The following is a 72089-nucleotide window of genomic DNA, read 5'->3' on the forward strand; positions in this document are numbered from 1 at the left end:
TTTGATCCAGATGAAAACCAAGATAGGATTTAGTGATCTAATAAGATTTCAGTGAACCATTTTTGTTATTTTAAACAAACCATTTTCAAGATTTGATCCAATCTAATATCTGAAATACGATCATAACTTTTGAACAACTGTCTGGGCCCAGGGTGGCCTACTATGGTGGCTTATTTTACACAGCTCCCTCTAGTGGTGGTTAGGTAAAACCAAATATCTAACACAAATATAACACTGACCTCTGTTATTCATTAAAAACATTCAACTCTACATTTATGAGATCAATGAGTGAGCTGGGTCTTTACTCTTTACATCTAGTTTTTTATTTATTTATTATGTCCTTCAGGGCTGACATCAAGACCAGGAAGGTATTTAACAGATACAGTAAGAGTGTCAAAAAGGGAAAAATGTGAATGTAGGTATAGCCTAAATTTACTTCTAAATCTACATTTTTAGAGTTATATAGTGGAGTTTATAGTTTTTTTTTTATGATTTTCCCTTTTTTATTTTATGTGGGCCTATATTCTTGAATTGTAAAGCACAATAAAATGTTACACTTTTTTCTTTGTCATTCAATTCGAGGCACGATAGATACAGCTTTATAGATTGGGCCTATAGATAATGATCAGAGATCATTGAGTTAATCTTATAAAAATCTTATTTTATTTATTTGTTTTGGTTTTTTTCGCGCGCGAGCACGCCCCCTTCTTTCCGTGGGGACATGTGAGCACTGAGCAGTTTCACTTTCACTTCAGAACGACGACGACCGAGTCTTTCTTTGCTATCTCAACCTGGCGAACGTACTTAGCTATTGCCTATAATCAGCCACAGGTAATTTAGGCCTACGGGTTTGTAAATTTCGAAGTTTAAAATAGCCTACATCACCAACCGCTGTACAAATTTGTTGTTAAATTACATTGTATTTCTTGTTTCTAGTGTCATGTTGGAACGCCAGTTGTAAAATACGTTCTCTACGTTTGGTGATCCACTAAGAAAACAACAAAGGTATCCAACAACTTTCTGTTTCAGTTATCTTGGGAGTTTTATTTTGTGAATTACGCATAATCTGAGAAGCAACCAGCGCTTGATAGATTCAGTTGCCAGTAGTAACACAATTCTGCAATACAAACAAACTCGCTCTCTTTTAGCAATCCGTCTAACGTTACACTAAGTGAAGTGAAGAGAACGAATGCCCTTATGGGTTGAATGTTTACCATTTTCCACGGAATTTAGTCCTGTTTCATTATTGTTATTAATTATTATTATTATAAGGCTACCATTATTATTTTTTATTATTAATTTACTTCAACATTTCTCTACAAATGTATTAATTAATTGTTTCTTACATGTAAACATATTCTAGTTTTAGTTTATTTGTTGCCATGTTATTCATGATGTTTTTTTGTTTAGTTTTTTTTCACCCTATTTGATAATGAGGAGTTGTGGCTTTCAAGTTTAGGCATAGTATTCAAGCCCTTATTTAACATTTTTAATCAGATTTAGTCTTCCAGGTGTAGACAGAGTGTGATTCAGCCAAACATTTTATCTTGTGAGATATCTGTGTAAGCTGCAGTAACAACAAGTTTGTTCCAAAAACCAATCTACATTTTATGCATATTGGCACTAGAAAGATGCATATTGCTGCTTTTCGTGTTGTAATAACTTGTGTAATAAAATTTGTAATGTTCTCCCCAATTATTATTATTTTTTTATTTTTTTATTTTTTTTAAGATGGCCATGAATGAAATGGTTATTGAAGTGAATGGGCTCCCGGACAACTACCCCGAAAACTTGATGATTGATAAATTAACCATGCACTTTCTGAGGCGCAGTAACAAAGGAGGAGACGTTTTAACAGTGATTTATCCCACCTCCAACAAAGGCCAGGCTTATGTAGTCTTTGAATCAGCTGAAGGTATTGCCTTGATATGTTGTTCTCTAAGTTTATCCAAGTTTAACATCATATTCCATGGCTAACATTTATTTAAATTTTTTTTCATTCAATGTCTTAGTACCAGGAGTCTTGCAACACACTCATGTTTTGATTGTGGAGAGTCAGTTTTACCCACTGGACATTAAAAAGGTGCATCATCCTCAGGTAAGACACTTCATTAGTGAACCTCACTGAATCATACATAATTATTAATATAACTTACAATTTTATTTAGAATACAGCATTTGTCCAATAATCCACTCACCGCAAGTTCCATATCATCGCCATTCTCCCAACATCTTGTTTCATTTGAATATTTATGCACAAATTTAAATAAATAACACAATAGTGCGACGTGGCAAAGATATCTCCTTAACATGCTTTTGTTCATATTTTCTTAGCTGGATATGCCAGCCGAAGCATTCCTCGATATGAACATGTTCTCGAGTCAAAGCAAAGTCAAAGAACTTCTTCATAGCCATGGCTTTCAGATGTCAAGGACCAGCCCAGGACAGCTGCATTTGCAGGGTTCCTTTCTCAAGCTAAAACTTATTTATCCCAAACTCGTGCAGTTTCTGGCTCTAGAAACCCTCCCTCAAAGAGGAACACCTTCGCATTACACTAATGGCTATACCTCCTCTAAGTCTGTTTCCCGAGCTGGAAAAAGTGACACCAGTCACAATTATGGCAACTCCGTGTATTCCGAGGGCAGAAGCACATCTTCAGGAATAACCTCAAGATCCCCAGAGTCCCAATACAGACTCTTGCAGAATGCCTCTCTACTGGATGGAAGTTCTAGCACAGAAAGTCCCTTTAGCAGTCCCTCCAGGATCTATGAGGATTCCCGAACAAGCGTTCAGCAGCGGGATCCCTCGTCTCCCAGGCAAACTGAGGTTTCCATCCCTGTGGAACTAGATGTGTGGAAATACATAATGCTCTTTAAGGAAGATTTTATAAATAAAATTAAATCAGATCACCACACTCATATTAATCATAAAGAAGAATCAGAGGTTGTTATGGTTCAACTCTCGGGAGGAAACTTTAGGGAAACAGCTAAAGAATTGTCTGAATTGATGGAGGAAATCACTGATTCTCTACGCACACAAGAAATAGACCTGAATGTATGTGACAAAAGTCAGAAGAGAAACATTATCCAGAATGCTTACACATTCCAAAAGACGTATGACGTTTTAATTAGAGAGGAAGATAACATTATTAAAGTAGTGGGGTCTTCAAAAGACAGTTATGACGCAAAGCAAAAGCTTCTTGGACTGGATGTTGACATTGCACCGCCTAAAGGCATGGAGAGGAACATATTGCGACGCAGCAGCTCTTTGCCGAGACAAAAAACAAGGGCCAGAATGGAGAACCTTGACGTAGATCAGATTCCTGCTGTGCACTCTACTACTGTCAGTGGCTCGTCTGCCTCACGTTCCCAAAAGGACTATCAATTGCAGCGAGAAGTTCAACTGGAAAGAGGTCGCCAGCCATCTAAATCCACTGCACAACGCAGGTCACAGAGCAGCTCTCGATTACAACACAAAAATCCAAACCAAGAACCATCAACTTATGTTCAGCAGGATTTGACACCCTCTAGTAGAGTTCAGACATCTAAACAAGGGTTAATTCCTAAATTTAAAGCTGCTCTAATGCCTGAAAAAAAAAAAATCAAAGTCAAATATTAAAACTACTGAATCCATTAAATCAGTAATTCTACATATAAAGCCCTCATTGTAAAACACACTTTAAGAACACACTTTAAGACTTTTTATAATTAAATTGGTCAGACACTTTTAAGAAAGTGACGGGACTGCTCTGTACTGATGGTTCTATTTCTAATCACATGTATTCACATATATATTCTGGGTTCAGTAAAAAATCGACGGCAATTGTGTCATAACGTTGATTACCATGAAAATGAATTTCACCAATTGCAACATGTTCCTGGATCAACATCTTTGTTGATCCTGGAACAACATTCCAATCAACCAATCAGATTTAAGGGACAAGTTCACAATTAATGTCAAGTTTATGCTTACAAACACGGTTAGGTGCTTCTACATCAGTGTTATTCACCTATCATTTCCCTCTGATTTTGGGGATAAGTTATGGGTAGGGTTAGGTTTATGGGTAGTGATAGGGATAGATGAAATTTTAGGACAGGAATGTTGTTCCAGGATCCACTAAACATGTTGACCCATGAACGCATCTAACTCTGCAAAATCATGACGTGCGTATTGAACCCCTGAAATATTCCTCTAAATTGTACTCTCTCAAAATCACTTTGATTACTTTGTAATTATTGTCTCACATGTGATAAGGAAAATGAGCATATACATGCATTTGAGCATGAGCATTTCCTGTCCTACATTATATTATATGTATATATTTGTACATGTCTAATATATTTGCGGTATTTCCATTCTAAGTGTCATTACCATGGAGACTCAATGAGGAAGTGTCTTTTTCTGCATTGAACAGGAAGTAAGCAGGCCTTGTGGTTGACTTGGGGGCTGAGCACCTCCGTCAGGAAGAACTTTTTTTTTTGACTCAGGCTTTTGTGTCAAAAATGTAAGAAATACACTAATGTGCAGAGTTCCTTTGTTTTTTCCTTATGATTTATAAAGCACTGGTTTTGATTTGACTAGTTTTATAGTATTAATTGAGGATGTTTTTTTTCGAGTATTTCTCTCAGATGGAGTTTTCTGTCATACAAAAATCCCCCTTGTGTTTTTTTCTTTACCTGTGGTCTGCCATTTAGAAAATTCCACAGCAATCATTATGATTCATTGGTTGTCAATATTATTTTTAGGCCTTTAAATAATTATTTTAGGCATTACTGTAATGTGGACAAATATGGATAAATTATCTGTAAACTTTGTAATTGTTATACATTAAGGATTGTGACTACTGACTAATCTCTAATCTCAGCTCCTTATCTGATTACCACTGTTCTCAAACTATTGTAATTGCATAAACATACCTTACAATAAACGGAATTGCTCAACATCACCTAAAATATTATTTTTTATAAGGTCTATAATTGTTTAATGTATAAAGTGGCATAAACAGACATACATTTTGGTTTCAGAGCAATAAACAAAGTTTTGTCATGGGTCTGAACTTTCAGGTCTCAAATGTCCAACCTTTAAAATTAAATTATGTTTTATTAACAAAGTTCGGGAGGAGCACGTTCAGATAATCAAACCTATAGACGCGAGTGGAGCACACTTTGTTAATCAACCCCAATCAACGAGTTAAGAGGTGTATATACAGCAAATTGCCTCTGTTCGTTGACAGTTTAACAGCATCCCTCCACCACCCCATCTCCTCACTTCCTAAATACTCTTACAACAACTGGGGGAAGTACTCTGGGTTCGGGCAAAAATTCCGAACTCGGTGCCCTCCCCCCGGACAGCACGCCAAATACGCATAATCTTTACTCTGTTTAATTTGATGTAAGTGTGAACTCGTGAAACATATTTACTGTAGATTCTTCAGTGCTGTAAAGCTGGAAGCTTACGCTGCTATTTGAACCAATAATCGGAACAAGAGGCAGTTGAAGGATGACATGTATAATTCAAATATTTATCTGACTCCAATATAATTAATCTGACTCCATTAAAGTTGTTGTTATTCTTTAACCTCTTATTCTTTAAAGGTAAAGGTCTTTCTTAGAACTGATGGGAAACGTAGGATTTAACCTGAACGTTTAGATAACGTAAGTTATAATCACTTTAGCTTTAAACAACACCAGTGATAAAAGGAAAGATTCTCAAAGCCTTTAAAGTAGGCAAAGTTATTTAAGTTACATGTTTAAATATACAGACAGTAGAATGGAACAACATACTGTATAGAAAACTTAGTTGTAACAAATAATGCACTGTTCTGCAAACGAGGCCGTACAAGCCTTTCTCATAGTATGAGGTTACGCAACAGTGTGTGAGTGGAGGGGTTAAAGTCTTTCTCCTAGTATGAGGTTACGCAACGGTGTGCGGGAGTGGTAGGGTTAAAGCCTTTCGCAACAGTTACCTTTCCTTCTTATACCCTGAGCAAAGCATTGTTAAACATGAGTGGAATACCAACACCGAAACCAACCGACAGGAAACCAAAAGATGTGGCAAATGGGTATTGATCAAGAGGGGGAGAAGAACATTAATATATTCTTCTCAATGCATGTTTAACCAATAGTACCTTGATTGTACATTAGGATACTTTAATATCTCTATTAAGTTCACCACCATTCATTTCAGTTTATAAGCTGTCAGATGAGACCAAACATATAGTTACATATTAGAACACTCTAGTAAATAAACAGTATGTAGTTGAAAGCATATGTCCTGTGAAGCAAATGGTACAGACGTGTCGTTGAGGTGCAAATGACTCTGTCTCTCCCGACAGAACCATCCTTGGCCTGGAGTGTCCCAACAGTCCTCAATCAGCATATTGATGAAATCCCTTGCACTAGATCGGCATTAGCATACTGACGATGAAGGCCACTGTGCCACGTTTAATTCACCTTTAAAAGGCTTTTTGAAGTACTAGGGCAGTAAAGAGTTCTGCCCATATTTGCTCAGCCCTACAGTGCTATGGTCACCAATTATACACTACCATATTAAATGAACAGAAGTTTTAGTGTTACATGGCTTTAATAGCATGCAATTTGTAAGACTGTGAACAACATGTTAATTTGGATTGTTTCGCTGCTGATTGGTATCACAGCCTCTACCGGCACCCCTTTATTTCACCATAAATGGCATGCTGTGTATCCTGTCCTTTCTGTATCTTGTTTGGTCCTGGTGTTTATAGTTGTGAGAGGGTTTTGTAAGAATGGAACAGATCCTAGATTAGAGTGTGTGGGCCGCATAAACTCAGACTATGTGAAAGATCTAGTTCTTGGAAGTAGTCTATGACCCAGAGCGAGAGGGTGGGCTTTCGGAAATATTCATCCTCTTATAAGATAGTGATCTATAATGTCTTACAGCTTATTTGAACTAATACACAATATTAAACTGAACAACATTGTAAAGTTTAAAAGGCCAAACAGTGTGTTTTGTCTTTATACATCATTTGCGCTCTGCCATGACTCTAATACACATGGTGAAGGTAAATAAAAAGGAGTTAAGTTCAGTTAAGGTTTTACTGTGGCTACTGCCAGACCTGTGGTAGCTCATGAAGATGCGAAAAGACTTGTGTTTAAAGATAATTCCTCCCCCACGTGAACAAAAATAAACACATACATACGCAGATGTTGTCTTGAACAGGATGACATGCTGAAGCCTGCAGACCGCAGTTGTCACTGACTTCACTTGCCACAGCCTCAGATCATGCAAAGACCAAAACGTAGGCCACACCCCCAGCACATTTGTCTCCTCTACCGGCTTCGAGAGGTCGACAGTCAATGCTCGGTTTCTGTGCCTCTCTCATCACCTTCCACTTTCCTCTCCATCCATTTGTCCTTTAGATAGACTCCTGCAGGGATGGCGGAGCTGGAGGGCTTGGAGTTCGGAAAGTCAGACTTTGTGCTTCTAGACGAGGTCACTATGGAGCAGTTTATGGAGAATTTGAAGTTAAGGTAAGAGTGAACAGTTTTTACACTAAGTTGTGGTGTGTAAAGAGACTCAATAGACATTACAGCTTATATTACAAAGAACCTGATAAGACAACAGTAAACAAGGTCTTAAAAAATTGGTGTTGACATTGAGTGTTTTAAGCATGAACTCATTTTGGGAGCTCTGAAGCTGTGATAAAGTCATTTTTGTTTGTAGAACTTGCCCATTACAGTAAGAATGTTTCACTGTCAAAAGTGAGTAATTTAAGTCTTTTTGTATGGTTTTAGAGTCTTTGATTTTGACCACTCCCTTCTTGGTAGAAGAAAAAAAAAATGTGACAAGAAAATATTTCTATAAGAAAAAAGAGGAGAGGAAAGAATGCGTCATATTACTTTTGACTTTCCCGCTCATAGCTGAGATATCAAGTCGCTAACATCAACAGCTTAAGAGACATAACAAGAAAATAATACATCTTATCTTGTCTTACAACAGCTGATCATGACCAGCCAGTTGAATCTTAGCAGTTCTGATGATGAAATCAAAAGTTTCTAGTTCTCCTTTCCTTTAACATGCAGCATTTGCTCCATCTGTGATCTATGATGTCATTGGTTAAACTGGGTAGAATCAGATGACATTTTCACAAGACTCTTTATGAGTGTTGCATACTTGTTTTGTCTGTCACAAATTCTTATGCCTCTGAAACACTAGAAAAAAAAAGAAAAAAACTTGTCCAGTCCTTTTGTGTGTTTCATCAGCGTTATGGCCATGCCTCATGTGACTGTACCAAAAAAAGTCATATAACAAAATACTAATACGTTCATAATGTGCGGAGGAAAGGCATCCTACCAATTGAATCCTTAGATATTGTCTGAACTATTTGATTTTTGTGTTGAATATGCTTGTTTTTTATATAGAATGTATAAGCTATAATGACCAGTGCATTTTAACTACGGACAGATATCTATGTATTTTAGCTGTACGCCAGGAAAGATAAATGTTTTAGTTGATATGCTTACTTTACCAAGATCACACTGTATTTTTTGTTGGAAATTCAGAAAGTGAGTCATCTTGAGCCCCATTGCACTTCCTGTTCTCACTTCCCAGCCCTGTATCACTTCCTGCTGAACATGGGCGTGCATTACATTGAGAAACTTACAAGTTATGACACTTGTTTCCCCTCACATTTATATTTACATTTATTCATTTAGCAGACGCTTTAATCCAAAGCGACTTACAAATGAGAACAATAGAAGCAGTTAAACTAACAGTAGGATGACAATATGCAAGTGCTATGCCCTTCTCAGTTTAATCCATGTAAAAACTTTTTTTTTTAGATATATATAAAAAAAAAAATAGAATAGAAGAGAAAGTGTTAGTATTACTGGATCAAGTGTTGCCAAAAAAGATGCGTCTTCAGACGTTTCTTGAAATGGACTCAGCAGCTCTGGTTGAGTTAGGCAGATCATTCCACCAGCAGGGAACAGTCATGGTAAAGGTCCAAGAAAGAGATTTTGTGCCTCTTTGAGATACCACAAGATGTCTTCTGCTTGCAGAGTGCAAGTTTCTGGATAGCACATAAGTCTGAAGTAATGAGTTAAGGTAAAAGGGAGCAGAGCCAGTGGTTGTTCTGTAGGCAAACGTCAGTGACTTGTATATAATTTTAATTCATCACCAGGTGAATTGTATTATGGCATTTGATATCAAGGTTATAAAATGAGATGTGGTTTATGATGTTTTAATATGTTAATCCTGACACAGAAACTGTCACAATTATTGAATGTCTAATGGAGCTTATTCGATATAATCACAGTTATGACACGGTTAAGAAATAATAATAATAATAATAATAATTAATTACATTTATATAGCGCTTTTCTCGGAACTCAAAGCGCTTTACATAGAAGGGGGGAATCTCCTCAACCACCACCAATGTGCAGCATCCACTTGGATGAAATGCCATCAAATGTCATAATCTGGAAGGAAGTAAATATTATTATATTATATTATATTATATTATATTATATTATATTAGTAATTTTCACAGCATTAAAGTTTATCATATGGGCATATATTATTATTTTTATTATTACATTATATGTTATTCCAAGTAAAATTCCAGTTACACTGTAAGGGACATTCATCAGTGTATGTTTTTCTTAAACCTCTTGGTATGATTTATGATTAATTGAATCCCACCTCACCTTACAGTAATACTCAACGCATTCATCGTTTGTTCTTTAATTTGTCTGTTCGGACACCAGGAACTAAGCCAAACCAGCACATATGATGCTAACAATGAGTCTTGTTAAAGCTATTTCTGACTGTTCTATTTGACACCTGCATATTTTTCACAGTATTGTTTGTTGTTTTCAGGTTTGAGAAGGGCCGTATCTACACTTTCATTGGAGAAGTAGTGGTGTCAGTCAATCCGTACAAACAGTTAGATATCTATGGGAAGGAGGTCATTGAGAACTACAGGGGCAGAGAACTGTATGAGAACCCACCTCACCTGTTTGCTGTCGCAGATGCCGCTTATAAAGCCATGAAGAGACGAGCCAAAGACACATGTATCGTCATTTCAGGTACAGCAGCTACTAAACACACTCACTGCTGAATAAAACAACAGACACTGGTGTTATGAACATTCCTCAAAGACACAGGCCAGAGGTCATTCATCCTTTTCAAAATGTTACCATGATCAAAATAGATAAACAGGAGAAAATAGACCCAAGCCCAACAAAATGCACAGTGAAAATATCTAATATTTAACCCTGTAAAACATAAAAATATAACATATAAAATAACCCTACTGAAAAATCATAAGGTATGTTTTGCATGCTGGGACCAGTATGGGATCCTGGTTGCTGGTTTGCTGGTCATCAACATGGAAAGCAAAAGTGCTGGTGGACCAGCTACACCAGTTCAGTTTTGCTTGAGAAAAACATGATGGTTCACCATGCTAGACCAACACTATACAAGCTCTAACCAGCATAGCAGCCTTGTCATCATAATAAGATGATATTCAAATGCTTAGTTTTATGATCAAAACTATGTAGATTTTAGTGTGGGGTGGGGGGTGGGGGGGATGGGGGGGCATATAATGCAATGCAATTCAATGATGATTGAGAGATGTACAAAACTCTGATGTATCATATATTTGATACTAAAATTGTAACATGATTTTTCTAAAACATGATGTATGCCTCATCAGGTAAAGTTAAGTTACTTTAGACCAGTAAGTGTTCATCTTGAAATATTACTAACAATATAAAAGTTATTCTTACGTTTATTTTAAAAAGAAAAGTAGTAATATACAATATGACCTAAAATTATGTTCTTACAATTATACTAAAAGGCCTTTTACTTACTAAAAAAGTATAAACTATCAATCAGACGACAGAGGGTAGACATGTATTCTACATGTAGATTGTGTACAACAGTTTTTTTCATTAAAGTCTCAAATATTATACAGTATGCTTTATGGGGTAAATTATTCTTTTGAGTTATTACATATATTTTAACATATACAACAGGTTTTAAAATTACTTACCTAAACCCTAATTAAAAACGACAAGACTCTCAGTGGTTCTCAAACTTTTTAGAGTGGTGTTACCCCCAGAGGCTTTTAACATCCTTCTGCGTTCTCCCTCTCTGCAGTCACATCTTTTTCAGTAAGGGACAATATTTACCCCCTTAAATCGATTTTTCAAGTGCATTTTTTTTATTTTTTTTATTATAAAATAAATAATGCTTTAAATAAAAAAAAAAGTTCAATAAAGAAATATGCGATGATGGTAAAAACCATAGGTAAAAACGAAGTGATGCTTTTAAATATTAAATTAAAACCGCCAGTAGGTGGCGACAAGTCTGTCTTTATGAGCGAGTCATCGAGTCATTCAGTAATGAAGCAAGTGGCTGGCTGTAATTATGAATGAATCATGACTCACACCATTTGTTCAAAGCCGCGGATTTGTTCACAAACACTGCTGTGGCTTTCGTTGGAGCTAATATTTTGCTGCAAAAAATACTGCTAATACTGTGTTTAAAATTAACATCACTTAATATTAATACCTTCGTTTGTTGAACTGTTGTATAAAATCAATCTCACATTTGCAATTATGTGGATATTCGTATAATGTGATCAACATTAAACACAGGAACTCACTCAGGATGTTTTTGTATCGAAGAGAGTTTGAATCTTAAATCGATCTCTATGCACAGTCTATATTTGTTCTTCATGCTAGTAAGTGCTAAATCCCCACTGAACTACAAAGGTACATTGTCGCGAACGGAAGTAGGCCTATAGCGTGATTTGCCAAGGCATAATCTGCACGCAACCTATCATATGCACGCTGCAAGTGTGAAGATGAGGTCATTTGACCGGACGGATGTCATTATGGCATTTTACCTGCTAGAAATACACGCTAGGCTTTAATGTTATTTTAAGGTGGGGTGCAATTAAATGAACGCAGAGGTGTAAAATGCTTGAGTAATTTTACTTGATTACTGTACTTAAAGGTCCCATTGCATTAAAATTTCACTTTATGAGTTTTTTTAACCCCTTGCCTGCCTATGGTCCCCCAGTGGCTAGACGTTTTGATGGGTGTAAACCAAGCGCTGGGTATTTTTGTGAAAATGAAAGCTCAGACGGCCAAATCTAGAATATTCCCCTTATGTCGAAATAAGTTAGGGAAAGGTTACCTCCCCTTTCTCTTCTTTGCCTGCAAAGAGAATTTGGCCCGCCCATGAGAAAGTGAGCTGCGCGAGCGCGATATTGGTTTTTCCTCGAGAGACATCATGGCTTGCAAACGAGCGAAGCATGGCAGTTGCTCAGTGTTGGGATACAAATGAACACAAAATATTTGTTTAGTTCCTTCATCCGAGCCTCTGAAGAACCAGTGGGTTATGTGAATTTCTAATGTGTAGGCTAATTGTTCAAGTTCAGACAGATAATCTTTCTCTCAAAATCGTTCAATACTGTTTATGCATCAGTAAATCAAGCCAGTGACTAAACGATCAACTTCACGTTGTTTCTCTTAGTAGGATGAAAATAATCGTACTTAAACTGTGATTAATATATACAGAAAGCGATCGAAGAAAATGGAGGAAGAACGTGATTCAGCTGCGAACACAGTCCAAAATCAGCCACAGGATCAAGAGCACCCGTGGCCGTACCTTAGCGAATTCTTTTCTTTTAGTGGCAAAAGCATGTTTAGCATGTTGCATACTGGCATTAGATAGTAGTCTTATAGTTTGATAATTAAATACAATTAAAGGTGCTCTAAGCGATGTCACGTGTTTTTTAGGCCAACATTTTTTTTGTCACATGGCAGCAAACATCTTCTCACCATCCGCTAGCTGCCTGTCCCATGAACACACTGTAAAAAAAACACGGTCTCTGTAGACACCCCAGGCTCCACAAATGGCAAGAAAAACAAACTGGGCTAACCCGCTCCACAAAACATAACAAACTGTTCCAGCCAGTAACCGACAAGAAGGATTTGGGGGTGGGGTTTGGGGGGTTAGTGCGCGGATGAGGAGGAGGAAGGGTCTAGCTTGCCTCCGTTTTGTTTGACAATACTTTAAACGTCAACAAGAAGTGACGTCACCCAACATCACTTAAAGCTGCCGTCGGCAACATTTTTTTTATCATATTCAGTGTAATCGACACTATAATCCGACAGAACAACATAAATAAGGTGGTTTTAGAAAAAAACCCGAGCTTCTAACTCCACCTGGAGCGTGTTATTTGTTTTGCAAAAATCCACCGCTCCCGCTTCATCAGGTCCAATCAGCGCAGGGGGGTGTGAGATCTGACTGTCAATCACAGGTCGTGCACACGCCACAGATCCCCCCTCACTCGCGCACGTTAATATCACATGCACACGCCACGCCTGAAGTTCGCCTGGAGATTGCATGAAGCGTGATGGCGGAGAGAAAATCTACTAACAAGCTTCCAATTCCTCGGTTATTGCTATCTATGGATAGATTAGCCAGAGCAGCCTACCTCCGAGTCCATGGTGTTGATAGATGCTGAAGAGACGGACGCGTTCACAGAAAATCAGGTACACACGCACAGTGACGCACTGACGAGCACGACCTCGATGGGAGGGTGCTCGCTGGTAGTGGGGAGGGGCATGAGAGTTGTAAACATTCAAAATTTTGGCTAATCGACCCAATCTGCCAGACTTGCCGACGGCAGCTTTAAGAGCACCTTTAAATACATACAGTTCTAAAGCAGGATAAAACCTTGTATGTGGTTCATTCACTTTTCAAGTTCATTCTTGCTTTTACTTCTACTTCTTTAATACTCAAGTACAATTTTGATGTGGTACTTTTTTACTTTGACTCAAGTACGATTCTGGCCAGATACTTTTACTTTTAATTGAGTAAAATTTTACCTCAGTACTTTTACTTTCACTTGAGTAAAATTTTTGGGTACTTTTTACACCTCTGAATGAAGGGCAAAACTCAGCATTTTGAACCCAGTTTTAGAACCACTGCTCTAGTATACTGTTTTTAATTAGTAGACCACTTAGTAGCTACACTATCATTTAAGTCAGACACCTAGATGGGCCTATATAAAATCTTATTTTTAGACTAATATACTATTGTATTGTTGCTTTCATTTCGTTCATACTACTTCCATGATGCTTAAACACACCTAATAGCACTGTTATGATCAGAAGTTGTACTGTGTGATGAACCATGCATGTACAGTCAGAAAGTTTGTCTCGAGTGCCTCTGATGGGGAAGAATAAATCTGATAAACAAAGACTTTACTGTATGGATTAGACCGTTTCATTCAAATCTCCTTGTGTTTCAGGTGAGAGTGGAGCAGGCAAGACTGAGGCAAGCAAATACATTATGCAGTACATTGCAGCTATCACCAACCCTAACCAGAGGGCAGAGGTCGAGAGGTCAGTTTCCTGAGACATTGACAGAGCTGGATTTTCAGGGCTAATGCTCTGAGGCGCGTTTCCCGTGCCAACTATGATTGCAAGTTATGTCGTTACCAACACAATTAAACGGAACTTGTGACCATAGTTGGCAAACGATGCTTTTGGGAAACACACCTCAGAATAGGTTTTGCATTTAATTACATATAAAATAATTGTATGGCTTTTATTACCTATTCAGATTTGTATGACAGATTATTTGAAGAGATAATAGGCTTTCAAATGTTCATGTTTACAGACTATTTTTTGGAAATAAAAATTGTACTCTTATGTGCACTGACAAACACGCAGACTTTTTTATACATAAATGATTTTTGCATTTTACTGTATTTGCATCCCACCACAGTGTGAAGAATGTGCTCCTGAAATCAAACTGTGTGTTAGAGGCCTTTGGAAATGCAAAGACCAACCGCAATGACAACTCCAGCCGCTTTGGGAAATACATGGACATCAACTTCAACTTTAACGGAGACCCGACAGGAGGACACATCAACAACTACCTGCTGGAGAAGGTAAGAACACATCAGTATTGTATTAGAACAAATTAAAGCTCATCATGAAAATGACATCTGAACATGGAACTTGACATTGACACTTAAAATAATAAAAGATAAATTGTTAGTTTTGAATGTGGTGATTTTATAAAAATAAGATAAAGATCTGCTAGGCCTTTCAAGGTCTAGGGCTGTGTTATAATGTGCAGATTATTGTTGACCGTTGCCTGGTTTACTATTCATCCTGTTAAAGTTCATCCCATGTGCCAACGGGATGTGAAATGTGAAACAGAAGTTTCAATAGTCTTTTCTTCCCTATTGTGATGCATATCTGAGTGAAACGTAGGGTTGTAACGATATTCAAACCGAACCGAAAAAACGCAATAGACCATGCACTCACGGTACGTATCGCGATACTCTCAAAAAAAAAAAAAGTATAATAAGGCAGTGGCTATTTGCACTTAGTGTAAATGGCAACAAAAAAAGTATTTTCTTTGCACTATGTAAATGGCATTACATTTTGTTGCTATTTATATTATTTATAGATACTATTTGAGATACTATTTGCATCTCCGTGTATTGTAGTATATTATAAAACAGTATGCAACATATTCAGTGTAACATTCAACATAATGTGTCAAAATAAAACTGCTTTTTGTGCTATTTATATTAAAAGTGTACTCTTTTTGGTCTTTGGAGGGTTGTAACACAAATACAATGCTGCATTTACAAAAAAAAAAAAGATTACTTCAAAATGAAAATGCTGTAATAAGTGTTTGCTATCATATTATGTGTTCAACTGATGTCACTCTGGAAGGCGTTGTATTTTTAGAGATTATGTGGGTCACCAATACTGTGTAATGCAGAAAAGGCAGTTAACACAAATACTGTGCTCTATTTACAGTCAAGAGTTGTTCAACAGCAGGAGGGAGAAAGAAACTTCCACTCATTTTATCAGGTGAGGTCTTCTGCCAGGATATGGTAAATGAGATTATAATTTTACTCAAAAGTGCCAACTGCAGCTAGAACTCTTTTTAAATCTTTAACAGATCAACATAATGTCTTTGTCATAAATGTTTATGGAGTATTAAGATATGTGTTAACGTGATGTGTGGCACCTGTGCAAACCAAATTTCCAAAGGGATGAATAAAACTGAACTGAACTCAACTGAGCATATTTGATGTGTTTATGCAGGTGTTACGGGGAGGGTCTGATGATTTGCTGAAGTCCTTGTATCTGCAGAGAGATCCCGCAGGATATATCTACACCAGTCAAGGAGCCTCTGTCACACTTGTACGTACTTATCCCACGTACTATAGCACTTCTATAGAGTTTTTAGTCGTTTTTCTGTTTACCCATGAATTACTATTGTGAAATGCTTTTTTTTTTTTTTGTATTATTTACTTTGTTTTAATGTATCTAAGTCTCTCTTTTTCTGTCTCCTTGTTTTTCCAAATCATCTTCACAGGCATCCAATAATGACTCCTTATGTCACAAAGCTGTGATGGCAGCTCTAAAAGTGATTGGCTTCACTGCCGAAGAGATCAGCTCCATCTACAAGATCCTCAGTACCATCCTACACCTGGTCAGTCCCACACTGCATGCTGTGGAAGATTGTTTTCTACTGTTTTTCTGATTGTAGTTTATAATTTGCTGTAAGTCAATGTTTAAAGTAGTGGTTCTCAATGTTTTTGACTCCAAGGCCCCCTGTTGTCAAAAAATAAATAAATAATTGAAGGCAGAATATAGTAAAATCATAAAATAAAATAATTATAAATAGTACATTTTCATAATTCCAATAACTGAATGCTGAATGTTCTTCATGATTTCTACTTTTTTATAGCCAATGAATTTACATGACTTTTCTAGTTTTTGTGATTACAGGGTTTTGTATTAACATTTCACTGTAATAAAAAAAACAAAAAAAAACTTCCTGCCTTACATTTTTAAGTAGGCTACAATCAACTTAGCTGTGTAAGTCATTTCAACTTAAATTACATTAAACTGAATTAAAAAAAATTGTTGAATCTCGTATAACTTAATAAATTTTAAAATGGCTTAATCTATTTTGATGAGTTGAAATAATGTAAAAACGTATGTTGTCGACTAATTGATCATGTAATTTTTTAATGTTTTTACAAAAAAATAGCCATTTGTATGACTTCTACTTCTAATAGAGAGATAGATAGATAGATAGATAGATAGATAGATAGATAGATAGATAGATAGATAGATAGATAGATAGATAGATAGATAGATAGATAGATAGATAGATAGATAGATAGATAGATAGATAGATAGATAGATAGATAGATAGATAGATAGATAGATAGATTGATTGATTGATTGATTGATTTTAAGTCTTGGAAGTGGCCATGGACCCCTAGTTGAGAACCATGGTTTAATGGCCTTGCAATGTTATTGTTTCAGGGTAACCTTCAGTTTACTAGTGATGGTGAACATGTCGTACTTGTCGGAGAAGAAACAGTGAAGCACATTTCTGAGTTGACATCCACAGAGCCTGAGAATGCCATAAAAGCATTTCTGTACCGCACAGTGGCTACTGGGGGTGGTGAGGTCATCGAAAAGGGGCACAACGAGCAGGAAGCTAACTATGGAAGAGATGCTTTTGCCAAGGTATTGTCCCCTTTCCTGCAAAAAGGTTTCCTTGTTTGTGACTCATCCATCATCTAATTATTTGTAATTGTAAAAATTCAAATTTTCCTTTGAAATATACCAGCTTAACGTGATATGTATTGCAGCAGAAACAGCTCGTTACAAAACGTCATCTGACATCAAAGGGATGAATATATTCACACATGAACTCTCTGTTTACATCAACATTATCTGTTCAGTGTCAGGGTGGAAAATGTCAAACTTTCAACTGTTTCCACTTGAAGTGGTCCTTGGGGGAAAATAAAATTATAAATGTTGGTATGATGACCTCTTTAATATGTCTGCTGTATTATATGTACATATATTCTGGCATGGTTTTCATTTTTAGGCTTTATATGAGAGATTATTTGCGTGGATAGTGGGTCGTATCAATGCTGTTATTGAAGTGAAGGACTACAATCCTGCCCTGCATGGCAAAAACACTGTTATAGGTGTGCTGGACATCTATGGCTTTGAGATCTTTGACAACAACAGGTCAGTATCATTTATGCATTGTGTAGTTTTTAACCCTATGAAGCGTACTGTATCTATCATATTTGATACACACATTTTTAAGGCCTCTAAATTGTCAGCATCATACATTTTCCTGAAAAATCTGCTTCTGACGTCCGATTGATTTCTTATACTTTTTAAACAAGTAAAAGGCATTTTAGTATAATCTAAAAACATTCAGATTGTGGTGCACGTCTTTTAGCTGTGAAATCTTAACTGATTTTTATAAATCAAACATAATAACTTTTATTTTGTTAGTAATATATTTTGAGATGAACAATTACAGGAATGAAGCAAATTAGGTTTACTTGATTATCTGTAAAATAATTTTTTAGACAAATAATGTTAAAATGTGGGAATGAAATATGATACATCAGGCTTTTGAGGAATGTTTATTTGTACATCATTCAATTATCATTGTATTGCATTGCATTATATATTTTGCCCCACAATTAAAGTTACAGAGCTTTGATCATAAAACTAAGCATTTAAATATCATAATTAATGCAAATGTTACTTTTTTGAGTGGTTTTAGTGGTTAATTATTTTTCTTATCCATGTCATGGCCGCAGCTTTGAGCAGTTTTGCATTAACTACTGCAATGAGAAGCTACAGCAGCTCTTCATTGAGCTTATTCTACGACAGGAGCAGGACGAGTATCAGAGAGAGGGTATCACATGGCAACACGTGAGCATAATGCACAACAATAAAACATATTGAACCTAAAATATAATCCATGCACATTTTCTCTAAATTGGACTTTTCCTTCTCCTCTAAATTGGACTTTTCCTTCTCTCAGATTGAATACTTTAACAATCAGATCATAGTGGATTTAGTGGAGCAGCCTCATAAGGGGATCATCTCGGTCCTGGATGAAGCCTGTCTCACTGCAGGGAAAGTCACAGATACCGTTTGCCTGGAAAGCATGAACAAAAAGCTGGGCCAGCATCCTCACTACACGTCCCGGAAAGTAAGCACTCAGAACAGTCATCTATTCCTTCTTGCCTCAGCAATCCTCAATCACATCACATAAGCAGACAGTTTTAGGCCTGTCATGAATTATGGATCAAAACTGCAACCTCATTTAACCAGACTTGTAGTTGTCTGACTTGAACTGCACTGCTGCAGTTTGGCAGCAGGGTCAGAAGGGGGCAGTACTGTTTCACAAAACATGCACATAGAAACAAAAACACATGGAGTTTGATACCTGTTGATGCCATGAAACTCAGACTAGTCTTTTCTCTCAGCTCTGTCCCGCAGACAAGACCATGGAGTTCAATCGAGATTTCCGTATCCGACACTACGCGGGAGACGTTACGTGAGTGTTTTAAAGTCCTTCATAAGACTAGTGCAGTTGATGATGGAGAGCTTGAAATACTACTGGTACCTCACTTCAACAGCTGTGACAACAGCTTTCTCAAGCAATTGTGCAGTGAAGAAAATTTCAGCACTCATTCTGAAACTTGTGTATTGTGAAGAACACATAACAGCGACAGTAAATAAGTTGACACATAAAAAGAGATCAACCTTATTGTACCACAATGATCTGCCATACAAAATGAGAATTCACAACACATTTTAATTTGACAATGTGAAAAAATAAAAATAAAAACAGGACAGGGCTTGATTTTATCCATCTGGATTTGATTGGATCATGAAAAGTGGGATATGATTTTATTGGTTAATTTCATCTGCCCACAAGGCAAACATCAATAAAAAAAAGAAAAAAGAATAGCCATAATAACTTATGAATAAGCTATTAAATCCTTTCTACTAGCCCTTGCCATGTAACCACTGAAATCTGAAACTCATAATTGAACATTTCTTGGGGCTCATTTATAAAACGGCATACAATCGGGTTTGATTCTAAATTACATTTATACTCCATTAAGTGAGGGACATATTTGGATTAATAAAGGCAGAAACTGATGTGGAAGTTTAAGTTTGGATTTGAGTTGGATTTGAGTTTTTAGTGCTCTTATGCCAGTAATTAGATTAATCCAATGTTGTTTATACAAATTTAAAGATAAATAGGCAATCACAATATGCATTAATATAATTAAATGCACAAATGAGCAATATTTTAACTGCTTTGTGATAATTACAGTGCTGAAACTAATTCGTTTTCTAAAAATAATAATTATAATATATGCCTACACACACACAGACACGTTGTACAGAAACTGGGCCATGCCTACCGCACATTTTTCCAAGAGCACGCTTGGATTTCCTTGCCCAATGATGAGTGTCATACTTCCTCTGAAACGTAAAAGTATTTTTGTGAGCATTCTGTTGGTGGAGTTGATGTTCCTATATTTCGTATGTTCACATTTAGGATAATTACATGTATTTATAAGTGAGGCCCCAGTTTCCTATCTGGTCCCCCAACAGAGATACCCAAACAATAGCAGTTTTTTTTTGTTTTTTTTTGTTTTTTTACATGTTTTCACCCCCATAAAAAGTCTCAAATCTGAAATGCTCTGCATGGACACTATACAAAAAACCCCCCCGAAAAAACCCATTTGGGACTTAAAAGCCTCCCATTGTAAATTCACCCTAAAAAGTGGAACTTTGACCAATATTGATCAAACAATTGGACTTAAATGTCTATAATATGTTCATATTCCTTAGAAATGTGCTATATGTCAGTTATAACAGCTGTAGATCAGTTTTTGGTCCAAAGAACTAGGACTATCCTGAGCTGAGATAATATGGTTTCCGTAAACATTCGCATAACCTAGATTTGTTGTTGGTCATGACAGCTTCTGTGATAAAATTAAATTAAATTTAAAATAGAAACTTGGTGGTTTTGCGATACCAATGCAAAGCATTATGCATAGCACTGGTAATCATAAAAATAAAAAAAACTAATATTTTGGTATTATGACCATTTCTTTGTGAACAAGTCCAGGATGTGACCAGTTCAGTACAACCTCTGAGTTGTCATCTTGTGATTATGTTATTTCGACATGACATGGCCTGGGGCATAAGACCTTCAACATAACAGAATAGAGAACTAGGACTAGGGTAAGTTTTGATATATGTTGACTTAAGGTGTGTGTCTTAAGGTAAAGTTTCTTTAAAGGTTGGAGGATACAACTTTATAAATATACGATTTGCTGCTTGTGCAGATGTCTGCAGTTTGCGGTACCTCAGCAAAGGCTGTGTCCTCATTTAGAAAATAGCAAACCTTTTCTCATTGAGGAAAGGGGAGCAGATAGAAGCTACTGGAGGGCTTAGCTCTGAAAATAGATGGCACATTTTTAACTTTGGTTTCCTTTCGTTCCTTAATGAGCATGTGCTCAAGTATAACTGCGGAAGTAACTGATTAAAGCTAAATTGTCTTGAGAAGTGAACTCTGATAGTGCATCTCTGCAATTTACTTTCATGTTGAAACTGTACTCAGATCTGTTTCTCGTGAAAGCCGGTAGGAGAAGCCAAGGAGCGAACTGTAAATTCAGCGTTTCTTTGGCGACTAGTCTGAGAAATGGGATGAACTGTGTCGGCAGCCACGTGTCACATGCTTGATAATTGGGTCAAGAGTGCAGAGGACTCAGTCCTTAGTACAGAATGGCACTATTATGAGAACCCTGCAGTTAAACCTCCGAGCACGCTCACATTTCTGTGACAATCGCTTTGGATCTGTCTGAGAATGCATTGGCAACACAGATCTCCTAGATGGATGTCTCTCTTTCATGCAGGCACACACACTAGGAAGTTCCCTTAGGATGAAGACTGTCAGAACTGGGATGTCAACCCCTCAGTCACACTTACAAAATAAAATCTGTGAGATCCCTTAGGCTCAGCTGTGTCAGTAATGGAGGGAGGTCTCGCTATATATACACTCTGACCAACCCCTTATCAGACCCCTCAAACCATGACCTATTTCCCTTAGCTTCTGTCTCTCTCTTCCCCTTGCTGTCTTTTTTCCCTTTTTTTTCTACTTCCGGTATATCTCTCCTTTTATGCAGTCTCCTTTTTGGCTATGTCCGGAATGTTTCTGCTGTACAGTGCCCCCCAAAAATATTTTAACTTTTAGAAACTTAAGATTTTCACCCAAAAATAGAGATTTTGTCATTATTTACTCAACCTGTATGTAATTCTAAACCTGTAACCATGTGTAAGAAAATATTTTGAAGAATATTTCAGCTGTTTACAGTGAATTGTCATTGGAGAACAATATTGGACCACACTGACATGAAAATATACTGTACCGAGACTTTTTCGAATGAACAAAATATCAAACTAAGTGGCATCATGTTTATCTCTGTTATTGCTTATTTAAGAATTTCTTAAGCATAATTGAATTAAAAATGCTAACATTATAACTGGCCTCCACTCACATGCAATGTGATGATGTCATGTGACAGCAATGTAGCATATAGTATTACTTTTTGAGACTTTAGTTGTTGCATAAGGCAACACTATTTTATATACTATTTGAAAGTAGCAATGAAACGAAAATAGCGACATATATTCCGTATTGTGACAGATTATTGAAAAATAAGTGTGACATTATTGAAAAATTAAAAAATGTTGGGCAGGGACTTTGAGGTTCTGTGCATCGGTTGTTGATTGGATTTTGAGATGTGGGCGTGGCACTCAAAAGTGTGGGATTTAAGAGGACTAAATTATTTTTAAATGACTAAAAGTCCTGCATATGTCATCAGATCAGAGAGAACAGTTTCACCAGAAGGTCCAGGTATGACTTTAATTAAACATTACAAGGTGAAAAAGCAAATACGTACATGGATGAATCGTTCATAAGAGGATATATTACATGTGTTTAAAAAATAGTTACTTTTCATTTCATGCCAAAATTACTCTTAAATTAGTGTTGTATTATTTTTCAGCATGTGGTGAGCTATTCTATGTATACTTCCTCTTTCTCTCCTATCATTCATTCCACGAACTCATCTCACATTTATCATATGACAGCTCACACTTTATAATAAGCAGCATCAGACCTCACCATACAGGCGCTAAAAAGAAGCAGATGCATTATTAAGCCAGTATTATTAGCTGCTGTCAAAATAACTTCCTCTATAACACTGTGACTTTGAGAATGCTCAGTCTTTGACTTGATTTGTATGTTATAAGCACAGATTGCTCCCTCAGAAACCCTCAGGCTTGCTGTTCTACCCTCACTCTCGCCCTGTTTTCTGGAATTTGCCCGGGCTACTGCAGAAGGGCCATAGGGCAGCATCTGTCCTCCCAGAACTGCTTTTACCCCAGTGATATTGCCATTCCACAGCCATGTGGCCATGCACATGTTTGACTGTGTGTGTGAATACATGTGCGTGTGTCTGGAAATGTGTAAGAAAATAATAGTGCTTGCATGTATTATGCGGTGTTGTTTCTGAAGTGAATTAACACGTGTCTGTGTACGTGGGTCTGACTGTTGGTGTTGCACATCTGTGCTTGCTAATCCGGTCCACAGAGCTGTGTGGACTCGGGACGGCTTTTGTACCTGGCCAGCACATGCAATACTTTCTCTCAAGCATTTCACACCTTACGTAACCAACAAATCACACTAAATAGCTAATTCTATTGTTTGTTGTGTCTGTTTTCTTGGCACATTCACACATATTTAGGATTTTTGGTATGGTATTCTTGGTATTCATCATGGTCCAAGTTTCTTGGATTACTTTGCATACTTTTATTCTGCGATGATGAATTAAGTTGATAAAAAGTTACAGTAAAGACATGTATCATTTTACACATGATTTCTATTTCAAATAATTGGTGTTTGTTTGAACGATCTATTCATCAAAGAATCTTTAAAAAAAATGGTTTCCACAAAAATATTAAGCTTTTTTCAACATTGATAATTATAAGACATTTTTCTTCAGCAGCAAATCAGCATATTAGAATGATTTCTGAAGAATCATGTGACACTGAAAACTGGAGTAATGGCTGCTGAAAATAAGCTTTGCCATCACAGGAATAAATGATATAGAAAACAGTTATTTTAATATTATTTCACAATATTACTGTTTTACTTTATTTTTGATCAAATAAATGCATCATTAATGATCATAAGAGACTTCTTTCAAAAACATTAGAACATCTTACAGACCCCAAACTTTTGAAGGGTAGCGTAGCAAGGAATGCAAATAAAGTTATCTTATCATTCAGCATCACACTGTATACCTTAGTACCATTGTATCAGCATCTGATGCCATCATTGTACCATAGTACTTCCACAGTGCTTTTTTGGAAGGGTAATGGTCATATAGCTGTGATTAGCGCATTGCCATTTGTCCTTTATAATACAAAATTGCCCCATATATAAACTAAATTGTTTTCTATATTAAATCCAGGTTGCAGTTTGTCTTGCATTTTAGTTGAGATTGAGATTGAGTATTTTTGCATTTGGCATGAAAGTGTAATTGCGCCATGTCCTGCTCAACCTTCCCCTCCACATCATTTCCTGTCCTGTGTCTACTCTCCTGTCTATAATGGCAAAAAGCCAAACCAGAATGTACCTTTCAATGATCTTTTAAGCCTACTGAAACATTTTGTTCATGTCATGCTGTCAAGATAATGGTCGAAGTGTAGGTTTATCTGCGTGCTGTGTGAGTCATCTGTACCTGTCTGAATTGAGTTATGTATGAAGGACTGTTCATTGAGTGCCTCAACCACTGAGTCAGTCAATTAATGTAATTTCCCTTTCTATTTCAAGCCTTGTACTGATTTCTCTTCCACGTTCCTCTCAGGTACTCAGTTGAGGGTTTTCTTGAGAAGAACAAGGACCCGCTTTTCCAAGATTTTAAGCGACTGATGTACAACAGGTTTGAGGACTTTAAACTTTCTTTCAATTAAATAATCAATGTACCCAAAAAAAGAACATTACATCCTTATTTACTCACCTTTCATGTAGTTTAAAATCCATTTGACTTACTTTTTTTTCATTTTGTGTGTGGAACAAAACACCAGAACAATTGTTCATATAATATATTGTGCAGTACACACGTCTTCTGAAGCCATATGATGTTTTTTGTGACAAACAGACCAAATTTTTAAGTTTAACTGAAAATCGCTTGTAACAAATCAGTCATTTGAAATGAGAGTAAATGAGTCCTTAATGATGATAAAATGTTCATTTTATGGTGAACTATTTCTTTAAAATAATGCATAAAGCCTGTATGTGTTCAAGGACTTGTTAAAGTAGGGCACTTGTTTTAATATTCTTCTTTATATTCCTGTTCTGGTTTGTTCTAATTTGTTTTTTACTAGCATGCTCTTGCTTCTTTTCTCCACTTTATCACATTATTTATCACCCTCTTTTCTAAATCTTTTCTTGTAGTTCTGACCCCGTCCTCAAAGAAATGTGGCCTGATGGGAAAATGAGCATCACAGAGGTGACCAAACGGCCTCTAACTGCAGCTACACTCTTCAAAAACTCTATTATTGCTCTAGTGGACAAATTGGCCTGTAAGGTAAGAAATGACTACTGTAAATGTCATACAGTGAACCCAATGAAAAAAAATTAAATAATTCGGACACTTAAGCCACACTTAAATATGTATAAATGTCATTGCATTCAATCAAATGTCAAACCAGGTGGCATCTGCACACAAATGGAGAAAACTGGAGCTTTTCTCCAAACTAATTTCACTTTCTGAGCCATTGTTACACAGACTTATAAGCAACTAATCTCATAGTATTTTAATTAATGTATGAAGTTCAGAAAGGTGTGTTTCCTTTAAATAAATGCTTCTTGGTTTGATCATTATTATATAAAGCAAAAGCATTCATGTTTTGTTTTTTATAAGTGAAAAAAACCTTTTTGGGGTCACTGTATTTAGATTCCACTTAACCCTTTTCATTCATCTTTTTTATCATAATCCATGGCAATTATTTTTTTTATGCACATTCTTATCTTAGGATTTCAGCTGAGACCATTGTGGTTGTAGTTTTAAAATCTAATCACAAATTGGTGTAGATAGGGGCCCATTGTGGTACATTATGTATGCAAGAGCATTTGTTTATGTAGAAATAAGCATGAATTTAATCTAGGCTTAATCTACACAACTACCATTTAATACTCTTTGCTGTGAAAAGATAAAATAGGGGTCTCTCAGAATAGCTCAGGTAATCTCTTATGTAGAAGTGTTGAAAAATGCAATCTTTCTAATGGAGACTGTCTGTATTTGATAAAAACAGTTAGTTAACAGCAGAGGAACACCTGCTAAATCCTGCTTTAGTTTGGATGGCTCTCCTCTCCTCGTCTCTCCTTTCCTCTCCTCTAATCTCATCTCCTCTTCTCTGCCATGCTGCACGTGTGTGTGTATACACGTGTGCTTGCGTGGTAAAGTGGGACTGCACTCGTGGCAGCTTCTGTTTTTTTAGGTCACATTAGGACTGGCTGCCCTCCCTCTGGTCCTGTGGGGACACCTGTACCTCATCTGACCGTTCACCCCATCCATCCTGTCTTCACATGCTCTCTACACTGTAAAAAAAAAAAAAAAAAAAAGTGATCCTACTCTTATAATCTCTCTGATGGATGGATGGATGGATGGATGGATGGATGGATGGATGGATGGATAGATAGATAGATAGATAGATAGATAGATAGATAGATAGATAGATAGATAGATAGATAGATAGATAGATAGATAGATAGATAGATAGATAGATAGATAGATCTAGGCTGTTATGTGAAAGCTCATTGGGTAGAGAAAGGGAACGATGTTGCTCTCAACTCACATGGAAAACTCACAGTTCTAAGAATTGACGTAATCACTGTAACACTGTGCAGTCTTGATGAAGTGAGCTTTATGTTTCCAGGAAAGGTCAGCGAGAAAAGGTCCCTTTGATTCATTCTTCTCTCTTCACACAGCAAATTACTGCAGTTGGCTTTCTGTTATAATTAGAGCAACTATCAACTACAAACCATAATCATAAGCTTTCAAATTGCCTTTATTAAATCTTTTTTGGCCACTAAGCTAACTTATTAGTCAGCGGCAGTTCAATATCTCACCTTTGAGACTTTTGGTAAATGCTTTAATTTAGCAATTTCTGCAATAGAAATGAAATGAAATTGGTCTTACAGGAGCCCTACTATGTGCGCTGTATAAAGCCAAATGAGGTGAAGTCCCCCTTGTTGTTTGATGACGGACGCTGCCAGCACCAAGTGGCGTATCTGGGACTGCTGGAGAATGTCCGTGTTCGCCGAGCTGGATTTGCCTACAGACAGCCTTATGCACGCTTTCTGCAGAGGTGAGAAGACGTCATGTACTACTTTTCAATGTAACTAAAATTCACTAGTGCTGAAAACCTCAACCTTTTTGATCCAAAGGTCCCCTATTGTCCAAGACAATAAAGGCTCCCATTTAGGATAAGATATTTCTGATATTTCTGCTGTAATGACAAAGCTGTTTGTTTTCAAACTTTTATTTTCGTGGCCACATATACATGTGCGGGGCTCTGTAAATACTAAACATTAAATGAAATGAAATAAAATAAAAAACATAAACTATTTTTTATTTCAGCTTTGACATCACAGGAATAAATGACATGTTTAAATATATTCAAATAAAAGAACGGATTTTAAATTGTAATACTATTTCACAATATTACAAGTTTTACTGTATTTTTGATCAAACAAATTCAGCTTTTGTGCACTGGCTAAGGAGCATGAGTCAAACTGAAAAAATAAAACCTAAGTTTTTCTGAGGTAATTTGTTATATAATCTTATTAAAATGGATTTCATAAAATTGCTGTCGAAAAAAGTATCGTTCAGGAATCGGTATCGAAATCAAGGTATCTGTATCGAAATTTTTTGAACGATACCCAGCCCTAGATTCACTAAACAGTGGTGCCACATAGCATGTGTAATTTCAGTGTAAACGGCATCATATCACTAGGCACCTGCAGTCCAAAATGCTTAAAGTGCAAATAAATGACATCAGCAATTCTTTCTTAGTAAATTTTGACTGCATCTTAATGCTCAGGTACAAGATGACCTGTGAATACACGTGGCCCAATCACCTGATGAGCACTGATCAGGAGGCTGTGGAGGCCATTGTGAACCAACACGGCTTTGAGGATGATGTAGCGTATGGCCACACCAAGCTATTCGTGAGAACGCCTCGCACGCTCTTCACGCTGGAGCAAGAGAGAGCCGCGCTCATCCCCATTTTAGTGCTGTTCTTACAGAAGGTGACAGACACTCTTTTCACTTTTCTCTCTCTATCTGTCAATTTCCTAGGGCACTTTAGGTCTCTGTCTATCAGCATTGTTTATTGTTGTTCCTGAGGCTTTACCTCTTCTGCTTCCTGTCTTTCTCTTCCTTCTACTCTTTCATTTCTTTGTTTTCTTGCTCTCTGCTGTCTCACTTAATCATTTTTGACTTGCTCACTATTTCATGTACGTGTTCAGAGGTGACAAGAAAGCACAGTGGGATCATAACACCTAGACGGTAGATCCCTCTGCAGCTCCACTTCAGTCAGTCCTTATAACCTGTTTTGAACTTGCAGAACATAAATCTATATTTGCATTCTTGTGTACATGTTTTATGATTTATCCATTCTCATTTTTCAAAGCAGATGTAAATAAAAATGTATCTGTAAATATATAAAGCAATGTTTATCTAAACATTTTTAACCAGTATTCCTATTATTTTAAATCTGCTTTGAATAATTAGACTGGGCTCATACATGAGGAAATGGACGTAAATATAGGTATGCTCATTATTTCTAGTTAATAATTTCTATTTCCCACTCATTCATCCAGTGTGTAGGCTGAAAACAGTAATTGTGATAATGTTTGTGATTGGTGGATTATTCTAGTTGCATTCAATTATTTATCTGCAGTGCGAGTTGTCCTGATTTAACTTCTGTCCCACTTAATGCTGCCTGACTTAAACTAGAGTCAAAACTCAGCGGGGAAACTCAGTACTGCACAGCAGATGAGACGACCCAGCAGCTGTCATGTTTCTGTCCACCTGACCCTCTGTCACTCACTCCCTCGCTCACTAAATCATCCCATCATTCACTGACTATGTAGTGTGAGGAAATTACCTGAATGAAAAAATTAATTCTCTCTTCTTTCTCTCTCACCCTTGCATGCATCTCATTGCATCTAGAAAACTTCACTCTATCTATTATAATTGTTCATTTGTGTTATATGTCACACTGAAATACTTTCCCACCCAATTCGCATTCTTTTTCCCCCTTATTTTTTTTTTCTAATGCTAAACAGTACAACAGATATTATATCCAAAATGTGCATATTTTATATTTATATATACAAGTATGTAAATTATATTATAAGCTATTCCCTCAACACCATCTGCCACCTTGCATGAACATTATATCTTAGCTGCATTCTGGGATTGCCTTATTCATGTATGTTTATTTATTTTAATTTTTTTAAGAAATTATTACTTTCATTCTGCAAGAATCCATTAAAGAGGACCTATTATGCCCCTTTTTACAAGATTCAGTATAAGTCTCAGGTGTCCTTAGAATGTGTCTGTGAAGTTTCAGCTCAAAATACCCCACAGATCTTTTATTATACGTTGTAAATGCCCATTTTTGAGTGAAAGCATGCTATTATTGTGCATGTATCTTTAAATGCAGATGAGCTGCTGCTCCCCACCACGCTTGCCAGAAGACGGCGGAGCCTTTATAGCTCGTGCCTCAGATACTCTGCCAAAAACTAAAACATCTGTTTGGTTTTGATTGTCCCCTTAAACGCGGTCACGCTCAAGTGACATTGCAGTTCTTCGTCATCATGAATTGTTTTTATCTGTATGCGTTTTAAAGCCATATCAGTCTAAACTTCTGATATATGGTTTTCTGAGCGCACACATTCGAGTATGCGCACAGAAAGCCGGCTGTCAGACGGCGCGTCCTGTAAGTATTCGGTTGTTAAGTCGTGACGTAACCACTCTCCGATAATACTCTTTCCGGGTCCAAAGTCCAGGTCCTCTCTACCTACCTACCGCTTTCGCTAGTGTTTTGGTTATTATTGAGTGTTTTTACAATGCCGCAGTGCTGTGTCCCGTGTCCCGAGCTAACTCACTTCAACCTCGTAAATCTTCTTTTTCATTGATGCCTGGACTCTACCCTTAATTATGTCACCTGAGTGATGAGCTACACTAACCACTCTGTTGGTGTTAAAGGAATTTAAACCCTTTTTGACCGCCAAAGGTGCCTCACTAAGAAGGACGTGATCGTAAATAAATTTACAGGTTCCACCATTGTTATTTCTGGACGAGAGGAGCGCTTGGACCCGGAAAAGGCTAAACGTCACGCGTGACGTCAGACTTAACAATCGGATTAAACTAAGTTCTCTTTCACGTCTTATTGTGCTTAAACTGTTAAAAACACACACATTTCTCATAAACACAGTCGGTTATGTCTGTGAACATAAACAGCAAGTAAAGAAATCGCATGTGTATATTAGATCTGTGAATTAAAGTGAAAGCAGCGTAATATACGGTACCTACTGCTATATATGCTATTAATATGAATCAAACAAAAGAAAAACAGAAGATTACTCATTACTCTTGATTGAATTAACTTTTATAGCTTTAATAAGAATACTCTTCTAACCTGTTAAATGCTCTGGCGAGAAGATACTCATGGCGGGGTCTATGCTAATAGGGCAGAGTCCGTCAGCAGTCGTGGGCGGGATCTAAGCATTTGTGATGTCACAAAAGCTGCTTCTTCGAACGACTTGTTCTGAGACACTGCTTATGATTTATGGGGATTAAAAGAAGAGGAGTGGGTGGATTTTTACCATTATAGGGTTGTGTACACACTGCCATCACATTTGCATAATAGGTGCCCTTTATATTGATCAAAAAAGTACACAAAAGTATTTATTTATAATATTAAATCTGTTATATCATTACTTTAAAGATCATGCCCTATATGCCTTTAGGTTTTGGTTTTAGAACAGAGCATGTTTCACTTGTGTTGTAGTCACATTACAGTTTACAGTGTTTGGTGTCTTCAAAAGGGTTTCCCTCACATTCAACCTGTATTTGTGTCTTTCTGCAGGTATGGAGAGGTGCATTAGCACGTATGCGCTGTAGGAAAATTAGGGCGATCTATACCATAATGGCATATTACAAATGCTATAAGGTGAAGGCTCACTTCTGGGAAGTGGAGAGACGTTTCGCCAATGTTCGAAACATGGCCGACTATGGGAAGAGTGTAGAGTGGCCGGCACCACCTGCGGCCCTGGTGCAGTTCCACAAAATCACACAACACCTCTACCACCGGTATTACCTTGGCTTCCATCTTCATGTCTTTTTCTTTATTGTTCGGCCTTCCTCTCATGCTTTCACTGCCTCTCTCTTAGATGGTGGGCAAGGCAGCTGATCAAAAACATCCCCCCATCTGACATGGCGGAGGTGAGAGCTAAAGTAGCTGCTCTGTCAGCCCTGAGCGGGGAGAGAGTGGACTGGGGATACAGCCGTGCCTGGGAGAGAGACTACTTGGCCAATGTGAGTTTTTCATTAGGTTACTCATTTAGAACCTTCACTTTTACATTAGATTTTTACATCGATTAAGCTTATTAAAGTTTTCAGTCTAATTAAGCCTTAAGCCCAGTGGTAAATCCATTGACTCCAGGAATCTTTGACAATCTTAAAGGAATAGTTCACCCACAAATGAAAATGTATAGCTTTATGTGAGAAACAGACTGATGTTGTTATTTGCTAAAAATCTAATTCGTGTTCATGTATGTTCAAATATGAAGAAAATCTGTTTGCTCCTGTTGACCGAAACTTGTAAATTCATGTAATTTGTCAATTTATTTTTGCTGAAATAGTTACTTTTTACATTCACATAAACTTTTTTTTCTGTGAGAAAGCAAAAACATTTTTAGCTATTTTTAATGTTCATTATTGTTGTATTTTACAAAATTTATGAAGTTAATTAGTTTACCTCGTTTTCATTTAGTTAAATCATGGCCAAGATTTGGCAACAAATTACGATGTGACCACAGTTTACCTAAACCAAGAGAACTAATTGATAAGTCCAGGGAATACATTCTTCTTTTGTGGCCTTTTTTTAATCCTGGGATTCTTATTTAAAGCCTGCATGAGCATCATGACATTAATGCTGTAGGGGACATAAAACATTAAGCCCATCATCATTAAGCACCACTTTATGGTTCAGGCATAATTTTGTTCAAAACAGTCTCTTTTTGTTGTGTGTAAATAAACAGTTGACACCATGCATATGACTGTTGGTGACACAAAAACAGCAGGTCAACAGATCTCATCTACTGTTTGCATATACTCGCTTTACTTTAGTCAAATCATGGCCAAGATTTTCAGTCGTGGCTATGAGGTTATTGTTGGTTATCACTGTCAATCTTCACAGTTTCTGATTTGATCGCGCATTTAAATGCAGTTGTCAATCCAGAAACTTTGTGGTGTACATATCAGAAGATTGTGTTCAGATTGTGGATGGACAATAAACAGAAAGCAAGAGAAGAGCCCTCCCTTTATAAGCTCTAAAGATCACTGAATTATGCACTTTACACATTAGTTAACATGAACTAACAATGAACAATACTTCTACGGCAGTTATTAATCCTAGTTAATGTTAATCTCAGCATTTATTAATACGTTTTTTTAAGATAATATTAACTTCAGGTAATTCACTGAACTAAAATGAACATGATCATTTTTATTAACTAACATTAAAAAAGATTAATGAATGCTTTAAAAATTTAGGTAACACTATTTTAGGGTCCAATTCTCTCTATTAAATAGTCACTTATTAGCATATTACTTGGATATTGGCTGTTTATTAGTACTTTTAAAGCACATTAATGCTTTATTCTGCATAACCATGTTCTACATCCCAATCCTACCCAATTCCTAAACTTAACAACTACCCTACTAAATATTGATAAGCAGTAATTAGGAGTTTATTGAGGGAAAGGTCATAGTTAATAGTGAGAATTGAACCCTAATCTAAAGTGTGACTAAATATATTGTTAATTGTTAGTTCTTGTTATTTAATGAATTCACTAATGTTAACAAATGAGACCTTATTGTAAAGTGTTACCAATTTTTTTTTTTTTTTTTTTTTTTTTTTGTGCTCAAGGACAAGCAAAAAAATATCTCTTGAAATAAAGTCAAGAGCCCTGGGGGTTCAACTAATTCTCCCTCCAGTGGAGTAAAATGAAGAGAGTGAGTCCTTGAGCTTGTGTTAAATAAAACAAATTAAGGAGTGTATTCTTTTTTTTTTTTTTTTTGAATTCTGTAGAATTTTTCCTCAGAAGCAAGAGATTCATTGTGATTTCTGTATTTCATAACACATTTTTAAAGCTCAAAAGATGCATGCTGAATGTTCGCTCCTGTCGTCACAGTGTATATCGGCTATGACAGATGAGCTTTCAAAGACCTTTGAAGTTTTCAGATCATCTAAATGAGTCAAAAGCTTATTCATGAAGCACAGTTGAGAATCTGTTGTTGCAGATAAGGTGTCATATCTGTTTGACGCATTAGTTGAGTGGGCTGGTGACGATGATGACTGTTTTTAAATCCGTCATGGATTGATTTGAATTGTCATCAAGGAAACCATGGAAGCATAAGTGTGCATGTTGTTTGTGTTGCTTGTGTGACTAAGCTTCTCATGTTGTCATAAATCCAACGTGTCTCTCCATTGCAGGCAAAGGACTCTCCTTTGACAAGCACCAACTTTGTGCGCATCACTAAAGAGCTGAAGAACAAAGACCAATATGCCCAGGTCCTCTTCTCATGCTCTGTCAGGATGGTAGGCTTTTTAAAATTATATTTCACTGTAATCAAATGACAAAAACTGTGCATTTTGTATTGCCAAAGCATTTGCAGAGAATAGTGCGTAAAAGTAAAAATGCATGTTTAAATAATAACAGTGCAAAAAATAATAACTAATATATATTTTATTAACTAATAAAAAAAATAACAATAGTGTCATTAACAGAGTGAACAAACAATATTAGAAAATACAATCAAATAACTTAAGTGTGAAAAGAGAAAACAGTTAAATTGAGAAATAATGTAAAATAGCAATAGTGCTAAAGGAGTAAACAATGACATTAAAAATTTAAATAAAATAACCTAAAATAACCAGAGTAAACAAGCAATATTAACAAATAAAGTAAAATTACAATAGCGCAAATGGAGTAAACAAGCAAAATGAAATAATAAAAATAACAATAGTGTGAATGGAGTAAACAAGCAATATTAGCAAATAAAATAAAATAAAAATAGTGTGAATGGTTGTAAACAAACAATATTCAAATAATTATAATATTGCAATAATATAGTAGGCCTATACATATAATAATGTCATAATAATTATAATAATAAATAATGTAAAATTACAACAGGCCAGTATTATCAAATAAAATAAAATAACAATAGTGCAAATGGGGTAAACAAGATATATTAGCAAATCAATTAAAATAACAGCAGTGTCAATGGAATACAAGCAATATTTGCAAATAAAATAACAATGGTTACAAAGGAGTAAAAAACTATATTAAAAAAGTAAAATATAAGTGTGAATGGAGTAAATAAGTACTATCAACAAGAACAACAATAATACAAATAAGAAGTAACAAAAAAGTAACCGTTATTGAACAAGTTTACCGTATTATATAGGGTAAACATGGCAAAAATATTCTTGGACATGAAAAGTATTTCTTCAAGTCACCAAGTCTCATTCACTTTCTCATTTTCTCACACCTGTGCTGCTTTGACCATAGAGCAACGTGGGACAGCACAAGAACAGCAGAGTTCTCAATGTTTTAATGCCTTAAAGGTGCTCTAAGCGATGTCACGCGTTTTTTAGGCTGAAACATTTTTTGTCACATACAGCAAACATCTCCTCACTATCCGCTAGCTGCCTGTCCCCTGAACACACTGTAAAAAACCGCGGTCTCTGTAGACACCCCAGGCTCCACAAACGGCAACAAAAACAAACTGGCCCAGTCTGGACCACGAAACATAACAAACAGTGTTCCAGCCAATAACCGACAAGAATGATTTGGGGGTGGGGGGGTTAGTGCGCGTGCGCATGAAGGGGGGGTGTGGGGAGCGGAGGAGAGAGAAAGCATGAAGAGGGAGGTTAGCTACAGTAGAAATGTCCTAGACAATGTCAACGACTAACGTTAGAATTATATTCTCTTGAATTTTGATATGGCCGACACACGACCAAAGAGATGACGTTACGATAAACAAATAGCAAAGAAGAGGGAAAAGGAGAAGGAACGTGCAAAGTCCCGAATTTACGTTGGAAAAGCCTGTTTCAGGACGCACGGAAGGGAGGGGGAGGGGACGGGATGAGGAGGAGGGAGGGAGGGAGGGTCGAGCTAGCCTCCGTTTTGTTTGACAATACTTCGAACGTCAACAAGAAGTGACGTCACCCAACATCGCTTAGAGCACCTTTAAGCAAAGACTATAAAATACACACTCTATCATAGCGCTGCAGCTATGGATGTTGCTGTCATTGGTCCAGTTTATCTTTCCTTCCCAGCGAGACTCAACCACACCACCAACCCAATTTCACAGGCTATTTTTAAAGGCAGGAACATGCAGTACAATGGTAGAGCAGTACATAAACCTATCAACAGTGCTAATGCAAAGGTTGAATTTCATTAAGCCCTGAATATTGTTGTAAGTTATTATTGTAGTCAAGCTCAGACAGAGGCAGCTAGCTTACCCCATTTCTGCTTTTTCTCTCTCCTGATTTCTCTTTTCTTCAGCTCAACTGGTTCAACAACACAAAGGACAGAGCTCTACTCATCACTGACAAGCATATTTACAGACTGGAGCCCAAAAAACACTTCAAAGTGCAAAAACGAATATCTCTTGATTCAGTAAGTATTTCACACACATGGTCACCTACACTTCTACATGCATGCAGAAATGCGTAAAATATAACAGCAAAGACTTAAACGAAGCCCTCAAAAGAAAGCAGACACGTCTTGATATCTGTAATTGTCTGGGGGCTTTTTTAATTTCTTTTTTTATGCAACCGTGCAATGTGGGTCAATGCATCCGTCTGCTGCAGTCACGTTTTCTCTTTGGATTTTTGTTTACATCTACCAACTGGTCTTTCTTATTAGATGACAGCACTAATACTTCATTTGACCGGACATGATGTCAGATGGCTTAACAGGGTCATTCGCAAACTTCTGGCTGCGTCTGAGTGAATTCAGGGACCAGAACAGTCTGTGTGTGAGGTGTCTGACCTACATTCTGTCTACGTTCTCAGATGCAATATAGTGAGAGAGGGATTTGGTCACACACTGCAGCACAGCAGTCTAAGCTCCCCTTAGCATAGACTCACAGACACTCACACACACACACACACACACACAAACACACATTAAACCTGCTATTTTATCCATATCTGTATGTTTTACACGTCTCTAGCGGAAGCAGGGCCAGACGTCTCAGAGAGATAGAGAGAAGCAATTGGGCAGTTCAGCAAGAGCTGTAGTATAATACTGAATCATGACAATTATGCACACATACTCTTTAACACAGCATTTTCACGTCACAGCTATTATTGTGATATTTACAGATTTGAATATTCAAAAGATACCAGATCAACACCAGAAAAAAATATATTGAGTCAAAATAGCCGTTTGTGTACTCAAAAACATGTGTAGACAACAACATGAATCACATTTCACACCAAATTCTAAAAATCAAAGAAATTATATTTTGCATAAAGAAAATAAAGTTTATTTTAAGGAGCATTAAGATTGTTACGGGAGTAGACGGGAAATACACTGGTGTATTTTTATTTATAAAGTCCTTTTAGGTCTATTACCCAAATATCTGCAAGATATTTCTGCTCTGCTTTTGCTTTCGCTTGTAATTGAAGTTGAAGTCATTTATTTCAATCACTGCATTTAAAAAACTATTAGGGAGTGTTTTTATCACAGCTTGTGAATGTTTTAAATGAATGTATATGTGTGTGTAAATTTCAGGAGATTTTAATTCTTCTGTCAGGCTGTCGTTGAAAATAAGAGCTCTTTAGTGGTTAAATAAAGGTTAATAATACTAATAATAATAATAATAATAATAATTGTTACATTATTTTCATGACTAATGAACATGTTTATCCCCCAAAATCTCTTTACTTTAATATGTGTCTGGATTTTTCACTTTTTTGTACGATGTATGATAATTTTTGTATGATGAAATAAGTTACAGCTTTTTAATATTTCATTTTATTTCAATTAAGGTTTATTTTATAAATGAAAATGTTTTTCATTTAGCAATAATAACCCTAATGCTACCACGATGTATAAATGCTTTAATAAGTAATTCAATTTAAATAATTTAAATACATTTTAAATAATGAGACTATGGAAGAGAGTGTGCTTAGTTGTCATGAAAATAATGTCACGATCCAAAAGAAATCTTTGCGGTCTAAAAATAGCCTTCAGTTTTGTTAAACAAAATATATTTCTTTCTTTTGATTTTGGACTGCAATATAATGCACATGTCCTGACAGGCTTTATGAGATTTACTCTATTATAATCTCACAGCCTTGCCGGCAGCCCTTCACTTAATGGGTCACCATCCAAGTGCATATTATGAACTTTTCCAACCCTCTCCGGTCAGGCCAGACCACACTGGATGGGTTCATGCAGTCCCAGACAAGGATATTGTTTTGTGACAGCCCAGTACATTGTGGTTTTAATCTCATTTCACCATAGACTGACGCACACACAAGGACTCTGCACAGCACAGGGGCTGATTGTGTCAGTTGATATTCTAGAGCAGACACAGACAGGGCAACCTTACGGCCTGTGCACACTTACAGTAATAACTATAATGATAAATAAGCATCTACACCAATGAACAATAACGCTCTGTTTATTATAAGCCTGTCATCTGTCACTTTAAATGCTTCAGTTGACTTAAATTCTGATTGGCTGTCAATATTTTTATCGTTCATCAGCTGAAAAAAAAAAAAACATTCTGAATGTGATTCCAGCGATATTGTTTCACTGTGTCATTATCGTTATAGTTGTGGTATGGACTCCTATTGTCATAGAATAAGAATTCTCATAGAATAAGAATGAAATGATATAGTCAAAGTTATCGTTAGAGTTTTCATCGTTGGTGTGAATGGGCCTTTACACATATGGTGTTTTTACACGTCTTACGGTAATCTGTTATATTCTGTGTGAGTGTGTGCGTGTGCGTGTGCGTGTGCGCGTGCGCGTGCACGTGTGTGTGTGTTTGACTTGAACGCAGTGTTTCCTGGCCCACCCTTATTTCTCAAAATCTCAGACAGCAAGGTCTGCTGCATGTACCACAGGACACAAAGTGATTTAACCTGTGTTAGTGTGTTTGTGTGTGTGTGTACGCACATGTTTGTGTGTGCTACTGTGTGTTCATCCGAGTGGCAGTAAAGAGGCTTAACGCTGCCTGATCACTCTCTTCCTTTCAGGCACAGCGGTGACGCACCTACTGCTGTTCATAACCACTCACGTTTGTGCACACTTAGAAACACACACTAGCCTTTAATGAACCCAATGCACACACACACAAAAAAAAGTTATAAAAATGATAAAAGCAACATTTCTGAAAAATGAAATGAAAACAGAAAATATGGAAAATGATAGCTTTTTCCAAATATTCATAAATACTATTGTATATTCATGCTCTCGAACATTCAAACAGCATCCCCAGGACTGTTTCTATTCTCAGAGTCATGCGTACCAGCCAGGCGCACACACAGTTTTCTGACGCACAACTTCAATTGGTCACACGTTTTGAGTAATTGAAACAATCAAGTCATTCATTCAGGATTATTTCCAGCACATTACTCATTCTCAAGGTTACTGAGTCAATCATGTGCTGAAGCAGAGGAAGCTTTTTTTAATATTTTTTTAGCTTTTTACTGTGGGTTTGCAAAGGCAAAGGTTGACTGAATGCCAGTAGTTGGTGGACAAATGAATCTGTTGGACTCAGGAAAGATGGATTTATTGGAAACAAATGCTTTGACTTCATTGTGCACCAACGCATGCTATGCAACGTATACTCGATATAACAATAGTCCAATATCATGGTTTCATGTGTTTGTATTGCTGTTTTACACTCTCTTCAAACCCACAGGTGGTTGGTGTAAGCGTAACAAGTGGCAGTGACCAGATGGTGGCGCTTCATACTTCCTCTCAGGATGACTTTCTGGTGCATTTGCAGAGGGGTCAACTGAACCCAAATCAAGACCGCGTAGGGGAGTTGGTGGGCGCCCTTACAGACCACTTTAAAAGGTAAGAGTCCATGTCAGTAATCTCCACCTTGCACATTTTGCAAGTGATGTGCAAGTCTTTCTGCAAGCATCACTATAACTATTGCTTATTCTTAGTCTTTAGGATTTAAACAGGGCCAAATCACATGCTGTCACATCACAATTTTTGTCCACCAAAAATGGTGGTGCTAAAATTCTCCATTTTCATAAAGAAAAAGCACCATAATATAATGACATTTTTGAAAATAAACCGTAAAGTAGTGAAATTAATTTGTTATTCATAAAAAAAAAAAAATATATATATATATATATTCTTTTTTTAATTTATTTTTTTATGAATAACAAATTAATTTCACTACTTTATACGGTCTTACCTTGATTTGTATATTATGTAATTGTAATATTATAAAAATTGATGACATCTTTAGACATTTGCATTCAACATTTGCTGAAAATTGTGGCCGAGAGAGCTCAATGCTCTGCAACTGAAGAAAACACATGCAAATAGAAAAAACACAAGAAAATTAAGAAAACATCTTCATCAGTTTGACAACACATGTGCTGCAAATACTCACAACGCAAGCAAATACAGAAACACGCTGTACTTGTAAGGGGACCCCAACAAGTGACAAACCTGGCTGAGACCGCTTATTGTTCAGTGTCTACTTGTCGATGACCTGAATTTGCAGCGCGTTTCTGTATTTGGTTGCATTGTGAGTATTTGCAGCGCGTTTCTGTATTTGGTTGTGTTGTGAGTATTTGCAGCGCGTTTCTGTATTTGGTTGTGTTGTGACAATTGTGGTGGACAATTAAATATTTCATTTGGATTCATTAAATAGCGTATAAAACAAAGCTTTTCGTAAACTGCTATAGTTCAAAAGTTTATTGTCTTTTGTCTGTGTGTGTTGCTTTATGGAATATACACATGCTGATTAGTGTAACAATGGTGGTCTGCAGCACGACGATAGAGTCTTTATTTAGAATAATAAACACTCTGGAGATATCTGAGGAAACGTAGTAGAAAATGCAATCCACATAAAATTGAGACAAAACAGAACAATGAACATAGGAAGCTAAGGTCTTAAATACACAGGGGAGTAATCAACGGAAAACAGAACAGGTGCGTAAATTAATTAACTTCCAGGGAAACTAACGAGGAAACTGAAAATGAAACCAAAACACAACATACATGTTACAATGAGGTATAATATCATCAAAAAGATTTGGGTCAGTAAGATTTTTTTCTTTAAGAAATTGATCATTTATTAAGCAAGGACGCATTAAATGAATTATAAAAAAAAAATACAATAAAGATTTCTATTTCAAATAAATGCTGTTCTTTTCAACTTTCTATCCATCAAAAAATTCCTGAAAATATTTTAATCATGACAACTCCCAGAGTGAATTATTTAACCGGAATTTATTGGCGGACGAGATTTGCTACATTGCTGGTGCTGAACAAACGTAAACATGGTTTATGAGGACACTTCCTGTGTCCTCGTGAACCAAATGGCTTAAAAAAACAAAACATACTAAATGGTGTTTATTGAAATTCAAAAAATGCTGAGAGTTTTTTGTGATGTGTTAAGGAGTAGGGTAGGGTTAGTGTAGGGGAATATAATGTACAGTATACAGACCATTACGCCTATGGAGAGTCCCCGTAAATCACATATTCCAATGTGTGTGTGTGTGGCTGGTGTGTAAGTCACTGTGTGTCTGCAATCACTGCTCCTGCACGTCTGCTTTAAACCCATTGTGCTGCCATCTGCGAGTCAATGCATGGGGTCATGCCCCCTTTACGACATCATCAAAAGGACACGTCAGAGGGGCCTGTGGAAGTGTGGAGGAAGGCAAATAGTGTGTGAGCATGTGTGCGTGGGGGTGGGTGGGAGAACAGATGACCATGCACACACGTGCGTTTCTCTCTATCCCCACTCGCCAAGACCACAGCTGAGAGACAGCACCCAGTACGACTTCCATTGCTTTATAAAATATGTTGGATTTTTCCATTTTCATAAACGTCACAAGCATAAGCACAAAAAGAAGACAAGATGGACTTATCTTCATTTAAAGCATATGTGAGGTTTCAGTTGAACAGATGTAAAAATAACCTTCGCCAGCCCTTGATAGAAAGTATCCATAAGTAGGAAACAACATTCCTCCAAACTAGCATAGTCCTACCCCAATATATAACCAGATAAAAAGTAGGAATATTATACGAATAATTAGAGGTGAAGTGCATATGTTTAAAAAGACCCAAGATCGTTGACATTGTGTCTTCACAGTAAAAATATCCTGTTAATTTTATGGTATATAGAAACACTAAAATAATGCAATAAACATTCACTAAACAACAGAAAATGTAACACAAAACACCATAATGTACATTACAGATAAGTACTGTTTTTAAAAGAATAACAGAAGTCATGCAGGGACTTCTGGGAGTATCCTTTCACAGTAAATTAGATGACTATTCATAGATTTTACTTCCAAAACCAGAAAATTGCATTTAATACACATTACGATTTTTACATATTTCATTACATACTACTTGTTTTTCATTATTCAGTTACAGTATAAGGTAAGATAACTTACACTTAACCAATTTAAAAAAAATAAAAATTCTGTAAAATTACAAAAAATTTTAATGGCTTTATTATTTCAATGCATTTCGGACCAACATTTCTATAATGTAAAATATGGCAGTGGATTTCGGTACTTAATTCTGTTGTACATTTAAAACATTTGTGAAACTGAAAAATAAACAAAGGTTTTGATTAGTATTAATGCATACGGTATAAAACATCATTTTCATAACAATGAATCCGTTAGACATCTCACAGTTTACATCCTAATGCTATTTCACTTATTCATGTAATCATTGAGTGAAATGAAGGTAGACATCATTTGCTTGATGAAGAGTGCGCTCCACATCTTCCCCCAGACTACTTAATAACGATTATACAATATTTCATATTCAAATATTAATGGAAATGAATATAGATGTAAGTGTTGGGGTGTTGGAGAAATCACAGATGATTTGTCACAAAAGTGACAATAAAAGCTTTGTGACTGACAGGATTACATGAACATGTTCCTCATTAGCTTTCATCTACAACTCAATTTTAAGAGAACAGACAAATGTGCCAAGACCTGTAGGAGTAATATAGGCAAATGGGTACACAAAATATGTATGAACTTTAGAAACATTTCAAAAAGTATTTAACCAAAACTTTTAACTTGCTGGTCTCAGGGTGATTTTTAGTGGATGAAGTCAAGTTCACACAAGTGTCCTATCAGAGTAACCACAGGTGTTGTAGAGAATCACATTAACTATGAACATCGTCCATTAAGTTTGATGAAACCTCTCACATGAATTGGGATATAGTTCGTAAAAATGTAATGAATTTACATTCCACATTCTGCTTTGCATGCATGTTGAGAGATCTTGTCTGCATCTCAATTCAAACAGTGATTCATTTCTGTTATGATGCCTCTTTAAACTCTGTGACCTTTCCTCTGGGTCATGCACCCTCACCTGACTTCTTAAGCAGTCAACATTATGACTGTGCCATGTGTGTTTGTTTATGGAAAGGCAGCGCCAGTGTGGATGTGTGTGTGTGTGTGTGTGTTTGTTGGGTAGTTTAAACTCCTTTTTGGCCATCTGCTGAGACAGCTGTGTGTGTGTGTGTGTGTGTGTGTGTGTGTGTGTGTGTGTGTGTGTGTGTGTGTGTGTGTGTGTGTGTGTGTGTGTGTGTGTGTGTGTGTGTGTGTGTGTGTGTGTGTGTGTGTGTGTGTGTGTGTGTGTGTGTGTGTGTGTGTGTGTGTGTGTGTTGGTGACGGCTTGGCCAAAGGCAGTGTTAGGTTGGAGCTTTTTGTAGCTCTGGCGTGTGAGACTGTGAGAGCTTCTGGAGCCAAAGGGGTTAGCAGAGATTGTTTGTCTTCTTAACCACCCTCCAAAAATTACCAGTTGTGAATTTTCTTTCACCTAAATAGATCAACTTTAACAAGCAGTATAGTAGGGTTACAGAAATGGAGACCAGAATTTAAAGTATTAGTATGAGATGATGATGATGATGGCTGCTTTCATCAGCGGTATAGTCTCAGGTATAGAGGAACGTTATTATAAACAGGGCTTGACATTAACTTTTTTGCTCACCAGCTAGTGGCTAGTGGTTTTCCAAAGTTAATAGCCACTCCGCATTTTCACTGGCCACAATTTTGACATAGATTCCATGGGATATTCCATGTCATATAGATATTTTTAATATCATCTCATAATGCAGCAAACGGTAAATTAGGCTGCTGTCACTTTAAGACCTGACACACAGACCCATTATACTGTTTTATATAGCCAATATATTTGGCTTTATGTGCGCACACTTTGGGATGCGTACAATTATGCACAATACGTGCAATCAAATTCAGGCCCTGTAACAGCAACAATATTCATCAGGAGGCGGAGCAAATGAAACGAGTGAGTGAGAGGAGGCGGGTGTGAAAGTTCGCTGTCGGAGAGATGAGAGAGCGAGTAAGCGCAGCTGCTATCATGTATCTATACTGCGGAATATGAGAGTATTGGGAGTGTTTCAGATATTTCAGTATCGATATGTATAGAAAAATCTATATTTTTGACAACACTATACATTGCACTTAGTTTATTATTTCAGAACTCTTTTTAAAAGACTACGATTGAAAAATGTATATTATATCAAATTCAACCCGCCAAAGTGGCTTGTAGGAGTGACTGCGTTACACGCCACTGCTGAAATCCACCTGGATTTTGCGGATTGGCGGGTGTTAATGTCAAGCCCTTGTTATAAATATAAATATTTGTTGAGTGATTGTTTTTCAATAGTGGGGTTCGATACTTGAAGGTGCGATAGTCTTTTCTTCCCTAGTGTGATGTACAGTTTATCCGAGTGAAACGGCTTCTCGAACAAGAAAAAATGTAAGACTTGATCTTGTCCATCAGGAATTGATTGGATCATTAGATCATTGTGTTTGCTATTGCTGTAATTGGCAGGTGGTCCGACCTAGTGCCAGTAAACACATCATCAGAGAAGGGAAAAGATGACGCTGCAAGAGGGAGGGGTAGTTATTTTGATTAAAGGTTACCAGGGCCCATGATAAAAAAAAATTAAAAAAAGTGGTTAGATGGATAAATCATTTATAATAAATACTGCAATATTTAATAAACAAGAATTTGTCAATTTTAATTTCATAGTGACTTCATCATTCTTATATCATTATTCTTATATCATACCGTAATACAATTTAAAGAAGACAAATGTGGCATAAATAAAATGCAATGAAATTAATTTACAGTGCTGTACACATTACTATTTTGGTATATAAATATATCTTTATAGCCTGACAAATATGTAACTAGTAATCACAACTTCGAATACACATTAAAATCAATTGCATATTCATATGAATCATTTTAATAATGGTAATAATTGCCATGGCAATAACATTATAATAATAACGACCTAGTTATTTCTTTAAATATTATAGAGCAGTGGTTCCCAACCCTGGCCCTGAAGGAACCCAGCTCTGCACAGTTTAGATGTCTTCCTAATCTATACCCGATTCAATTCATCAGCTTGCTACTGAAGTCTCCAAGACCTCACATATGTGTGTTAGAGACATCAAAAATGTGCACCATTGAGGTACCACTGATGTAGAGTGTACTATAATAAGGTATAACTATGAATATAAGCATTGTAATATTGGTCGTTTGTTGATCTGTTCACCAATTCTTCACTCTTTAACAGTTAACAGAGCTGCCTGTGGGCAGTGCTAAAGGCTTAAAAGCTTTTCCCAGGTTTAATCAATCCAGTCTAACTGCAAATTATGGGGGAAATTATGTTTTTCCATTGGTAGGTCATTGTGACTTTCATTAGATACATTTGAGAAGAACATTTTCTTATTTTACCAGAACTGTTTCGTTATTTTATGCATCTACTGAATTTCAAGACTATGACTGATTGATGCAGTTAAACATCTTCTCTCATTTCATCATGTGAACTTACTGTTGATTACAGTAGTTGATTCAAGGCACTTATGTTTGTTGAAGAAATAAGTGTTTGAAAACCTATTATGTCATTATTTTTGCAGTTTTGGAAAACAAATTACACACTTTACCTTAAATGGCAATCTACCATTCAAAAGTTTTGAGATGTTTTTCAAATAAATATCTTATCCTCACCAAGGCTGCATTTAAAAAAATACAGTAAATACCGTAATATTGTTAAATATTACTGTTTTCTATTTGAATATATTTTAAAATGTCAAAGCTGAATTTTCAGCATCATTACTCCAGTCTTCAATGTCACATGATCCTTCAGAAATCATTCAAATATGATTTGCTGCTCAAGAAACATTTATTATTGTCATTGCTGAAAACAGCTTAATCATTTATTTTATTATATATATATATATATATTGTCTTTTATCTGTGATACAGTTTTAGGATTCTTTGATTAAATAAGTTCAAAAGAACAGCATTTATTTACAGTACAAATCTTTTGTAACATTGTAAATGTCTTTATTATCACTTTTGATCAATTTTAAATCCTTTCTGAATAGAAGTATTTATAAATAAATAAAAGCGCTAACTGACCCCAAACTTTTGAATGGTGGTGTAGATGAACTGTCCTCAAAACACCATTTGTTCTGTTGTGTGTCCTTGAGTGTGTGTTTGTGCTTCTCCGCAGGGTTAACTGCGATTGTTTGTGTTTGTGTCATCTGCAGACATTATGACCAGAATAATCAGCTCTATTGTTGCCATGCGTGACATCATCCCTGTTGTGTGTGTGTGTCTGTGTGTTGCCCTCCCATAGGAAGGAAAAGCCTGTTGCGTAATCCTCCAATGGTGTGATGCTGTGTATCAATAAGGGAACTATCTTCTCAGGTTGAGTTGATGAGCAGCTTATCTCGTCCTTCATTCCCAAGATGTGCTTTTAGTGTCAGAGGCTTAATCAGACTAGAAGTAATCTATGTGATGAACTATGATTATATCACCGTTACACAAGGTGTTGCTGCATTCATTAAGTCTTGATTTATTGAATACTTGCTGAATAAATTCCATCCTCAAGTTTAGCTAATAGATTTTAAAATCCATCAATGTAGAACTATAATTCCACATAATAACAAAGCATTGCACTTAATGCTGATGAGAGAGTCAGTAGAGCAGCAATAGTTTGAGTGGATTTAAAGGGATAATTCATCTAAAAATGAAAATGGTCATTATTAACTCACCCTCATGTCGTTCTGAACCTGTATATCTTCCATTTAAAATTGTAATGTTGCTTACAATGAGTAATCCATACAATGAAGCATAAAGTGATTAGCAGTTGTCATATGATACATTTTATAGGAGGAACAGATTAAATTTAATCATTTATTATTCATTGAAAACTATGACTGGAAATTCTAATTATGATTTTATTCTAAAAACTACTGTTGTCCTTTAAAAAAAAAATATTACAAAAAATTAAAAATTTGCTTTAAAACAGCTATAAAAAATCCTAAATAAAACCACAATAAGAAATATTACTATTGTAAAAACTGCAGTAAGCCCTTAAAGCTTGTCTTTTGTTGATTCCTGCTTCTCATTACAAGTTTGGGAAGATTGTTGGTCCATGTTGCATTTCCAAATGCATGTTGAAGCGACCCAAACCAGCATTAACTGTGAACCGAGACGCTGTAAACACCAGAGGATACTGGGCTGTTCTTGTGTAAATGAACACAGTGCAGCGCTTCACTCTGAAACACACAGCGTTTTGCAGCTTTTGCATTTTGATAATTGCACTAAGCCATATTGCGTTTTCCGTTTTATTTTGATTAATCGTGCCGCCCAACTGAAAACCTTTCTCTTTTTCATTCTTATTTCATTCTTATTTCTGGATATTCACACTCTCAAAATGTTTTCCACCATGTTTGACGTCAGTGACACCAAATGAATGTCTGAATGAAAGTACAAATACTGTATGTAAAAGTGCATATGATATTTGTGAGCAACAAGGGTAGGCTGCAGATTTCAGTGAATAATGATTTAAATTTAAATTAGTTCCTCGCATAAAGTCAAATAATGGCAGAATTCTTTTTTCTTTTTCTTTTTTTTTTTTGAGTGAATTTTACCTTTAATTCTTTTTTTGTTGATAATGATGTTGTCATTTGTCACATCACATCAGCATGTGTTTTGGCCCAGCAGTTTAGCCTGCTTTTTCCACACTCACAGTCAGAAAAACAGCCTGTTCCTCCACACCTCTGTGGGACACAGATGCTGGCTGCTGTTACCCCGACGATAGTTGCCAAGCAGCTGAGGAAGTGCTAATTAGGATTGCAGGAGAGATGATGGGGAGTAGTGGAGATGGAGGAGTGTGTACATGTTTAATTGTGTATTTGGCTGAGTGTGTTTTAAGTGGGCTTTAATCTGTGGACTTGTAATGGTCCCTCCTGGTGTCTTATGACTGCTGTGTTTTGTTAGAGGGCCCTGAAGGCTTTAAGTTTGCGCTCACAAAGAGCTGCATTATAGAAAGAAAAAAACACCAGCCTGTTTATATGAAACTTTGGTATTCTCTCCCTACAATAATTATGATTATAGAGTAGGTTATTGCACTCAATTTTGGTATAAATAAGTAGAGTTGTATGCAGTACAACTATATTGTCATAATTATACTATATTGTATACACTGTAGATTTCAGGTTGTAATTGACTTGGATAGTTTAGCAAAAAGTGAGTATTCTCTTATTACCTATTAGCATAGACTACCATTCAAACAATAAGATTTATTTTTACATAAATCAATGCTTTTATTCAATGCAGGTGAATTAAATTATAATCAAAAGTGACAGTAAATACATTTACATTGTTGCAAAAAAAATCTATTTCAACTATACTTTCTATTCATCAAAGAATCCTGAAATTATTTTATTATGGTTTCCATAAAAATATTAAGCAGCTCAACTGTTTTCAACATTGATAAAAATAAGAAAATTAATGTTTCTTGCGCACCAAATCAGCATATTAGAATTATTTATGAAGGATCATGTGACACTGAAGACTGGCGTAACTTACGGCAGCTGAAAGTTAATCTTTGAAATCACAGGAATAAATTATATTTTATAATGTATTAAAATAGAAAAAACATTATTTTAATTTTAACTGTATTCTATAATATTACAAGTTTTACTGTATTTCTGATCAAATAAATGCAGCCTTGGTGAGTATAATAGACTACTCACATTTACATTTAAAGGTGAAATGTGTGATTTTCAAAATTGCAAGAATAATGATTTAATAGGTTTCCATTATTCGACAAACGTTATTCGACTTATTTAATAAGTCTAAAATCTGAAAAGAGGAGCAGGCTTTCACATAAAAAAATTTTCTCTAAAAAGATACGTGGTTTTATGGCTAATCTAAGATTTGGGCTCGAACTAGCCTGACATTGTCCTTCGTTTCAGTTCCTGAAAACCTGTAATTATTTCCTGTCCTTTCATTCTCTCTCTCTCTCTCTCTCTCTCTCTCTCTCTCTCTCTCTCTCTCTCTCTCTCTCTCTCTCTCTCTCTCTCTCTATCAATCTAATATCTGTCCCTGTAGTCTTTTTGTATCTATCTATCTTCCACCTTTTGTCTCTCTGAGAGAGTTTGTCACTTCTGTCTCGTTGTTGACAGATGTGCATTCTCAGCTCCTGCCCTGAGACACTTTGCCTTTGGGAAAATGGCTGACAGTTTGAGAGAGAGAGAGAAAGAAGTGATTTTGTGTTTACTGATATTGCTGAGAATGGTTTTAGCAACAAAGATGCAGAAGTTTGTTTAGTTCAGGATGAAACTAACTGACTAAAAGTGACAGTGAAAGGTGGAAGAGAGATTCCACTGACCTCAGACGCCTTTGCACTTTCTCTGTCACTTTATGGTTTATTAATAACGCTATGTCATGGTGAGTCTTCACCAACAAGCATTATATTTACACTATTATTATATTTTATATTATATTTACACTACTGTTCAAAAGTTTGGCATTGGTAAGATTTTCCAATATTTTTTTACGAAGTCTCTTATGCTTACGAGGATGCATTTATTGGATCATAAATGCAGTTAAAAAAAAACAGTAGTATAGTAAAATATTATTGTGATTTAAAAGAATGTAAAAAGAAAATAACTTTTTTAGGGATTCTTTGAAAAATAGAAAGTATATATTTATATATATGTATATATATAGTATATATTTTTTAAAATATAAATATTTTGTAACATTCAAAATGAATTTACTGTCACTATTGATCAATTGAATGTGTCCTTGCTGAATAAAAGTTGGTAACACTTTAGTTTAGGGTCCAATTCTCACTAATAACTAGTTGCTTATTAACATGCATATTACTAGGATATTGGCTGTTTTTTAGTACTTATAAAGCACATATTAATGCCTTATTCTGCAAGATCATATTCTACATCCTTTAATCCCAATTCCTAAACTTAAGAACTACCTTAATAACTATTAATAAGCAGTAATTAGGAGTTTATTGAGGCAAAAGTCATAGTTAATAGTTAGTTAATAGTGAGAACTGGACCCTAATCTAAAGTGACCAATTTCATCACCATACACTCTTAAAAATAAAGGTTATTTTTTGGCATCTATGGTTCCACGAAGAACATTTAACATCCATGGAACCTTTCCATTGCACAAAAGGTTCTTAATAATGAAAAAAGGTTCTTTAGATTATTAAAATCTTTTTCACACTGAGAAGAAAATGATTATTTTAAGAAATGTTCTCTGAATGGTTCTTTCGGAACCATTGAGGGTTCTATGGCACAGCTGCAAAAAAACGCCTTTTGGAACCTTTATTTTTAAGAGAACAAGGACAAAAACAAAAATAATGCAAAATTGAACGTTGTATCTGAATGGGAACATTGTTACGTTGCTACATTGCTTTTGCTGGTGATGTTCTCAACAAGCCATTAGGAGGAGACTGCAAACAAACGCACGCAGTCAGAGCCCACGGGGGCCCAAACTCAAGGTGTGATGGTAAACAAAATGTATGCGCGGTGACAGCCGAGCCCCGGGGACGCAGACTGCCGTGGTTGCATGTGTATTCTTGAGTTGGTTTCCACTCTTAGGGACCGGCTTGCAGGAATAACGGATCTGGAAGGCACTAGAATGTGTAATGAAGTGTTTTTTTCAGGCATGGCCCAAAACAAGAGTTGTCAATGATTCACTTTAATGACATGGAGATGTACAGTCACATGTGACAGAAACGCGAAATAAAATAAGTTCTCATGGAGGAAGGAAGGCGGGGCACACGAGAAACATACGGAGTTGCTGCTGCGTCCCAGTTCTGTCGTATGGTTTCCATGGCAATAAATAATGCAGCCCAACTGCATCATCTTTTCATTGGTTTGGACGCCATGTCCCTGGAAAAAACAGGGCAACTCAATCGCAAACCTGCACCATTTAGGTAACCTACAACTCCCAAAGTTTTTAGAGGAATTGCGAAAAGTTCTGCATCACTTATGCAACTGGTCTAAGCCAATAGTAAATGACTCGCTCAGGAGTAGTTCACCTAGACATTTAAATTCTGTCATCATTTACTACCACATTCCAATCCAATATGCTGTTTTTTGTTTATAGAACATAACCATTTTATGTTTTGGTTACCCGGACTTTGAATGGAGGGACCAAAACCTCTCAGGTTTCATTAAAAATATCTTAAAGGGATACTCCACTTTGAAACAACATGAGGGTGAGTATATGATGACAGAATTTTCATTTTAAAGTGGAGTATCCCTTTAATTTGTGTTTCGAAAATTAAGCAAAGTCTTATGTTTTTGGAAAAAAGCTGAAAGTAAAAGCTGACAGAATTTTCATTTTTGGCTAAACTATAGCTTTAAGGGCCAGATTCACAGTCACTTCAGAATCTCGTCGGAAGTGGTAGGTCATCCAGGTACTTTCTGCCTACTCTTTTATGAGCACTATGAACTCGGACATACTTCTTTTGACGCATACTGTTTTTCACCTACAAGGAAGTATGCAGTTTCGGATGCAGATGCTTTTTTTCTGTATTAATGGTGCAAATACCAGTAAATTGACTACCGCAAACCACATTAGTAAATCAAGTTGCTTGCTAATTTATTTTAATGCGCTTGTCCCGTAAATGTTGTGTTTGAAAGGGAAACTCCTACAAATGCATATGCGATAAGGTCAGTCGCAAAAATAACTGTCCACGCCTTTTCTTAGCTCATTTTTCACTGCACATCTTTAATGAATCCTGACAGAGGGTTTGCGCTGGCACAAGCTGTGGTAAATCTGGCTTTATACAGCTTTTCTATACAAACAGCTTTTCTTCATGACAGAATGATGACACAGTTTTCATTTTTGGGGTGGGGTGTAAACTGTTTCTTTAACTTAAATCTTATCATAGATTTATAGCGGTTAATGCCCTCCAGTGCCATGTTTCTCTGACCTTCTTTCGGTGAGTTGGTGAATTAGCAGGTCAGTGGGTTGATGGGTGGGTGCAGAGCATGGCTTTGAGCCCTGATGGGAACAGCTGAGTGGAAAGGGAACAAGAGAAGTGATAAGTTGCATGACCCACAACCAGCTTTTTCATGGCGAGTTGCCGTCCACCTGTTGAAGTTTGAGTTGTTCACATGGTTTGCAGTGGGTAGGAAACCGAAAACCTGAGACCATCTGATTCTGCTCCATGCTATAGTAGGTGCCAACCAGGAATATATGTTTAAAAAAGACCAAAAACTAAATATAATCCATTTTTAAAGGAAGCTTATCATGGAAAATAGGATTTAAAAAAAATATTTTGTACGTGTTCATTTAGCAAAAATGTAAGCTGCAAAATTAGTAATTCCAAAAATCAGCATGGTTATGATACATTACTGTTCAAAAGTTGGGATCTGTATTTGAAAAAAAAAAATATATATATATATATATTTATTTATTTATTCAGCAAGTGACTTGAGAACAAATGTGACATTTCTATTTCAAATGAATGCTGTCCTTTTGAACTTTTTATTCATCAAAGAATCCTGAGGGGGGAAAAGCATCACTGTTTCTACAAAAATATTAAGCAGCGCAACTGTTTTCAACATTGGTAATGTTAAGTAATGTTTCTTGAGCAGCAAATCAACACTCAAGACTGAAGTAATGGCTGCTGAAAATTCAGCTTTTGCACAATATTAAAATTTTACTGTATTTTTGATCAAATAAATGCAGCCTTGGTGAGCATTAGAGACTTCCTTTAACATATTACATCTTACCAACCCCAAAATTCTGAATGGGAATGTATGATGTCACACCTTTCAGCTGTGACCAAATTCACAATATATTATTGCCTTTTCTACCTTATTGATTAGTAAAATAACTTCGCAGCATTCATCAAATTGAACAACATTTCAAACTACACCGTTACACAAGGATATCAGAGGTCATTTACTTGTAGAAGTCTTAAAGGTACAATATCAAAAACAGCCTGTTTAATTCTGAGATCAGAGAGAGAGAGCTCAACATGGGTGCAAAAAAAGTTATAAGTGGATTTGGAAAGTAAGTAGAAAAGATGAAATGCTACAAAAGTGTGTAATATGGCCCCTTGATAATTTAGCATATTAAATTGATGTGCATTTATGCACCATTTCATTTGTGTTTTATAGACATCTGAATAAAAGAGACTTTGTGTGCCATAGCTGTCTCTTCACTCTGAGAATTAGTGATCATTTTTAAATACTCTGAGGAAGTGAGACGTCTGTGCGTTTAGGGAACAGGGACAGGATCAGACAGCGAAGGTGTCCCTTCTCATCTTTTCTGTCCTACATAGAACATTATTTTTGACTCCATCAAATGAAACTTTTTGAGCCCCACTTTACTGCCTCTGGACCACTTATATAATAGCCTGATAAATCCTGGATGTCTTTAAAACAATGTTTCTGGTGTAATTAGCTACAATACATATACTTTAGCTTTTCTTTTCTTTTATGTATTGCATACATAATTATTTGTCATTTTTGTCATATAGCATAAGAAGTTAGTTCTACATTTCATAAAATGTACATTTTGTGAAGGATTATTTTTAGTACACTACCATTCAAAAGTTTTGTTTTTTGCAAGTAAATAAATACAAAGTTCTGTCATGAAACTCTTGATGGCAAAAAAAATTATATTTCAAATAAATGCTGTTATTTTAAACTAATAATAGTTCACAATATTACTATTTATTTTTATTGCATTTTTGACTAAATAAATGCAGCATTGGTGAACATAAGAGACAAAAACATTTTAGAAAATCTTACCAACCCTAAACATTTGAATGGTAGTGTACGTTTACAACTTAATTGTCATATGTAATATCTATTATCAGAGACCATTTTATTAAGGCATCTGGAGTGATGAGTTGGTTTATTGTTTAATGTGGCAGGGTTGAGTCACTGTATTTGTACAGCTGTGTAACATACTGAACCCATAATAAAGCTCCTACATTGGATTCTCATCATGAACCACTAAAAACCAAGCAGAAACACAACTTGAGTGCAAATCTTTGCCTGCTTTTTATAGGCCACAGGGAGCTGTGAGAGCTGTCACAAGCTATTTTGGGGATGTATTCAGCACATTGTCTAGAATCAAGAGTAATTATGTCATGTCATCTGTTTATTGCAGAGTGAAGAACACCCCTCTGCCAGTGAAAGTGTGCTCCTCAGCAGTCCAGGTACATATGAGCGCCAAACCTAAGAGTATCACCGTAGAGACCAAACCCGGCCAGACCATCGCAGACTTCAAGAAGAGTCGAACAGGATTCACCTTACTGCTGCCCCATCAGTAAAGCCAAGGCTTCACAGGACATGACATAAAACAGCATTCACCAATTCAGTCAGAGACGGGCCATAACTCATCAAAAACTCATATCAAAGACTCATATCAAAAACTTAATCTCATATATGATATGATGGATTCCCCATCATATCAAACAGGATTGGATTGTTTATTAGGCCTATATAAGTGGAAGAGAATTTCTTGTTAAGCAATGCACTTTGTTGTTTTAATAGAGTGCTGCAGTGACATAAATCACCCTGGTTCCCTCGACAAAAACCCAATACGATTTTATTTATTCGCTTTTGGATTATTGCAGAAATAAGCTCTGTGACCAACAAAGGTTTATGATTCTTGCTCGTATTGTTCATCATGATAATCATCACAAATTAACTTTTGAAGACTAAATGTAATCTGCAGAAGTAAAAATCTAAATGTAAGGTATAAACGAACTACACAGTGGTTGCATGATTTCAACGTCAACGCCATTAAGCTTCAGTTAACTCTTTTTGTCTTCGAGTTAAGAAAGTTTGTAAGAACAAGATTATGAACACAACGTGAGTAAATGAGTTAATCTCTTCGGCTGATGATGTTTAATGTTCCCGACAGTCTCTAGTCCCATTTAGACACTTGTTAGACACATTTCGACACTTGTTAGACAAGTGTCTAAATGGGACTACAGAGATAGACAAGTGAAAGCTTTAAAAAAATCACAAGAGGGATTAGTGTGATCTATTTTATGTCGTAGATTAAAACATGAAAATATCTTGAGCTTGTGTTCACCAAAGACCTCGTTTCTGGCATTTAACCAAAAACCCATTGACTTCGGGACGATAGAACCTGAAGCGCAACGTGTTTACAGGAATTGGCCTAAATAAATCCTGTAGTCCTCTACAGAAGAAACATCTAAACTAGTTAGTGTTAGTGTGTAGATCATGTGGTTAAAAAGACAATATGCAGCATCAATGATTCTGCGGTCCCTCCTCTATTTTTCTTTTTGCACATGAATTAGCCAAAGTGTTTTATCACGTTTTTTGAATTGTAGTATATAATGTAATAATGCTATTTTATTATTTATGTACATTTCAGAGGGAACGTTCTGTTGATATGGCCTTTGCACTTTTCATAACATATGCTGAGTATATTTTTACGTTTATTATGAATTTATTTTATTTTCTCAGGGACAGGGTGTAGGCTACATTTTAACTGTGGAGATGTAACCAAGAGTATTTCATGTGTGAAAATGAATGTATTTTCATTTGAGTTTCGTGGTACACAGACGTGTTTAACCAAGGTTTACAACACCTCAGATCAAACCGTACAAGTGTTACTGCGCTGTAGTAGTATGCTTTGTTTTAATGCTTTTTAAACTCTGTCATCTTTAAATTGCTTAAAAACAGCAAATATGCTGTAATCAAATCATTTGAGAGCCTTATGCTATTGTTATATTAAATGCTACATGCAATGATTGTGTTTTTTTGTTTTTGTTTTTTTATGCAGTGTGTTTAATGCAGTTTTTAAACTGTTTATGGGTTTGGGGACTCTCATTACATGTGTGTGTGTGTGTGTGTGTGTGTGTGTGTGTGTGTGTGTGTGTGTGTGTGTGTGTGTGTGTGTGTGTGTGTGTGTGTGTGTGTGTGTGTGTGTTTCTCGGCACTGAAGATTCTCAATAGTGACAGGTTGCCTTACTGTCACTGTTTTCTTTGTCCTGCTTTCCACTCCCCTGCTGCGAGCATCTTTCATCCGTTCTGACATCCTTGTGGTTTCATTTTTTGTCTTTGTGATTTTTTTTTTTCGCTACTTTGCATGCACCTGTCTGCTTTTGACACTGAACTGTTTATTTCTCAATGTGTCATGAGAATCAATCGTTATTGAATGTCTAAAAATGTATTTTTTCACTTTCTCTACTCTGTTGTCAGTTTTTTCTTTTTGTGTATTTGACATGAAACGTCAAGCAACGGCATTCTGTTACATCTAAAATTATTTCAAATCACAGTTTTATATAATTATCATACATGTCTTCATTTTAATTTAGAAATTGCCTGGGATGTTTGTACTTAAAAAAAAAAAAAAAATATATATATATATATATATATTGAATTAAAGTAATCTTTTTAAGTGAATTGCAAGACAGTTTAATTAAAATTGTGAGGAAGAAAAAAATAAAATGGTGAAAGCAATTACAGCACATAAATGTATAAGCAGCATTTAAACCTATGAAGCATGGACATTTTATCTACTGTCACAAAAACAAAAAAAAAGCCTGATATAGAAGAACAATTTGGCAACATGGCAAAACATTTTAGGAAAACTAGTGCTTTAAAGAATCCAATGATCAATACACTGATGTAAAGTTCTTGATGAAAGTATGTGGTTATCTCTCTCCAAAGATCCACGGAAGAACCCTTAAGAGTGTAGAAAAGTACCCAAAACCAGTGTCAATCAGAACTATCAAAGTCTGAAAATAAAGCGAAGGGTCTTAGAAGCTCTTTTTTTAGGTCAGTGTTTGTTTTCCTCAATCTCATTAGTCATGTTTCTAGAGCAGATCGAGTCACAGGCAAAAATAACTATTCCCCCGGCAACAACACTCGCCTTCAACCACACCACATGGCAGCAAACTGAGCTTCTCTGATAGCTAATATGAATCAGGTTAATTTGTGACTGGGTCACCGGATTCATCTGGCACGTGGGGGCTTGTTTTTGAAGTGTGTCATCGTGACCTAGTGCATGATTTTCATTCACAAATGTGAATGTAAACAACAGAATTCATAGGAAAATACCCCATCCTTTGTAGATAGAGCTTATTTCCTCCATATAGGCCTGTCCCTCGATAAATTATACATATTTTAAGGTAAAATATGTAATCTTTTATGTTAAAAAGGCCATATTATGCCCTACAATGACTTGCTTTTGTTTTGGGGGTCTACTAGAATCATGCTTGAATGTTCAAAAAAACACCTTTTTTTCTTTCTTTTTTTTAAAACATATTTTACATTATTGCAGCACCTCTCTTCTCAGTCTGTCAGTAACACTCTTTTGATTTCCTGTCTCAATGAAGCCCCTCCTTCTGAAAAGCGCAATGTGCTCTGATTGGTCGGCTGGATCAGTGTGTTGTGATTGGTCAACCGCTTTGAACTTGTTTCGGAAATGTCACGCCCCTTACCATAACCCTAAGTTTCAACACTACTATAATGCAACTCAACCAGGCCTTGTACTTTTTCATGCTCAAATAACAACATTCCACACTAAAGAAAGTTGAAAAAGTAAAAAACACAATAGATCTTCTTTAATATACCTTTTCTGTCAATGTACATTCTTAATATTTATGGATATTCTTAAAAAAGAATTTTTAATAATTCTTATGACAGAATTTTCACAGCAAGTCTCTCAGGTAGGATTTCTACTCATCTTTCCATTTCATTTATTTTGCCACTCTGCCGATTGGATCAAGGCTCATCCAATCATTGTGCAGCTGTGGAGATCTTGATCAAAACTTCCAACAATTGTCCATTTTCCTCAGTGACCCCTCCTCCAATCTTCCATTTGTATTTGTGACAGCTCGGCCAATCATATGGCTCGCTGAGTGACAGGGCTCTGTTCTGATAAAAGAGTCCTTGTTGTTCTGGTGGACTGACATGGAGATGTTCACCCAGCCATGACAAGAAGTCTTGTTATACATGATCCTTGTCCTCTTTTTAAACATTTCTTTCTTAACATTATTTTAAAAAAGAATAAATATAATAAAACATAAACAAGCTGGCACAAGCCACTCCTAATCTTTGGGTTAAATTTGACTGTGTTGTGCTGTTTGCTCTCATGGTCACATGTAGCTGATTACTGTGGTTGCATGCATGTTCACTTTCACTGAACAAGCCATTAGGACAAATGTCGGAGTTGCACAGCGACAACACTTCACTGTACTTTCAAACCATGAAGAACAACCGTGAGAACATTTCTTTTAACCTGACCTCAGCTAATATGTGTAATCTACTGGTTCCAACAGAGACAGAGAACGGAAAGTACTACTGTTCAAAAGTTTGCAGTCAATAACGTTTTTTAAGAAGTTAATAAAATATAATGTTACATTTTTCTTTTTCAAATAAATGCTGTTCTTTTGAACTTTCAAAGAAAACTGGAAAAAAAACATGTATCACGGTCTCCACAAAAATATTAAGCATGACAACTGTTTTCAGCATTGATAATAATAAGAAATGTGCAGCAAATCACATTTTAGAATGATTTCTGAAGGATCATGTGACACTGAAGTGAATAGTCAACTTTGCAATTACGGGAATAAATTATATTTTATAATATTACAACAGAAAACAGTTAGTTTAAAACTGTAATAATATATTTCTGTATAGTAATATATTACTATTATATTTCTGTTATTTGGTGAGCATAGGTGAGAACGTTCGAAAACAATAAAACCCCCAAACTTTTGAACAGTATAGTGTACATTTCACTTTTTGCAATTTTGTCACACAGCTGTGTGGGATAAATGCTATCAGTCAAAGGTTTGGGCACACTTTATGATTCTCAAAAACAATATCACCTGTTGCATTAAATCTTGAATGTTTTAACCAAACTCAACTTGTTTTATTATTATTTATTTATTTTATTGATTAATTGGAGCTGATATAGTGAAGCAGAGCAGTCAACAAGTGTCCATAATCAGATCCTTCTCTATGGAACCGGTCCTACTCAAACCAGCATCTCCGGCATGGGAGACTAGCGCGCTAACAAGGACGCTAAAAACCACAGTCTCTAACACGCCTCTTAAGGCCAGGGGAGTGAGGTTTACACGCACAGCTCTTGACTTGCTTCCTTTACACTCACCCCACCTAAACCTCACTCCCATCCGGGTCACGGCACCAAATGTAAACCCCACTCCGAGCGGGATTCGAACTGGCGTCTCCGGCATGGAAGTCAGCGTCACTTATAGAACATTACTGCTAATTTCACCTGAAATTTCACATTTAATTTCACTGTTGCTTAATAATATAGAGCTTGACAGCACAGCAATTCACATTCCATGAGCCTCAAGTGTGAGAAATGGAGAAAAAGGCATCCTGCGCTGTCTGTGTGTGGAAGGACTTATTCTGCTGAGCAAAGTGAAAACTTTTAGAGAAACATATGTATTGTATTACAACAGTTTAGTTTTGATTATGAGCTGTACACACACATCCATTATATGATAATATGATAATAATCATTTCTGAGTAAAACAGGATGTTTGGCGAGAAAACAACTGCTTACCTGAAAAGGGAAGTTGTTTCAAAGGCAGAACAAGTAATTCTATTTTGATGGCAAAGTTTTGTTTTGCTTCTTTGAATTAATGGAAAAATCTGATAGGTGTACTGATAAATAATTCACAATAAGATCAGGAATGTCTTTTCAGAAAGCTAATAGGGTTTATTTTAGTTTCACGTTGACTTAAAAATATTTTTTTGGGTTTGAAGTGTTTGGGTTTTGAATTGAATTAAAAACATTTCTCTTGTCTCTAACCTTCACATTTTTGTGAAAATACAAAGATTCATCATTTTTCTTTCACGATGTCAAGCGCTAGAGCAAAACCGAAAACAAAGCAAGAAAAACAAAAACACGTTAACAGATGTCTAGCAGGAGAGTATCCGCGTCTGTTTAGAAGCCTCAAGGACTGTAAAAAATTTGTGAGATTTATCTGTGGGTGGATAAAAAGAAAGACCTTAGTGTCAGAGCATCTATACACCATCATACAAAAGATGAGACTGACACAGGACGACAGGGAGATTTGTGTCGGTAGAAGCAAAAGAACAACCATCTGCACAAAATCCTCATTCTCTGTTTCAATTCCACCTCAATCCTATTCACACCACTGCCCTCCTCCCCTCTGTGGAGTTCTTTAAGAGCCCTGTCAGAATTTCTGACCTCGGTCAAAGCCATAAGCTCGTCTCTTAATCTCTCACTGCATGTGATGACCAGAGGAATTAGGGCAAATTAGAGACATATGATAAATGTGACTAAGCCTAAAAAATCCTAAGTAGAGTTCACACAAAGCATGTTCGAAATGCATTTTTGGTTGGATTCTGTTTTGTTCAAGTTCAATACCTCTTACATTCTCAGAAGTGATTAAATACTTTTCAAAATACAGATCTACAGGGGTTGGACAATGAAACTGAAAAACTGGCCAATATAGTTTTGGAGGTTTCACGCCTACGTATGCGTGGCCTGGTGGCCAATCTTCACTGATTTTACATTCCATCAGTAAGAGCAGATTGAGAAGGATGTATCAGCTGAGCAGCACAGCTGTACATAAAATATTGCAATCCACACAACATATTAGGAGAAATATAAGAGTATATATAAAAGAGAACAAATTGTTGGTGCGCGTCTCGCTGACTCATCTGTGACCAGGACAGCGAGGCTTTGGTGTATCGAGAGCTATGGTATATATCGAGAGTGATCTCAGCATACCTCCATGAAGGACGAACCAGATTCATCAGGAGTGACTGTCGACGCAAGAGGAAGAAAGGGAGATAGGAAAGGGATGTAACCCGGATTGAATCCCAAAAAAACATAAAACCACAGCTGTCCAACTCACGCACCTGGACGCTCCTGTTTCCATCAAAGCTGTTTGTCGGGAGCTCAATATTCATGGTCGTGCTGCTATATAGTCAAACCTTTAGTTACTCGTGCCAATGCCAAATGTTGGTTTAATTGGTGCCAACAGTGCAAATCTTGGGCAATGTGAAACGTCTCGGTTACATTATGTAACCCTCATTCGTTCTGTACGTTCGTTCTTTGAATCACACATACGAGAAAACATATTTGAGAAACAATCATAAGATCAAATGTAGGACGGTTTCTGGTTGCAAAATTGGTGCAACAGGAGGCTCTACTTCACCATACAGCAGTTATTGTGGTCTAACCAAGTGTTTCAGTTTCATTGTCCAACCCCTGTACATACTGACATACTGTACTGTAATGATTATAGTTTCATTACACTCATTTCTTTTGGTCTGTTACTCTCGATAAGAAAATAAAGCAGTTGAATGCATAACCTTGCCTCTTTTGTAGGCACTATAGATGAAGTTCTGTTTTTAGCACTGCATAATACCTTGAGGTGTAATGGTTTTATTCTATTCATCTCTCAATTTAAAAAAAAGATAAGAGGACAGTAACACATTTTTAATACTCATATGAGAGAGAGAAAGACACGGTAAAGGCCAAGTAGGAAGCAGAGAGAAGTTACACAATAATAAACAACCCTTGGCTCAAAATATTCTAAGATTATATTATTTGTTTTTTTCCCCACATTTTCTTAAGAAAACATAAGTGGTGTTTGGTGAAACTGCAACACTGTCAGGGTGTTGCTATGCAGTTACACAGCTTTTGTGAGTGCCTCATATTTTTCTATATGTCTGTCTCAGTTGTGGTTGCTATGTCATTGCTAGTTGGTTGCTGGGTGGTTGTTAGGATGTTCTAGGACGTTGCTAGGTGGTTGCTAGGGTGTTCTGGGTGTTTTTTGGGTGCACTAATGGTTACTACTATAGTAGCCTACTATATCGCTCTGGGTGGTTGCTAGGGCACTGCTAATTAATTCATGCTAATTAAATACTATAGTTTCTAAATGTTTGCTAGAACGTCACTATGCAGTTGCCAAGATGTTTTGAATGCTCCTTGTTTTTGCTACATGGTTACAGCATGTTTCCAATGTGGGCTGGGTAGTTACAAGGGCATTGGAAGATGGTTGCTAGGGTATTGCTAATTAATTGCTAGGGTGTTCTGGGTTGGTGCTAGGGCATTGCTAATGGGTTGCCTGGGTGTTCTGGTTGGTTGCTAGGGTGTTGGTTTGGTAACATGTTCTTTGTGGTTACCAGGGTTTTCTGGATGTTTGCTAGGGCATTGTTATTGGTAGCTAGGGTGTTTGTTTGCTAAGTGTTCTTGGTGGTTGCCAGGGTGTTTTGGGTGGTTGCTAGGGCATTGCTAATTGGTTTCTAGGGTGTTGGTTAGACAGAGTGTTCTTGGTGGTTCCTAGAATGTTCTGAATATTTGGTCTTCTGGATGATTGCTAGGACGTGGCATAACTCATAATTTGAGATATCCTTCATATATCACAAAGAGTTTAATACCCAGGATCAGGTTTTTTTTCAAATCCATATTTCTGTATGAACAATAATCATTGTGATACTTGCCTTAGCAACCAACTTGCCCAACCAGTCCCATCTAAGTGCATTTTCAACCACATCAGAAGGCAGTGGGCTTCTGCAGCCGTCACGGAAGTGAATATGTGGACAAGTATGTGATTGCTGAGGGACTTGCTTTGATTCAGAGCAGCTCCCTGCACATATAACCATCTGCGGCCCAGTGAATCGAGGGGGTTTGATTCTCAGACTAGATTTACGGCATCACACGCTCACTTCACAGACTGCTGGGCTGGGTTGCGTATATTATATGGAGCAGGGACACAATAGTGCTGTGTATCTTGCACATGCCGTGAAGAGTCAAAGTTAAAGCTTTCAAAAATGAACAATAAACAAACCCAAACAGGTGCACAGAATTGTTTCTGTGTAGAATATACGAGCCTGTCTGCGAATACCAGTAATAAATTTGCTTTTATGTTCCAACCAAAAAAAGAGAGAGAAATGTTCATGCTCGACCAAACAATGTTATCATTAACAATGTCATCAGCAAGCATAGTTTTTAACCCACTTCACAACAACCTCAACGTTAAAAGTAAATAAATAATAGGAAATTACATTTTGCGTGAAGAAAGCAGTTTTTTTTTCTATTCTAACATTTTCATGACTATCTAACCTCTAGATTTTCATTAGAGGACATTGCAGCCATTTTACTTGATTTTGATTTATTTTATTGTATTTCCATTACTTTAAATTATTCTTATTATATTTGCATAGATAAATTAGTGCTGTCAAATCACTAAGATATCTTAAAAGTGTGTGTGTGTGTGTGTGTGTGTGTGTGTGTGTGTGTGTGTGTGTGTGTGTGTGTGTGTGTGTGTGTGTGTGTGTGTGTGTATATATATACAGTACACACACAAACAAACACACACACACATATATATTTACAAACTAATGTTAGATGCGATTAATCGTTTTCACAGCACTAAATTAAATATTTATTGAATAAATATTAATAAATATAATTTTTTCACATAAGAAGAAATGTCTTGATGCAAAAAAAAAGTGTAATAGTCATAAAAACAGACTTAATTTTCTTTATGCAAAATAAATGTTATTATTTCTTTTGATTATGGGGTGAAATGACTTGACTAGTTTCATGAGATGTATGCAGTATCAAGGAAGGGACAAAATATTATTTGAATACTTTATTAAATAATTATAATCATACTGAAAAAAGAAATTCCACTATCAGAAGTCACATTTTTCACAACTTTTTTTCTTTTCAAGTTTTAGAAACAACAACAGCATCACTCTGTGAGCTACAAAATATGCGTGTGTACTACTTCCAGAGAAAAGAAGCACAACCCTCTGGACTGCGCTGTGCCAACAAGAGCACAGGAGGTTTCAGAAGCTACACCCAGGCTGATTTAAGAAGGGAAGTTCAGGAGCTACATAACCACAGTCCAGACTCAGAGAGCTTTTGTGCACAATCAATGAGCTCAGTCCAAAATAATCCAGATGGCTTGCTCTTTGAAAGGCCTTTGTGGCACAGCATACTGTTCGTCTGTTTGAAGATGTCAAAAAAAGCTGATAGATAGTAGAAATAAATTGATGTCTACCAAGACCAGAATACCATTTGTGCTGAAATAGAGGTGAAGACAGGGGTGGAGAGATGATTATTGAGACTGCGTCACAGTCTTTCTGATGAATTGGTTAAAGCTGATGTGTGTATAATGGGCAAGTTGATTCCCCCAAAGAGCGCAAACATTGTCGCTCATTGAATGAGCTTATTGACACAGTAACATTGACTTAACCAATGGTTAGAGGTGGACTCTAACCTCTGTCTGACCAATGGCAGATATTTTTACAATTCCATTTGGTGGAGATTTGTGCAGAAATTACACACAGCAGCTTTAAAACACGAGTTAGTGACTGCGTGATAGTCTCTATTTCATGATCGCCACAGAGGAAATGACAACAGCAAAATGTTTGTCGCTTCCTGTTTGGCGAAAGCATGTTTGTCTGACTCTCTTCACCCTGACCCTCACATTTCAACAGCCCAGGCTGTAGTGTATGATGCCTTAGCACTATCAAAGCTGGATTTCTTTTCTATTAATATCAGTATTCAGAGCAAAGGTACCCAGTATAATTGCCAAAGTGCACAGAACAAGCTGTCACTGAAACAACCACATCAAAAAACGACAATGCAAAACAGAAGTGTGAAATTAACATTCTAATACTGTTGACATATTTCCCAAACCCGGGATGAGCTGATAGGATCTTTTTCAGTAAAAATAATAATTATCATTATAATAAGAACACAAACAAAACATTCTGGAATTTCCTTTTAACCTTAAACTGAAATACAAAATGAAAAAAAGGATAATTAATTTTTAAAAAAGTGTCAAGTTTACATGTACACCACCACAGCAGCAATTCCTGAATGACATACATGCAGTTTTTTTCAGTAATTTCACATTGATACAAGCAACATATTTACACCACACTGGTTATGCTTCTGTCTCTGCGGTGAGAGACTCTACATGGCGTTCCTTTTGTATTCTACATACATTTAGCAGCATAGAAAACATTGATAAAGTAGCCATAACTCATAGAGTAACGGCGAAGCCTACTCAACATCCAGATCCTGAGTGTCCAAATAAAGAGCCACATGTTGTATAGTGTCTTAATTCAGTAGTCTTAAACTTGAGAATCACATGACAGTCATTCCCATCCATAAGTTTCTCTCTGTCTAATAACAGAAGTTTTCTTCATTGGAAAATCCATAGAGATTTGAGGTCTCTGTGTGCTTGTCACATTAAAAATCTCCACGTACAGCAGTCGATGAAGTGTTTGAGGTGTAATGAGGACGTTTGTGCAAGCACGTCCTTCAAAGGTTGTTTGCACGTGGTTTCAGGTCCTTTTGATTGACTGGCAACAGAAGAAATGATTCTGCCAAACAGTAGCATTGATGGAGTGGAAAATGGCTCATGAGATATGATTATTCTAGCCTGAGTAAATTAAAGTTTCTGTCTCTATAATCAATCCTTTTTTGAGTCATGGCTTTCCTTTGGGCTCGTGTTTATGCGCGTCTTGTTAACAAAGCGATATTCAATATCTCTAATCTTTAGGTAGACAGTTTCTATCCAAAACAAGGCACAAACGTTTCACATCAGAAATATTTAACACCATTCATTAGAAATTCAGAGCAAGTATGGAAACTAGAATACTTGCTGCCTTCAAACCAGCTCACAGGAACACCACTACAGTGCCGTATTATGAGTAACAACCCGTTGCTTTCCAAGTTGGGGTCGTATCAATGAAAGAATCATGACTATATTTATCATAATAAACTGTAATTTTGAATATACAATGCATTTTGTTTAATGATGATGAGGATTAGCAATAAAGCCAATGAGTTACACATTTTGTGCTTCCTTTATATTGTCAAGAAGTGGGAAAAAAGGAAATAAATATGCGTAAAACATCCATTTTATTCTAACCAAAATCACTTGAACGTACATCTTGTCATAAAACTTCATAATTAGGAACTTCCCGGGAGAACTTGAAGGCAGCAAATATTCCAGAGAAATCCCAGAGCTTCAGTACACATGGGACAGAATCAAGGGAGAAAGAGTCCAGCAGAGGAGCATGGAGACGAGCCAGACATGAGTGTGTGAGAGCAAACAGTCCTAGTTGGAAACACAGCAGACAACACATCGCACAAGCCCATTGCTGAGGCTGCGCACGCTAGCAATACAACAACGGCGCTCTGTCAACGCTCTCTGTACACAATAGGGGCAAACTAAATCACTTTAACCAGGACGAGGAAAACAAGTGATATGTTTGTGAAAGGCGAGAAGGATGGGGGAATCACAGCGGATCAGGAGGGATATTTACACCCTATAGTATGCCAATCTTTTGTCTATGGCCACAAGTTTCTGTAAATAACATCATCCCCTGAGGCTGAAATGGATATGGAGATCTGTAGATACATCAACTCTCTGTAGGTTTGTACCTCTTCCTCTATGCAACTGTGTTTAGCATGGAATAATTACTGTGACCACAAAGCAGCCTGTGGGGTCACAGATTAAGACTGCTACAAATTGAGGAAAACAACTCATGCTTAGAGTGTACGTGGTCATATTTCAAATTGTGTTCTCATAATAGCTGTATCTTCCTATAGTATTACACCATGCAAATGCACTTTTATTGCAAATGCACAAGTTATTTTGCCCATTTATTGGAGAACATTAGCTTATAGATGCTTCAAAGCTAACAAAAATGAAATAAATGCCACAAAAACTCTAATCTGGATTTTATGAGGTCTCTACCCTTGTGAAAAGGAAGTACACTTTAGCATTTTAAATTAAAATGTATTACAGTCTGATATACTGTATGTATATATATATTTAAATACACACATACGAGTTTTATAAATGCTTGTCAATACAGTTGGTAGTGCTCTTTAAGCATAATTCAAAGTGTACTGTTTGTATGTACTTGTACACTTAAACATATTTGTAATTATACATTACAGAAGTGTACTTCTTTAAAGCGTGGTAGAAGATTATTAAAACACATTTATTTAAAATATACTTTAAAGTAAAACGTTTAATTTTGTGTTTAATAGTGTAAGAAAGTGTACACTTGTGGCCTTTTATTCCATTAATATTAAATTATTATTATCTGCAAGAACAATAAAAACATATACTTTTTAGATTTTAAGTAAAATTAAGCACACTTCTTTTTCACAAGGGTAAACCATTTTAAAGTGAAACTTTGTTTTTTCTTTCAATCCCTCGCAATTAAGCGTGTATTTAAGTACTTGTTAAAAGTTCACTATTCTGTTTTGCCTTGTTTGTTGCATAACATCACTGCAACGCACAGTCAAAATACAAGATGTGTATTTTTTGTTAGTTTCAGGAAGAGAAATCTCTTCTGATCAGAATGGGATTTTGTTATTGTGGCATGTTCAGCTCACTCTGCCTAATTGCTGGCAAGGATCAAGAGCGGATTAACGCTTCGGTGTGTGGGAGAAGTTGCATGCATGTACACATGCGTATCAGTGCGTTTGCGATTACTAGCCTGAAAATGAATTCTTAGTTACAGGTCGTTTGAGTGAGCATGTGCTCATATATGAGAGCATGTGTGGGCTGAAGTATGCGTTTAGAGTTGACTTTTGCAGGGGAGTTGGAGTATGGCACCCATGACCCTGCCTTAAAACTCTACAATAAGATTAGCGAGTGCTTGCCGTGCCACATGCTGCTGTCCCTGCTCTTCTGTCTGAGCGCTGACACCTGAAACCCTGACCCAGAGATGATGACATCTGTTGTATCTGCATGTTTTATCTATTACATGTTTTATTATTTTTGCAAGTAGCTTCAGAGGCAGAGGTGGCTTTGATGGACGATTACGAACTTTTTTTGGACTTAGGAATAATGTGCACTGATGAATCGGGCAAAAATAAGAGCAGGAGTGTATGTTAGGAAAGTAAATAGGGTCAATTTTGATTTCATGTTGACCTTAGAGCATAGAAATCTGATATTTCAAAGAAACTGAAAAACTCTAAAGAGAGAAGATGCAGACACAAGTAAACAACAGTGGCCCGACACTGAGACTAAATCTATCTTTAGAGAATCCAGGCTTCTTTGTTCATATATTTCTTGCTCTAGAGGGATAGGACTTACTCTTATAGACTCATTAAAACCGGATACAAATTTTCAATGACGCTGTACTGCTACGTATGCCAAGACAGAACATATACTAGTGTGTATGGCCTACATAGATTAGCCATTCAACCTATAGAGCTGGCGAGCAAAGAGAGGCATTGAGAACTGTGTGTGTGTGTGTGTGTGTGTGTGTGTGTGTGTGTGTGTGTGTGTGTGTGTGTGTGTGTGTGTGTGTGTGTGTGTGTGTGTGTGTGTGTGTGTGTGTGTGTGTGTGTGTGTGTGTGTGTCACTAATCTGTTAATCTTGTTAATGCCTTTGCAGTTGGTGCCCTAACGTCCAGCACATGAAATAAAGGAAGGACAACACGATCACCAACAGCTGTTGACTGTTTGCTACCCATCACACACACACACACACACACACACACACACACACACACACACACATACACGTGCACTCCCACTAAAAGTTCCGCTGTTGTATGGTTTCTGTTGCAGTTTATCTAGATGTTGAAAAGGTAGAGGAAGTGACATTTTTGGCAAAGGAATCGTAACTACTTCTGAAAAAGGCTGGTTTTGACAAAAGCATAACTAACAAACGTAATCTGTAGATGGACAATTACTCCCTTCAATTTGATGTTCATCCCTAAATTATTAGTATGTGTATTTTTTAAAGATAGGGGAGTTGAATGAGAAAAATAAGTTGGGAACAGCCTTTGTGTAAGTAAAGGTGCCAAAAGGGGGTTTTCGTAGTGATGCCATAGAAGAATTTTTTTTGGTTCCTCAAAGAACCTTTCAGGGAACAGTTCTTAAAAGCACCATTGTGTGAAGTGTGAAGAACTTATTAATAATCTAAAGAACCTTTTGTGGAATGGAAAAGTCCCATGGATGTTAAAGGTTCTACATCAATGCCAACAATGAACCTTCATTGTATGAGTGTATGTTATTTTCATGCTGTCTCCATATACTTTCTTCTCCTGCTGAAAAGACCATCACAGATTCAGCATGATTCTTAACTAGCGTAACCACCAAAAGACTGTGCAGTTTACCAGCTAGACCAGCAACCCGACCAACATAAACCAGCCTGGACATTTATACAGGTCTAAGCTAGTCTTTTCAGCGGGAATATGTTGCATCCTTTCTGTTTCTTGCAGAATTTTCAGTAAAAGTGAGTCCCACTGTTTTGTGACAAGGCATTTGGGGGGCAGAATGAAGGTGAGGGATGCTGACGGAGTCACATTCGCAGAGAAAATCTGTTATGTCCTCTTTTCACCGATCCAGAACTCTAGCGTAGTCCTGCAGAGGGCAACCTCCTTCGCTCTTCAGATCGGCAAAGATCTGCGTGAAGAAATGCGGGTCTGCGTTGATGCGCAGCATCTTGGCACTGGTGACGTCGATAATGGCCAGACAACGGTCCCAGAATGCCTCTTTACCCGCCTCCACCAGGAAGGGCTTGAGCGGGTACGAGATCTCGTTCCCCATGTAGGAGTAGGACAGGTACAGACAGGTTAGTAGAATTGCTTGGAGCTCATGCTCTGAAGACACCACGTCGCCATCCACCACGTCACGGCACAGCATGTACACGAACACCACGTTGGCTGGGGTCACAAAGGCCTGGTCCTGCCAGCCCTGGAGCAAGAGTGAGCGGTCCACAGCCCGCAGCCACAGAATCGGATCTGCCGGGGAAAGGTGCTTGAGCCGATAGCAGCGGCCACACAGAAAATCGCCCAGGCAGCGAAGCAGCTCACTAGTCGAGGCCTGGACGATCACACGCTTGGGTGTGGAAGTGCATGTAGGCGCAATCTTCTTTACAGAGGAAATCTGCTGCGGTTTTACGTAACCCAAGCCCAGGCCTAGACCCGCTGGACCCTCATAGCTAGTGAGATTGGCGCAGGAGAGAGACTTTTTCACATTTTCGTGGTTTAGGTGCAAGACCGGATCCTTTTGGTAGATGTTATTGTTGTTGAGAGGAGCCCCAAAGGCGCCATGACCTCCAGGATAGGCTTTTTTGGACTCACCCCGCTTCTTGGTGGAGGCCACCAGTCGTTTCCAGGTGAGAGCGGGGAGGAAAATGGAATGGCGTTTGAGGTTGCGGTCCTTTTGAGTGTTCAGCGAGCGGCTGCTCAGGCTCGGGTAATGGCTTAGAGAACCGGGCCGGTCGTCATAATAACCAGGTTTTCGAGTACCCGGCGAGAGGGATAGTACGGTACCCATGAGTCCACTGAGGTGGTGAAGCGACCAGCAGTGTGGGTTAATGTGACTCAAAAATAAAGTGCTTGTGCCTCACTGTTTGAATGCTGGAAGGTCAAGCCTGGGCTGGTGAGGGGTTTGGATGAGTTCCTGAGAAGATTATATGCAGAGCATTATAATAAATAAAGGACACTTTTAAATGACAGATACAAATTCATGTAAATAAAGAGAGAACACTATGACATGCAGTTTTGGGAAACACAATATTCAGTATTTTCAGCTTCAGAATTATGAATATTTTTACTCTGGTGTCACCATTTCATTTACACCCCCAATGTAATACCAAATTTAGCATTTTAATCAACAGTAAAAAATGTGTTAACCTTTTATCAAATGTCTTGGGCTCGGAGTATCACAATAATATCGTATTGCGAGTTCAGTATGGTGAATGTATCGAATCGTGACATGAGGGTATCGTTACACCCCAAATAATTATGCATCAGTTCTGATTCTCAAACTTGATTGGCTTCTTTTGGAACGGTTTACATTGACAGAGAAAAATACACAAACTTAAGGCCTTTTTTTTTTTGTCAGAAATGCAAATTGTCAAATCTAGTCAAATAAAATGTATTTGTATAGCACATTTCACAATGCTTGTTATAAAGCAGCTTTACAGAAAATCATGATGCAATGCTTATAATATCTTAACATCTTTATGCCTTATAGTTGCCTTTTGCAGATTAGAGATGGGCGATAATATAGTTTACATTTTGTAAGGATACAAGCAATTAAGCAGTAGAGATATGCTATAGATAATGCATGCCAATAAAGTTAGACATACACCTACTTTACATAAAGAGCTGTATATAAAAAGCTGAACAATAATATCGTTTTTTGCAATGAAAAAATAAATAAAAAAATCAGGCAACTGTTTACCACCATGTACAAAATAATGACAAATATTTAAGATTTATTTATTTCAGTCACCAATAAAGTCAGTTTGTTCTGACCTTGTTAATTGATTTAGCCTATTTTACCATATTTTGCCATCATTTACTTATCCTCATGTTGTTTCAAACCTTTCTCTTTATTTGTGGAAGATTGAAAAAAGAATATTGCATCTGATGCATTCAAGATTAAAAAATAACGAAATATGCATAAAAACATTGTAAATGTTTCCAAAGACTGATCCACGCGATGTGTTATATCGGACTCTTCTGAAGCAATGCAATAGTTTTGTGACAAAAATATTGAAATTTGAAACAATCTTGATAGGCTATTTGTCCAGTGTAGCTCTCTTTGGTGTTCTCATAATAATTTACAAGAGAAGTATTATTTGAGTCGTGAATGAATCACATTTAGTCTGTTCTTTTCAATGGATCAGTTGACCAGTTCACAAAACTGATCTGAATGATTCGTTCACAAATCAGACTCAATTACTTAATCATCCAGTCGTAGCAGTTACAGCTCACTGGGGGCAGGGGAATATTATCAGTATATAATTATTTAAATTTCGGTATATGTATATGAACCAGGTTTGTAAATTTTATTATTAGGCTAGATTATTTTATGGTGTTTTTGTGTCCGCTTTGAAGCTTGAAATCTCGGCAGTCGTCGCCATTCAATTGCATGAAAATAAGAAAGAAAAAGTCATACGGCTTGGATCAACATGGGAGAGAAATTTGTATTAAATTATAAAAATCGATCAAATAGCATTGTTCTCAGACATTTTGTAGATATTTGTTTGTTACTTCACTCAGAACACCAACTGTTGAGAGAACAGGCAAAATGTGACCCACTTAACTTGGACTATAGATCTTAACATAGATCTTAACTAAACATATAAAAGCAAACCCCTAAACAGCACAATTTTCTGTGTTAGGCTATTTCTACACACACCTTTATTTTTTACTTGATTTTACATAGATCATGTT

General features: G+C 36.6%; 3 protein-coding genes across 3 annotated transcripts in view; 2 read left to right on the top strand and 1 right to left on the bottom strand.

Annotated features, from left to right (window-relative positions):
- Positions 1 to 702: 702 nt before the first annotated feature.
- Positions 703 to 4945, top strand: rbm43 (RNA binding motif protein 43). The gene is made up of 5 exons (XM_082186374.1): positions 703 to 831; positions 937 to 1005; positions 1732 to 1915; positions 2013 to 2098; positions 2335 to 4945. Exons 3-5 carry the CDS (start codon positions 1732 to 1734, stop codon positions 3616 to 3618), a joined length of 1554 nt encoding a protein of 517 aa, XP_082042500.1. The 5' UTR covers positions 703 to 831; positions 937 to 1005; the 3' UTR covers positions 3619 to 4945.
- A 2344-nt stretch (positions 4946 to 7289) lies between these two features.
- Positions 7290 to 55641, top strand: myo1g (myosin IG). The gene is made up of 22 exons (XM_082186364.1): positions 7290 to 7508; positions 9859 to 10067; positions 14312 to 14405; positions 14791 to 14956; positions 15843 to 15896; positions 16134 to 16232; positions 16408 to 16524; positions 17370 to 17576; positions 17944 to 18089; positions 18680 to 18794; positions 18907 to 19077; positions 19355 to 19425; positions 24827 to 24901; positions 25417 to 25549; positions 27166 to 27332; positions 28068 to 28275; positions 31125 to 31348; positions 31429 to 31573; positions 33756 to 33860; positions 35836 to 35949; positions 39215 to 39372; positions 54019 to 55641. Exons 1-22 carry the CDS (start codon positions 7414 to 7416, stop codon positions 54179 to 54181), a joined length of 3036 nt encoding a protein of 1011 aa, XP_082042490.1. The 5' UTR covers positions 7290 to 7413; the 3' UTR covers positions 54182 to 55641.
- Positions 55642 to 63484: 7843 nt separating this feature from the next.
- LOC309510470 (cyclin-dependent kinase 5 activator 1) overlaps positions 63485 to 72089 on the bottom strand; it is a 9465-nt gene continuing 860 nt past the window's right edge. The window contains exon 2 of the mRNA XM_082185250.1: positions 63485 to 70305. Within this exon, the coding sequence (XP_082041376.1) occupies positions 69235 to 70179 (945 nt within the window). The 5' untranslated portion in view covers positions 70180 to 70305 and the 3' untranslated portion in view covers positions 63485 to 69234. The remainder of the gene's footprint in view (positions 70306 to 72089) is intronic.

This window comes from Leuciscus leuciscus (genome assembly GCF_965113295.1).
Source record: "Leuciscus leuciscus genome assembly, chromosome: 12".
Classification (NCBI taxonomy): domain Eukaryota; kingdom Metazoa; phylum Chordata; class Actinopteri; order Cypriniformes; family Leuciscidae; genus Leuciscus; species Leuciscus leuciscus.

Excerpts from the sequence above, each read along its gene's own strand:
- rbm43 (XM_082186374.1), top strand. The coding sequence starts at position 1,732 with ATGGCCATGAATGAAATGGTTATTGAAGTGAATGGGCTCCCGGACAAC. Across the intron at positions 1,916-2,012 it reads AGTCTTTGAATCAGCTGAAG|TACCAGGAGTCTTGCAACAC; the intron begins GTATTGCCTTGA and ends TCAATGTCTTAG. Across the intron at positions 2,099-2,334 it reads AAAAGGTGCATCATCCTCAG|CTGGATATGCCAGCCGAAGC; the intron begins GTAAGACACTTC and ends ATATTTTCTTAG.
- myo1g (XM_082186364.1), top strand. The coding sequence starts at position 7,414 with ATGGCGGAGCTGGAGGGCTTGGAGTTCGGAAAGTCAGACTTTGTGCTT. Across the intron at positions 31,349-31,428 it reads ACACAACACCTCTACCACCG|ATGGTGGGCAAGGCAGCTGA; the intron begins GTATTACCTTGG and ends CCTCTCTCTTAG. Across the intron at positions 31,574-33,755 it reads AGAGAGACTACTTGGCCAAT|GCAAAGGACTCTCCTTTGAC; the intron begins GTGAGTTTTTCA and ends TCTCCATTGCAG.